We start from the raw sequence: 72,089 nt of genomic DNA on the forward strand, positions 1-72,089 counted from the left end.
GTTCAAATCCAGTCTCAGACACTTAATAATTACCTAGCTGTGTGGCCTTGGACAAGCCACTTAACCCCATTTGCCTTGCAAAAACCTAAAAAGAAATTATATACCTGTGCAATGGTCAACAAAAATTAAATAAAAATATATCCATAATAACAAGATGGTAACTTTTCCCAGAATGATTTTCATCTGAATTTCACTGAAAAAGATGTGAAGAATGAGATTAATAATAATAGTGATAATAAAGAATGAGTATTTGATTAAAAAATTCTTTTGGAACCAGAAGATTATCACAGTTAAAATATCATTCATTATCACTTAAACCTAGGTTTGACTCTCAAAAACTTAAGAAGAATAGCTTTAATAAACATTGCTATAATCAAGCATTCATAATCTCTAAAGAATGTGGAATGAAGGATTTTCTGAATTTAGAGACCTTGTGGAACAAATTAAAATCATGAGAAACCAAAGGAAGCTTACCATCCTGTTTTTTTCTTGCTGTTCCAAAGATGCTTTTATTGAATCTTCAGAAGACAAGCCTGCATTCCTGATCTTTACATTCAATTACACAGATCAATCATCTGATCCATCTATTTACCAAACAGGAAACAATAGAACAACAGAAAGATAGTGACTTGCTTTACTACCATTGTTGTCTGAGCAACATTGGACATAAAGATGAGAACAAGACGATGGTGATGCTGATAATGGTAAAGATGAGGATTCTAAAGATCTGGCATTGTTATAGGTGTTGGAAAATGACTATGTGCTAATAATTCCTTCCTAGAGTCAAATGTAAGCTTATCCCTTGCAGGCAAGGATTTCAGAGAGGCATGGAAGAGATTCCTTGCATTTATATACTTGAGGCAGGGAAGCAGGGACAAGAAATACAGGTTCATTAACTAACTCTAGTAGCATCATGATTCATTTCCCCGGTGATGTAATTTTTTTAAAGATTTTATTTGAGTTTTGAGTTTTACAATTTTTCTTGAAACATATCTTAAGAATGTTGTTGGGGATAGGAATATGAATAAAAATATGCATTTCTCATTTTTAGTTCATTTTCAGACATTTTAATGTATAATGATCTACCTATATAGTTCTATATACATACACACATTGACATCTACATGAAGATGAAATAAATATGTGGCTGCCCATAGAACAGACATATACTATATATATATATATATATATATAATGAACTCTTGAAATACATAACACTACTTTGCATTTATGTGGTGTTTTATGACATATATAGTAATAATATTGAGTATTTAAATTTTTTTTAAATTTACAAAGCACTTTATACATTTTATCTCATTTTACAAAGTGCTGGTAGAGTTTTTACATACAGTGATTCTCATTATGACTTATTTGATTAAAAAAAGAAGGTAGTATTACTAATTATTATGTACATTTTACAAATGAAGAAACTGAGATTTACCTAAAGGAAATGACTTAAGGTCACAGAACCTTAATTGTGATGGAACAGGAATTCACATTTTCTTATTCTTGGCCTGGTGCTCCAGAATGTTTCTCAAATACATACTGTTAAGAGTAAAAAAAATTAATAATTGCCTATATGTATATATATATGTATATATATACATATATATTCTAATTTGATCCCCCCAATAATAATATGAGGAAGGTACTTATTATTCCCATTTCAAAAATCATGAAACTGATGCTCAGAGACATTAAACTATTTCTCCAATATCTCGTAGTTGCTTGCCAAAAACAATATATAAACCCAGGTCTTTTTTGACTTTAAGATAAGCATTCAAACTTAGCATTCTACCCACTGTGCTCTGCTGTCTAATATCCAAATATATGCCTATGCCACTTTATTACACCCTGAAACAATTCCTTGCAAGTTACTTCTTTTCGCTCACAAATCCTTTCTTTATGTGAATAGGGACTTAGAAAGGGTCAATAGAAGATTATTTTATTATTGTGCTTACAAAGATTATCTTCTTTTGAAACAATGTGATTTAGCTTGGGTTGTAATCTGTCTCCAATTTGGACTATGTAAAGCTGATCAGGACATTTACAACCACAGTAGCTAACACATAAAGGGAAACTGGGCAAATAACGATGGGCAATAAAACCAGGGCAAATTGATTCATCTCCAGGCAGTGCCATTCACTTGGGGCCTAATGCAGCACTTGCTCTGCAGCTACCGTGACCAAACAGCTTCCTTTAAAGGTAAGTGAATTTTCTATAATTTTCAGCTAATTCCATTTAATTCTGCCCACATGAGCATGTGATAAGAGAACGTTAAACTAGTTAAAAACAACAGGATAAATGGGGATTTCGGGAGGTGGCCAATGTTTGATTTCTAGGCACAAGTGGTTTAGCACAGAGAAATCCAGATGATTCTTCCTAGTGGCAGTTTCTTGGTAATTTGCCTCCTGTGACCCTCGTTCCAGAGTAAAGGGCAGCAGAAAATACTGGGCTCCCATCTGTCACAGTGACAGGAGTAAGGACAAGTCTGCTAATGAAGAGTCAGCTTCTCTTTCTTCAAACCAGACCCTCTAGGAAGGTAATATAGTTGTAGAAGCAAGGAGAATAAAAATGATAGAATCAATAAGTTTCATTATATAGCCATTTAAATAGCTACTGATGGCTGGAATAGTAAAATAAGTTTTTCTCTTATCTTGGAAATGGAGACATTCTGAATACTAAATTATTATTGAGAAAATATCTGTAATTCCTTTTTCTAGAGGGTGTGCATGTCTTTTCTTTCTTTAGTGTTTATTTCTTTATTTTGAAATGTTTTATTGATGTTTCTTTTCTAAAACATCACTTTCACTCTTTAGTTATTCCCCCAGCCCCAATTAAATTCTTTCTTGTAAGTAAGATGTATAGTTAAGCAAAAAGGAAAAGAAAATGTATGCCTCAATCTACACCCATCATCCACTAACATGTCAGGAGCATGTAGAATTCTATACATTTTAAGTTTTAGTATTTTGATGTGTTTGAAAGAATAAAGTGTGTGCTTTTAAAGGGACTGTTTAGTCATTTTTAGCCCTGTCTGTGATCCCACTTGGGGTTTTCTTGGTAAAGATCCTGGTGGAGTTTGCCATTTCCTTTCCAATTCATTTGATAGATGAGAAACCAAGGCAAAAAAGATGGACTTGCCCAGGGTCACATGGCTGGTAAATGTCTAAAGCCAGATTTAAACGCATGAAGTGAGATCTTCTGACACCAGATTCTGAACTTTACCCACTGTTTCACCTAGATGCCCCTCTAAAGTGGCTTTAGAGTATAATTTCCTCTTGAGCGAATACCCCATCTTTGTTTTAAATTGATTATACAACAAACACTTGAAAACAGAAAGCTTTCTAAATGAATTAAATATAAAATATGTGAATATGGGAGTGTTCCTCTTGTTCTGGTGATCCCACAGATCTTTGGTTATCTCTGTGGGTCACTGGAGCCAGCAAATGCTGTCTGCAAAACAGTTCAGTCTCTCCATCATCAAGAGAGTGGACTATATTTGATTAGGAGCTAAGTGGCGCATTGATCATTTTGTGTCCATGTGTTTATGACTAACTCTAAAACCCAGGAAAATATCTTGTTTGAAAGTAAGTCCTCTCTCCCTTAATAGAGGCACACAAATAGGCATTTAACTGGGCAATGAATATGCTTTTGCTTGAATTATCTAGATAATTGAGGGGAAATTATACTTACTCATCTATTTCGTGTTGCATGTTGTTATCACATACTTATCTGTTTACTGTTAACACTTTCTAATAGAATGAAAGTTTCTTTCCAAGGATGTCTGTGCTTCATTGAATTTTTTTTACTTGTGCATAGTAGATAATGTAATGGGATGTATTCAGTATTCAGGGAGGACTAGCACCCAATATGATTATGAGGGCTTGCTGAACCCTTTTCAGGGCTGCTCATCTACCTTTGGTGTCCACCTGGCAGCCAACTCTCAATTGTGATTACTTTTCACAGTTCTGCCTCACTTAAAACAGTTCATATACAAGTTATGACATTAACCTCATGATTACATTGGCCCTCTTTGAAAAGGATGAATAACAACATCCTGTGGCTCCAAGAACTGGGAGCTTATGTAGTGGCCACATACTGATGGCAGATGGACCAAACCATGCCTAAGGGTAACCCACAGATCTCAAAACCCATTAATGAGTTAGAAAAATGTCTGCCCTAAGTTTGTGAAGGCTTTCTCCTGTGGAATGGAGGATGCCCTAAGTTTGTGAAGGCTTTCTCCTGTGGAATGGCCATGAAGATGGCTGAAACAGACATTGAAGCACTAAGAGTGTGGGCAGATTTGAAAGGTGCCAAGGACATCCACTGCATCTCAGGCTGTCACCAGTTGTCTTGATCTTTGTCTGGACACTGGATTTCAATGAAATGGATAGCTTTGTGTAACTATGCTTCACTTAAATCCAATTCACCCACAAGTCAAGAAATTATCCTGTGAAATCCTTTCTTCTCATCAAAAATGAGGGATAAATAACAAGAGACTCACTAAATGCCCATTGACTTGGACTAGAAAGTAGAGACCTGAACTCAAGGTCTATTTTGATAGCCTGTACTAATCTCATAGCCTCTCTCAGTATTTGACTTTCTTTGGAAAGGACTATGTATGGGACTGTTTTAAGTAAGGAAGGGGGAGATCTTCTCTTTCACAAATACAGCATTGTAAAACACAATCAATCAAAAAGGACTGCTTCATTTACAAAGCAATTTATTAAGTGGTGTTAACACAGTCACCTTCAAAACCTTGAAGTTTCTAAAAAGTTGGAATTAGAGACTGCCACAAAGCCAGATAAACAGCTCTGTTTTCCTAACTTCCCAGTAAAGTGTGACAGGTGATAACAAAGAAGCAAACAGAAATCTAAAACCCTCAGTGTAACCTGTTTTCTGATTTTTATTACACTGAATTTTTTTTATTAAGATAGTGGGGCAGGACTATATTGTACTCTTGTGAGCAGTCAGTACACTGACATCCTAGCCAAATTATAATTCTTGGAATGCTGTTTGATAAGGTGCTGATTTTTAATTTCTATCTCACTTTTTTTTTACAGATCACAGAAACAATAACAATCATATTTACATAGTATTTTATGATTATAAAGATACTTATATGTATTATTTCATATTGAGCTAGCAGCTTCCTCTGAGCTAAGAAATACACACACATATACATTCATACACATATATATGTATATATTATCTCCACTTATAGATGAAGAAATTGAGGTACAAAGAGTTTAAATATCTTGCCAAGTTTAAATACCTTGCCAAGGGTCAAACAGAACCAGGATTTAAGCCCAGTTGTTATCTTCTTCATCTTCAGAAGTGGTATTCTATTTATATCATGAAATATGGATCTCTCCCATTTGATGTGGTTCCATCAGGAGAGAAAAAGGAAGACGTTTTATAGAACCTAGAATAAGTTAAACTTACTACCTCCAAATCCACTTTCTTATTTCTTGTCAGTAGGAAAAAGAGGTCAGTTTTTTAAAAAAAAGCAAAGGGAATTTAACTTCTATAATATTTGAGTATTCTACATTACCGGGAGTTCTTTATTTAATGAATGAATTGCATGAATGAATGTAAGAAAGAAAAAAATGATTAAGTACTTACTCTGTGCAGAGTGTATCCTCTGTAATGGGGATACAAGTAGAAAAAACATGACAATTTCTACTTTCAAGATGCTGTGCTCTATGAGTAAAGCAGAATTATAGTAGTTCAAAAGAAATTCCAGATGTACAAAGGGAGAGAATCTACCCCATGTGATCTATTTGTGCCCTACCTGTGGTAGAGTATTCCAAGCTTATATTGTTCTGATCAGTTATATTTAGACATACTGAAACTGAACTTTAATATTTTGTCTTCTCAGAGAATGAAGGACAACAACCAATCAATCAACCAATAAGAGATACAACTCATGTAAGGTTTTAACTTTGAATCATATGGAAAGATCCAGTAATCCAATGGCAAAGCATATGATATTATTGTTTGATGTTTCCATTAATAAAACTATAACAATTTCTGTCGATGAATCAATTATGTCAGACTGTGGTTGAGAGAGGTTACTTTCCTAGGCCTTCAGTGGCTGTGGCTACTGAGAAGGTGGGGGTGTTCAATGCTCAATGAGGTAGTTAGCAAGGTTGTCTCTTGTTCCTCTATTGATAGCATTTGATTGACAGTTGATTTTGCTGCTTGTGAGGATGGTGGACTGCTTCTCCAAAGGGATTGTTTTCATGAATGAAGGCTGTGGGACTAGGCTGCAAGGAGAGATAAATATAAAGTCCTACATTTTGGTGAATTTGAGCAGCTGCTCGGGAAGATTTGAGTTCAAATCCAACCTCAGACATTTAATTGTGCTGTGCAATCCTGGGCAAATCATTTCACCTCTGTTTGCCTTAGTTTTCTTATGTCATTGTGTGAAATTATACTTTTTTTCTTGAATTCTATTTAGTTTTAAGTTCTGTAACTTCTCAAAATCAAATTTATCAAAGCTGAAAGACATTTTGTGTAGTAGATAAAGTATTGGTTTCAGATGGGTTGTTCAGGAAAGTCAAACATCTCTAGTAGGTGAGGGCTCCTTGAGCCCTCCTCAGGGTTGCTCTTGCATTTTGAGTGCCCACATTCATCCGGTTTTTACCTGTGGTTCAGAGAAACTGGGTAGAGGTCACACCCTGGTAAAACATCTCAGCAGATGGGCTAAACCAGATTGAAGTTAATCAATAGGCTTCAAACCCATCAATGAGTTTTAGGGATGATTATCCAAAGCATATGATGACTTCCTCCAGTGTAATGGTAGGATGAGAACAATTTATTTCAACTGCTATCAATTTGTTCCTGTGGCTATGTAGGCAGATGGAGCAAGTGCTATGAAGTGGTTAGAGCTTAGCCAGATATCAATTAGACCAAGGTCATCCACTACATCTCAGGTTATTGACATTCATCCTGACTTTTGTCTTTTTGTTGACTCTGGAAAAAAAGTGAATCTGATAACTTTGTACAACTCTGCCCCCCTTAAATCCAAAACAGATTCAAGACAAGACATCACTACATAGTGAATGACCAGTAGTTGGATTTGGAGTCATGAAGACCTGAATTCAAATTCTGTTTCAGTCACTTATGGACAAATCATTTAACTCTCTCAAGCTCAGTTTCTTCCTTCACAACATAATGATAATAATAGTGCCAGTAAATCTTAGGGTGTTCAGAGCTGTTATGAGAATTGAATTATCTTTTCCTGCTATACTATTTCACTGAGTTTTTCCATTAGCTCCCATGCATAGAATCATCATATCTTTATAGGTAAATTTCAGAACTATTTATCCAATCCCAACCAGTCCCTGACCTCATGTCCTGCATCTTCAACTACCTATTATTGGGAGTCTCAAACTAGATAGACATATTTAGCTCAAAATTTCCACAAATGAACCTTCCCTTCAAAATTTCCTCTCTAATTTCCTTGTTGCTGTTGAGGATACCATTCTCCTATTCACCAAAACTCAAAACCTGAATGTTACTATCTACTCTTACTCTCTCATTCTCTCTGCCATATTCAATCAGCAGTTAAGTCTAATTGATTTTACCTTCATAACATCTCTCCTAAATATTCCTTATTCTCCTCTGACACTGTCTAGTAGAGACCCTTATCACTTCTCACCTGTATTGTTACAATAGTTTGTTGGTTGATTACCCTGACTCATCTCACCATACTACAATCTCTCCTCCACTTAACTGTCAGTTTGATCTTCCTAAACCACAGGTCTGATCCTATTATCCCAATATTTGATGAATTGCAGTGACTCCTTGTTACTCCCAGAATCAAAAATAAAATCTTCTGTTTGACCCTTAAAGCTGTTCATAATCTGGCTTCCTACTAAATTTAACTTGACTTCCTTGCAATGGCACTGGCTTCCTGACTGTTCCTCAAATAAGAAACTCATCTCCAAATTGGCTGTCTCCCATGTCTTTAACTCTTTCCCTCATCTTTACTTCCTGGTATCCTTTAAGTCCTAATTAAAGTCCCACCTTCAACAAGAAATCTTTTTCAGTCCTCCTTAATCTTGTGTTTTTCCTCTAAAATTATCTTTAATTTGTCATATGAATGAATATAATGTATATAGGATTTACATATATATATATATACATACACATAGTTCCTACACAGTTATTTGAATGTTGTCTTTATTCCTTCCCACCCCATTATCTATGAAATTCTTTTTTTGTATCCCCCCAAAGCTTGACTTAGTGCCTGATATATAACAGATATTTAATAAATGCTTATTGACTTGATCTAAAATGGAATAATGTATGTAAAGCATTTGGCAATTCTTTAAGCACTAAATAAATGTTGGCTAATAATATTATTCTAAAAATATTTACTGAGTTCTCACTGGACTGGAAACAAGAGGTTATAGATTTAAAACTATAAAGACTGTCTAGTCACTTTTGAGATGAAGAAACTGAATTTAAGTAACTTGTCCAAAGTCACACACTAATAAGTATTAGAGTTGGGATGCAAACTCCATATTTCTTGACTCTAAATTCAGGGCTCTATCACTATACAGCTGTCCTGGTACCAGGTGTTTTACCAACATGCATTGGAATAAAAAGGCAATCCCTGTTGATCAAATGAGAAACTATTAAATCTTACTGCTGGAAGGGATCTTAGAAATCGTCTTATTTCTGACTTTACATTTCTCTTTATGCTTTCTCATGAAAGAACATCTCTTGATGATTTAGATAATTTTTTTCATCTCCCCAGTCCTTTTCTTAGTCCCTGAAAAGGATGGAAATTCCTTAGTGGAGAGATGGAGACATAACCATAATCAGGGCCAATATGGTTTACAAGTAAGGTTTTTATAAATAAACTTCAAGTCAAGTGAAATTCTATTCCACATCAAGGTGGATGAGTAAGAATTTCCCTTTAATATTTGTTAACCCATAACCATAGCATCTTAATGAGTATTTTCAGTGACTCATCAGGATTTTTGCACAATAATTTTCATTATAATATCTTCCTGAAACAAGGTGATTTTGTCACTCAATCTTCCAAAAGCATTAGGAACTCAACAAATGTTTGTTGAATTGGACCAAACAACAACAAGAAGCCACTAGTTTGCCAGCTGTTGTTATTAAGACAGGTGTTTGGACTACCTGGAGGGATACTTGCCTCAGCTGTCAATTTAAAGATTAAGCATTACTAGGAGTATCAGGTTATCAGAGTGCAAGTCCACATCTGGTCTTTCCATTAAGAACTGGTCAACTACCAAAGAGGAAAGAAAAATGAATTATCAGGCACAGTCATGCTATTAGATAATTGCTGATTCTGTTTGGAGAGAGGGTTGTTTGGGTGTTTGGGAGGATTTAACTCATCTGTCCAAAAAAAATGTACTGTTTTTTCAGTATTACCATGAGGGAAATGGGGTATCATAGAAATATTCTGCTCACAGGTGTTTGGTGGTCTAGATGACTTCTAAGATATTTTCCAATTCTTAGAGTCTATAAAGTATGAGATGGGGTCAACAAGTTAGATGTTTCAATCCCCATGAGAACTTTGCTTTTCTCTAACTCTGTTGAATAGAAGGGAAGAGGGTGACAATACTATTATTATTAGATCTCTGTCTTTAGTTCTCTATCAATGCAGATTAAGACTTGCTCTGCAATTTACAATTACAGATCTGACAAGTTTAAGTGACTTATAGAGCTCATAAGGTTATCTAGGCAATTTTTTTTTTTTTGCTGAATCTTAGAGCTCCTCAGGACCTTAGAGATCATCTAATACAATCCTTTCCTGCCCATTTTACAGCTAAGGAAACTGAAACTCAGGGGAGGGAAAGTGTATTGTTCAGATTAGCTTGTTGCTTGAGAAATTTGCTTTTTTGGTTACATTTGCCAATTTTTTGATTCATATGGAAAACTCCTGATGAGCAAGCTCTTTGCAAAGGGGAAGAAGCAACTACTTTGCAATTCATTGTTTTAGAGAGTTAACTAAGAGGTTATATGACTTTTCCATGGTCACACAACTAGTATGTGTTAGAGTTGGAACTTTCTAAGTGTGAAACTAGCTCTCTATCTATTTCACCAAGATGCCTTTCTACTAGACAATTATGCCTGACATTTATTTATATAGTGCCTTACAACCAGTAGCTTATTTGAAAGGTAAGTTATAACAGGAGTTATGGCTATTGGACAGATTAGGACACAGACTCAAAGATATTAAGTGACTTGCTCCAAAGTTGCGCACCTAATATTTTTCAAAGGTAAGATTTGAATCCTTGGTCTTTGCAACTCAAAGTCTATTACTCCATCCACTGTATCATCTAGTCTCTGGGGATGTCACACTCCAAACTTTTATTTCCTAAAATTGATCTTTAATTTAAGTCTTATAGGTATTACTGGTAGATTTTTTTCTCATTGGAATTTAAATCCTCACTTATCTACTCTTGTTAAAAATATGGAAATGGCACATTTCCAGATCTGATAACTTAACCCCACTTAACCCCATTGCCTTGCAAAAAAAAAACCCTAAAAAAAAAAAAGAACAGGAGCAAGGACACATCCTTGTTTCACTCCACTGGGAAATCTTGAGAGCATTATCTACTATCCAGAACTTGGGCAAGAATGTCATGAAATTGATATTACAATACTGATGAACTTCTCCTAGCAACCAAATTTGGACATAATTTCCATAAACCCTCACAAATGTTATATACAGAACTCTGATCTGTTCCTGGCACTTTTTCCTTGTTGGGCAGCAAACCCCATATCAACTGTTCCTCTACCCTTTCTGAGTCACACTGGCTCTCAGGGAGGTGACCATCTTCCAGAGGAAGGAACAGCCTATAGTAGCAATGACTAAAAGAGAAATACCCTATGATTGTCACAGGATAATCTACTACCTTTACCTGTATAGAGAGGGAAAATGAAGGCATCCTTGAATTCTTGGATGATTGCCTCTTCATGTCATGTAACCTGGAAAATTCCAGTAAGTTTGTAGGTGAAGAATGAACCCTCCCCCCCCACATACACACTTTGTAGATCTCAGCTGGAATAGAATCAGCACCAGGTGCTTTGCCACTTGAAAGGAGCCAAATGGTATTGAAGACTTCTTCAACTGGAACTTCAGCTAAGGACTGATCAACTTCAACTTGAGGTAAACTGACTTGAGGTAAACAATGACTTCAACTTGAGGTAAACAATGACTTCTGCATTGATTGATGATGGCCTGTTAAGAACACAGTGGAAGTATTTAGCTCATCTCTCTAGGATCATGTACCTATTATTAATCAATGTGGATCCATCAACACTGAGCAGTTGAGACACACCATAGGTCTTTGGTCCATAAATATCCTTCAGGTCATCATAAAAGCATTTTGGTTTGTTATTGTCTGCATAAAATTGATTTTCATCTGCCTTCTTACTGAGCCAAGAATCCTGCATCTCTCTAAGTTTTGTTTGTTCTTTTCTTTTGATGGAATTAAATGATGCTTTCTTTGAAATGGATGAAATGTCCTACTGGTAAACCCTGTGAAATTATCATTTTTCATTTAGTAACATCAAAGATATTAAAAATAAATAAACAGTGATGGAGAGTGGCTCCAACATCTGGATGAATTGAGACTCTGGGACAATAAACTCTGTTAAACAGCTTAATGTATTTAGTCTCATTTGATCTTCACAACAATGCTGGGAAATAGATTGGATGGTTCCTGTCCTTCATTGTTAAAGAAGACCAAAATGACATCAACATGTTAGAGATAAGTTAAAGTGTGTCTGACTGGGGATGACAAGTATTGATGGCTCTAGATGCAATGGATGACCTTGGCAACATCGAAATCTAACCAAGTGTTAAGCACTCAACAATGTCTGTTTCAGCTGCCTTCCTGACTTTTGAAATGAATTGTTCTCATTCACCCATTCTGCCAGTGGAAGACTTCATATGCTTGGGATAGATACTTCCCCAACTTACTGATGGGTTTGAGACCACTCAATTACCCTCAACCTGATTTGGCTCACTGCTGAAACAGTTTACTGGGGTGTTGTTGCTGTGCAGTTTCTTGAAGTCACAGGTAAGAGTTAGGTGGCTCAAGTGGACATCAAAGGTGGAAAACAGTCCTGAAAAGGACATGGTGGCCCTCACATCAGAGGTGGCAGTCTTCTTTGAAAACACCCTTTACCCCCTCTTTTAGGGTATCCATATTTTAGATGAGGACACTAATGTAAATAGAAGCTGAGTGACTTAGTCGGGGTCATACAAGTAGTAAATATCCAAGAAGGGATTTGAACTCAGATCTTCCAGAATGCAAGTCCTTTTCTTTTACCCATTGTGATACCTACTTGTCTAGTTAGAGTATGAGCTCCTTGAAATTGTCCTGTGTTTTTTTTTTTAAATTTGGATCCTTAGTATTTAGTGTAGAGAAATTGCTTAAATAAATGCCATCTCAACCATTATTTCATATGACATGCTCTCTGGTTGCTTTTCTATAGATATTCCACAGTTTATTAATTTTCTCTTTAAAATGTAACTTCTATAACTGAACACATTACTCTATATTTGATCTGACTGGAGCAGAATTCAATAGCATTATCACTTCTCTAGATCTGAATACCTTATTGAGTCCTAAAAATGAAATTGGATTTGGGCGAGGGGAGGAGGGCAGCCATATAACTTCATGACACTGAGTTTTGCATTTCACTGATATCCTCAGATATTTTTCAAGTAAGGTGCTATTTAACCATACCTTCCCAATCTTGTACTTATAAAGCTGAAATTTTTGGACTTGTGGAAGATTTTAATGTATCTATATTGTTTCACCTTATTCAATTTGGTTCAATGCTGTAGCCTATGAAGTTTGAGTTTTGTTTTGTTTTTGTTTGTTTTTTGAGGCAATCAGGGTTACGTGGCTTGCCCAGTCTAGTAAGTATCTAAAGCTCAATTTGAACTTGGCTCCTCCTGAATCTATTCACTACTCAACTTCTATCCACAGTGCCCCCTAGATGTCCTTAGAAATTATTTTGAATCCTGACTTTGTCATCCAATATGTTAGTTATCCTTTCTAGTTTTGTATCACCTGAAATTCTGATAAACATACTATCTATATACCTGTATCTAAATCATGGTTAAAAATGTTAAACATCAGAGAGCTGAACAAAGATTCTGGTCAGACTCATTTATTGGTTCCTTTTATATTAGGATAATAATACCTACCTTATTATGCTGTTGTAAATAGTAAAATGAGATAATATACATATACAACCCACCAGGGACTACTTTTTCACCTTCCATTTGCATTGGTGACTTAAGTTCTAGAAGTAACACTGTAAGCCAGGGTTTCTAATATTGTTACTCATAAGCCCCTAGTAGTGTGCTTTCCTTTGATCATCAGCCAGTATCTTCAATTAGGTTTTAGAAAAAAGGCTTTTAACTAAGGTGATATAATAAGAACAGATGCTATAAAACATATTCCAAAAGTCTGCAGTATATCTCTTACCAAGAATAAAGTCAGAAAATGAGTTCTAATTGAAGAGTACAAATTGCGTGAAAGGGTAAACTTCACTGATAAACTTCTGATAAATGAAACACTTTTCTTCCATTATATAATCTTCATGAAAGTTCCCTGATGGACTCTGAGAATTGTTACCTTTGAAGATTTCACAGCCTGTATTTTGTAAGGACCAACTCTGGTCGTGGGTAATATTTACATATTATATGTAGATATAGATATATAAAGCACTTCTCAAATTTTAAGTCTCATATATATACATGTTAATAATTATTATCATTGTTATCACTATTACTGAGTTTAGCTAACTGTATCTGAATTTTGTATCTGAATTTTCAATAAGTAGGGAGTTCAGGATAGTAGAAAGAACATCAAATTTTGATACTGATAATTTGAATTTAAATTCTAACTCCTCCACTTCTTTTCCAGAGGACACCTTGGTTAAATCACTTCATATTTGTGATCATTATTTTATATGAAGCAAAGTTCATATTTTATATGAACTCAAAGTTCAGTATTTTGAGTTAGAAAACCTGAATTTGAAGACTGGTTCTGTAATTTACTACTTATGTGACAAGGGGACAAATCTCTTCTGTACTCTGGTATCTTAATTGCTTCATAAGTAGCATGAGAAAATTCAACTGTTAGATTGTCTTGAATTTTCCTTGCAGCTTTAAGTAGACTGTGTTTCTTTGGTATCCTCTCATTCTTTTTTACCTTGACCCTGTTCCTAGAGTACTCCAGTTGGGTGTGCTTAATCTCACTTAAGTTTTCTCTCTTGGTTGTCATATCTCTTTTCTCCCTCCATCAAAGCATATATTCAAGTAACCTATTACTTCAGGACCCTGCTCATTCTATTAGGAGGACCCTGCTCATTCTATTAGGGGTCAGTGGTTGGTCATAGGTTATTCAATCAGATTTTGTTATTTCCCATGGTGTGTATGTCCTCTATTTTGTGACTATAACCTATAAAATGCAATTTTATTATAAAGTGTAATAATTATTTAATGTGGTTGAAATGAAGATTTACATAAGAGGCTCTTAAGGAGGTCAGATAGGAAGTATTTTCTGACAGGGGTTCTTTTTTTTTAAATTGTGTCCTTTTAATTTTAAAAAAATATTCTATTAGTTTTCCCATTATATACAATAGTAGTTTCTACCTATCATTTTTTGTAAGGTTTTGAATTTTACAATCTTTCCCCTACCCCCTTCCCTCCCCCCACCCCCACAGAAGGCAGTCTGATAATCTTTACATTGTTTCCATGCTATACATTGATTGAAATTGAATGTATTGGGAGAAAAATCATATCCTTGAGAAGAAAATGAAATATTAGAGATAGCAAAATGATGTACATAAGACACTTAAAAACAATTAAAGGTAATAGATTTGGTCTTTGTTTAAGCTCTACAATTCTTTCTCTGGATACAGGTGGTATTCTCCATAGCAGGTACTCCAAAATTGTCCCTTATTATTGCACTGATGGAATGAGCAAGTTCATTAAGGCTGATCATCACCTCCATGTTGCTGTTAGGATGTATAATGTTCTTATGGTTCTGCTCATCTCACTCAATATCAGTTCATGCAAGTCTTTCCAGGCTTCTATGAAATCCCATCCCTCTTAATTTCTAATAGAATAATAGTGTTCCATAGCATACATATTACCATAGTTTGTTCAGCCATTCCCCAATTGATGGACATTCACTCAATTTCCAATTCTTTGCCACAAACAGGGCTGCTATGAATATTTTTGTACAAGTGATATTTTTACTCTTTTTCATGATCTCCTCAGGGTATAGACCCAGTAGTGGTATTGCTGGATCAAAGGGTATGCTCATTTTTGTTGCCCTTTGGGGGTAGTTCCAAATTGCTCTCCAGAAAGGTAGGATGAGTTCACAGCTCCACCAACAATGTATTAGTGTCCCAGATTTCCTACAGCCCTTCCAACATTGAATATTATCCTTTCTGGTTATATTGGCCAATCTAATAGGTGTGAGGTGGTACCTCAGAGATGCTTTAATTTGCATTTCTCTAATCAGTAATGATTTAGAGCAATTTTTCATATGACTATGGATAGCTTTGATTTTCTCACCTGTAAATTGCCTTTGCATATCCTTTGACTATTTGTCAATTGGGGAGTGGCTTGTTTTTTTTATAAATGGATTCAGTTTGGGTGGCTAGGTGGTTGGGCGGCTAAGTGGTGCAGTGGATAGAGCATTGGCCCTGGAGTCAGTAGTACCTGGGTTCAAATCTGGTCTCAGACACTTAATAATTACCTATGTGTGTGGCCTTGGGCAAGCTACTTAACCCCATTTGCCTTGCAAAAAAACCTAAAAAAAAATGGATTCAGTTCTTTGTATATTTTAGAAATGAGTCCTTTGTCAGAAATACTAGTTATAAAAATCGTTTCCCAATTTACCTTTCTTTTGATCTTGGTTGCAGTGGTTTTATTTGTGTAAAAGCTTTTTAATTTAATGTAATCTTGTCTAATTGTTTTTAATGATGTTCTCCATCTCTTCCTTGGTCATAAACTGCATCCCTTTCCACAGATCTGACAGATAAACCATTCTTTGATCTCCTAGTTTGCTTATAATATTGTCTTATATGTCTAAATATTTTATCCATTTTGATCTTATCTTGATATAGATGTGAGATGTTGGGCTAATCCAAGTTTCTGTCACACTGATTTCAATTTTCCCAACAGTTTTTATCCAAGAGAGAATTCTTATCCCTGAAACTGGATTCATTGGGTTTATCAAACAGCAGATTACTATAATCATTTCCTGCTGTCTCTTTTGCACCTAATCTATTCCACTGACCACCACTCTATTTTTTAGTTAATACTAGACAGTTTTAATGACTAATGCATTATAATATAATTTTAGATTTGATAAGGCTAAACTACCTTCTTTTGCACTTTTTTTTTCATTAAATCCCTGGATATTATTGACTTTTTGTTTCTCCATATGAATTTAGTTGCAATTTTTTCTAGCTAATAAAAGTAGCTAAGGCACTAAATAAGTTGTTTAATTTAGGTAGAATTGTCATTTTTATTATATTAGCTTGGCCTACCCATGAGCCATTAATATTTGTCCAGTTATTTAAATTTGATTTTATTTGTGTGAAAAGTATTTTATAGTTGTTTTCATAGAGTTTCTGAGTCTGCTTTGGCAGGTAGATTTCGAAGTATTTTATATTGTCTGAAGTTACTTTAAATGTAATTTCCTTTTCTATCTCTTGCTGCTGTTTTTTGCTAGTAATATATAAAAATGCTTAGGATTTATGTGGGTTTATTTTTTATTCTGTGACTTTGCTAAAGTTACTAATTGTTTCTAGTAGTTTTTTAGATGATTTTATAGGATTCTCTAGGTATAACATCATGTCATTTGCAAAGAGTGAGAGTTTTTCTTTTTCCTTCCCAATTCTAATTCCTTCAATTTCTTTTTATTCTCTTATTGATGAAGCTAACAATTCTAATACAATATTAAATAGTAGTGGTGATAACAGGCATCCTTGTTTCACTGCTGATCTTATTAGGAATGACTCTAGCTTATCTTCATTGCATGTAATGCTTGTTGATGGTTTTAGATAGATACTGCTTATTATTCTAAGGAATAATCCATTTTTTCTGTGCTCTCTAGTGTTTTTAGTAGGAATGGGTGCTGTATTTTGGTCAAAGGTTTTTTCAGCATCTATTGAGATAATAATATGATTTCTATTAGCTTTGTTATTGATATAGTCAATTATACTAACATTTTCCTAATATTGAACCAATCTTGCATTCCTAGGATAAATCCTGCTTGGTCATAGTGTATTATCCTATTGATAACTTGTAATTGCTTTGCTAAGATTTTATTTAAGGTTTTTGCATCTATATTCATTAGGAAAATTGGTCTCTAATTTTCTTTCTCTGTTTAGACTTTTCCAGATTTAGATATCAGCACCATAATGGTGTCATAGAAGGAGTTAAGCAGAGTTCTATCTTCACCTATTTTTCCAAAGTATTTATATCGGATTGGAACCAATTATTCCTTAAATGCTTGATAGAATTCACTTGTGAATCCATCTGGCCCTGGAGATTTTTTCTTAGGGAGTTTAATGATAGCTTGTTGAATTTCTTTTTCTGAGATAGGGTTATTTAGGTATTTAATTTCCTCTTCATTTAACCTGGGCAATTTATGTATTTTTAGGGGGTTTTTTTTGCAAGGCAGTGGGGTTAAGTGGCTTGTCCAAGGCCACACAGCTAGGTGATTATTAAGTGTCTGAGGCTGTCTTTGAACTCAGGTACTCTTGACTCCAGGGTCGGTACTCTATCCACTGCACCACCTAGATGCCCCGGCAACTTATATTTTCATAATATTTATCATTTCACTTAGATTATCAAATTTATTGGCATACTGTTGGGCAAAATAATTATTATTTGACTTTTGTCCTTATTGGTAGTGAGTTCACCTTTTTATTTATGTTAATAGTAATTTGATTTTCTTTTTTTTTATCAAATTGACCAGAGGTTTATCAATTTAATTTTTTTTCATAAAACCAACTCTTGGTTTTATTTATTAGTTCAATAGTTTTCTTGTTTTCAATTTTATTAATTTCTCTTTTAATTTTTAGAATTTCTAATTTGGTATTTAATTGGGGGGGTTGATTTGTTCTTTCTTTAATTTTTTAGTTGTATGCTTAGGTCATTGATTTCCTCTTTCTCTATTTTATTCATGTAAGAAGTTAAAAATGTAATATATTCCCTAATAACTGCTTTGGCTGTATCCCATAAGTTTTGGTATGTCTCGTTATTGTCATTATCTAGGATTAATTTATTAATTTTCTATATAATTTGTTGTTTGATTCATTCATTCTTTAAAATGAGGTTATTTAGGTTCCAATTCGTTTTAGGTCTGCCTCTCCATGGCCCATTATTGCATGTGATTTTTATTGCATTATGATCAGAGAAGAGGTATTCACTATTTCTGATTCTCTGCACTTGATTATAAGGTTTTTATGCCCTAGTACATGGTCAATTTTTTTTAATGTGGAAGATATTCTTTTAACTTAAAGCAACAAGTTAGGTTTACAACTTCAAGCAGATGAAATCTACTAGTTACTAAAAGAAAATAATTCTAGTTTACAGAGTCCATCTGGGGAGGCATCTAGGGAGGAGGTAGTCATTCTGGATTCCTCCTAGCTGGGCAAGAAAGAAGGTCCAGAAAATCAGGAGCTACTTGAATAAGCTGAGACACAACTTGCCATGGTAAGTAAGCACAACTGAAAGCATCAGGAGACTGTCATCAGACCCTGCACAGCAACCAGTCAACACTTCAAAATGGGGTGTTAAAGGGGTAATATTTGTCAGTAACAGCATTGTACAAGGCACAGACTCTCCGGTCTTGGTTGAAGCTGAGTATAGTTGACATCTCCTCATCAGTCAACTCAAAGTCAAACACCTGAAAGTTCTCAGCAATTTGAGCTGAGGTGACTGACTTGGGGATCACAACCACTTGTCTCTGGATGTGAAACCTGATCAGAACCTGGACTGTGGTTTTTTGTGTGTGCTTTGCTTCAATGGCCTGGATCCTAGAGTCATTCAAGAGAGAAGGTTCCTCTGACTTGACCCATGGCCAATCTGGAGAACCAAGGGGACTGTAGGCTGTCACTGCAATGCCCTTGGACTGGCAATATGCAATCAGCTTCTCTTAGGTGAGATAGGGATAGCACTCGATCTGGTAAACTGCTGGCTCATGCTTCAGCCCCAGCTTGTTCAAGAGCTTTACAATCTGGAAGTGGTTGAAGTTGGAGACTCCAGTGACATTGACTAATCCCACATCCACCAATTCTTCTGTGCTCATCCATGAGTCCACATAGTTTGTGTTACTGGGAACCATATTGCCCTTGTTATCCAGTGGGAAATGATCCTTTCTGCTCTTAAATCCTGTAGGCTAATGAACAAGGTAGAGATCCAAGTAATCCAGTTTCAAGTCACTCAGAGTTTTCTGACAGGCTGATTTAACCAAGCTTGTATTGTGGTAGGTGCACCACAGCTTGCTAACAATGAAGAGATCTTCCCTTTTGATAACATTCACTTTGATCTTCTCTTGGATGGCCTGACCCACTTCACTTTCATTCTGGTAGACATGGGCACAGTCAGTGTGGCGATATCCAATATCAATTGCAATCTTCAATGCATTAGCCACTTGGCCTGGAGGTGACTTCTGAGTGTCCAGGCCCAGGCTGAGCATCTTTGCTTTGTTCTTCAGCACAAAGAAGGTAACCATATTGTTCCAGCCTGGCAGAAGACAGTCCAGCCCATAAATGTAACTACTGGACCAACACCAAGTCAACATGGCCTACATGGTCAATTTTTGTGTAAGTGCCATGTACTAAAGAAAAAAGTATATTCCTTTCTATCCCCATTCAATTTTCTCCAAAGGTCTAGCATGTCTAGGTTTTCTAACATTGCATTTACCTCCTTAACTTCCTTCTTGTTTATTTTGTGGTTAGATTTATCTAAATCTGAGAGAGGGAGGTTGAGATCTCCCACCAATAGAGTTTTACTGATTATATCTTCCTGTAACTCATTCAGTTTCTCCTCTAAGAATTTGGATGCTATATCACTTGGTGCATACATATTTAGTATTGAAATTACTTCATTATCTATGGTATCTTTTAAGAGGATATAGTTTCCTTCCTTATCTCTTTTAGTGAGATTATTTTAGTGCTACTTTGTCTGAGATAAGTATGGCTACCCCTGCCTTTTTTCACTTTGGCTGAAGCAAAATATAATCTGCTTAAATCTTTTACTTTTACTCTATTTGTATCTCTCTACTTCAGATGAATTTCTTGTAAGCAGCATATTGTGGGATTCTGATTTTTAATCCACGCTGCTATCTACTTACATTTTATGGGAGAGTTCATCCCATTCACATTCAAAGTTATAATTACTAATTCTTTATTGCCCTCCATGCTATCTTCTCTCTGTTTGTATTTTTCGGTATTTTGCTCCTGAATACCACCTCCTTCAGTGTGTTTGCCCCTTTTATCCACCCCTCCCCATCTTTCCCCTTTCCCTTTGCCCCTTCTTCCTTTCCTTCCTTCTGTTAGTTCCCCTTTTCCTCCCCTTCCCCCTTTTAATATTTGAAAGGTAAGATAAGTTTCTATTTTTAAATTTCTTTTAATTTATTGAAGGCAATGGGATTAAGTGACTTGCCCAAGGTCACACAGCCAGGAAATAAAGTGTCTCAGGCTGAATTTGAACTCAGGTCCTCCTGACTCCAGGGTGGGTGCTCTATCCACTGCACCAACCTAGCTGCCCCATAAGATAAGTTTTTTTTAACTTAACTGTGTGTGTCTAAATTAATTCTTCTTTGAGTCAAATATGATGAGAGTAAGATTCAGGCAGTTCTCAGCTCCTCCCTTCTTCCCTTGCAATATTGCAATAGGTCCTTGGTACCTCTTCATGTAATATTATTTACCTTATTCAATTTCCTCCATCCTTCCATCTCTTCACTGTCCCCCCCTTTTTAAGGAGATATTGTTTTCAAATCATTCTATCTGCATCACAGAAAAGTCATGAGTGTCCATTATTATCAAGAGTTATGAGAATCTTTCTCTTGGGTAGGGATATTACCAATTTCATTTTATTGGATAGCAATTTTTCTTTTTTCCCTTTTTTCCATTTTCAAAGGTGTCTCTTGAGTCTCCTGTTTGAAGTCCAAATTTTCTATTTAGCTCTGATCTTTTTATCAGGAAAAGTTGGAAGTCTCCTATTTCATTAAATGTCCATCTTTTTCCCTGGAAGAGAAGGCTCAGTTTTGCAGGATAATGAATTCTTGGCTGCATTCCAAGTTCCTTTGTTTTCAGAATATTGTATTCCAGGCCCTTTGAACTCTTAATGTTGATGCAGCCATTTCTTATGCAATCCTTATTGTGGGTCCTTGGCATCTAAATTATTTCTTTCTAGTTGCTTGCAGGACTTTCTCTTCAATCTGATAATTCTGGAATTTGGCCACAATATTCCTTGGTATTTTCATTTTGGGATCCCTTTCAAGAGGGGATTGATGTATGCTTTCAGTAACTATTTTGCCCTTGGTTCTATTATATCAGGGCAATTTTCCTCCAAAAGATCCTGAAATATTGAGTCCAGGCCTTTTTTTTTTAATTATCCTCAATGTGTTCAAGAAGTACAATGATTTTTAAGTTGTCTCCTCTGGGTCTATTCTCTAGGTCAGCAGTTTTGCCAATGAGTTATTTTATGTTTTCTTCTATTTTTTTCAATTTGTTGGATTTGTTTAAAATATTCTTGTTGTCACATGAAGTCATTAATTTCCACAGATTCCATTCTTTTTTTTTAGAGAAGAATATTCTTCATTTACCTTGAACAACTCCTTTTCCAATTGGTCATTTCTATTTTTGAAGGAGTTTTCTTTGTCCAATTGTGTTTTTTTGAGAATTATTTTCCTTTTGCACTTGCTAATTGTATTTTCTAAGGATTTTTTCTTATTGAAAGGTGTTATTTTTCTCTTGTAAGGTATTAATTTTCCCTTGGGTTTTTCCCCAATTTTTCAATTGACTTTTAAACTCCTCTTGAGTTTCTTTTCCCAATTTTTCCAATTGATTTTTAGGGGTTTTTTTGCAAGGAAAATGGGGTTAAGTGGCTTGCCCAAGGCCACACAGCTAGGTAATTATTAAGTGTCTGAGACCAGATTTGAACCCAGGTCCTCCTGACTCCAGGGCCGGTGCTTTATCCACTATGCCACCTAGCCTCCCCTCCAATTGATTTTTAAATTTCTTCCTTATCTCTTCTAAGAAGTCTTTCTGGGCTAGAGACCAATTCACATTCTCCTCAGAAGGTCTAGCCCTCTGAGTTATGGTCTTTGTCTTCCTGGTAGTTTTCAGTGGAACACTCCCCTCAATCTTGCTGGCCTTTCTTCATTTTCCTAGGATCTTGTGCTGGGGAGGGGCTGGTTCACAGACCTTTGGTTTTGAAAATCCTAGAGGTTTTGCTCACTGGGCTTAGTAACTCCAAGTGGGCGGGGCATTAGGCGGTGCTAGACACTTTCTCTAGGGTGTTTGTGACCTTGATTTCTGGCCCACTCCCTAAACCTGGGGGAGGGAGCAGCAGGTCTGAATTATCCTTGAAAAAATGTATGCTGGGTCCTTGGGTTATATAGTTAATCTCATTATTCACTCAGTACTTAGAGAGATCTGCTGTCCACACCTGAAACTAAGGGGGTGGGGAGGTTATTACTGTGTTTGCTCTGGGAAGAGTCCCTTTCTCTCACAGGGACGGGGAAGCTCAACTGGAAACATGTGGACTCTGTTGAAAATATGGTGCATGTAGCCCTGGTTTTCTAGGCTAGTGGAACTAACCAGATTGATGTCTAGCTGCTGTTCTGGAACTCTCCCTCTGACCTCATTGGAGCTCTCCTGCCTGATTACAAAGCCAATAGCTTCCCCACCTATTCTGAGGTTAGTCCTGGATTTCACCCTACTGTCCCACTCTCTGCTCTCTGCCCCTGGCTCACCTGTATTCCCATGAGACAGACCTTGTTGGTAGATGTTCATCTCTGTTGCTCTTTTTGGATTTTATGGATTTGAATTCTGTCAAGAATCTTGATTCATATTTGTTCTGAGGGAAAACCAGGAGACCTTAGGACAGTGTCTGGCTTCTCTCCACCATCTTGGCCAGAAGTCTCCAATGTACAGGGGTTCTTTTTTAAGTTCTGGGATAAATCATTTGTTTTTTCAAAGCATATTTTGAAAATCATACCCCCTTTTATGGTACTATAAAAATTTTTGGCCTTTAAGTGTGTAGCAAAGTTGATGAGGCTGACCAACACCCCACTTGTAGGTCACCCCTCAGCTTGAAATTTTATTTGTTTCTATAGTTAATCTTATCATCCAAATTCTAGAAAAATTCAGGGAATGTTTGAGATCTTTCCCTCTCTCATCATAAATAATTAATTAAATAATAAGAATTACTCCATCTTAATTCATTTGAGAGGAAAATCACTCTGAAGAAGGGGCCCACCTTTCTCATCGCCACACCAGATGTCACCAGGTACAAGCCTGAGTGGGACAACACCTCCCAGACCATTCTGGTCTTGCTTCCAATCCAGCTCTTGCAGTCAGGGAAATGATTTTTGTGGAAAAGGGACTAGCCATCCCATCATCTGCTAACTAACTGTCACATATAGAAACAATGAGGCCATCTTCAACTGAAATAGCAAGGCATCCTGAGGGAAAGGGAGAGGGGCAACATGTACTTGGCAAGTCAAACCCCCATTATTTTGACCAGTAACTTACTTCAAACTCCAATGGAGATACCCCAGGACCCTAATAGCAGTGCACTCCCCCCCCAAATCACCAGACTTCCTTTGAGCTCAAACTTTATCCTAGAAAGGATACAACCTTTATTTTAGAAAGCAACCCCTGTGAAACTACAGCTTGACAATTGCTCCTATAGCTGCTACAGCCACAGTTACTGAAGACTCAAAGAAGAATGTTTTTGTAACAATAGTATTGTCAAATGGTCCAATATCAGGGATTGATACACATACACACACACATACATATATATGCATATATATCAATGGAAATGACTTTATCAGAAGATTTTATCAGTGGAAATGACTTTAAAGAAGAGGCATTATCAGTTGCCTTGCTTTTGTGCTCTAAAGACCATAGTCCCTTTCCATCTGTATATAATAGGAGCTTAATAATGTTTGTTAAATTAAGCTGTGTTAATAATGTGGGATCACAGGATTTAGGGCTGAAAGGGACCTTATAGATTTGACTACATGATATTACAGATGAGGCATCTGAGATTCAGGTAATTTATACAAGATGATGTAGATAATAAATTGCAGGATCAAGATTTTAACTCAGGTCTCTGATTGAAAATTCAGAGTTCCAAGGAAAGGAGGTAAAGAGCAGGTAAATTTAGGTAAAGAGCAAGACTTGCAATTACATATGCTGTGTGTGCTCAAATTTAGCTATCTTATGTATTATATATGCATGTATATTTATTTATCCAGCACATAAAATATTAGAGTTGGTCTATAAGTACTTAGAATAGATAGTTGTCTCTAGGGTTTTATTTGAGGAAGAAAGAAAAGGCCCACACATTATCATCATGAAATAATTATCAATCTGTAGCTTCTAAACAGATACCTAAAATTCTACTTTTTATGATTTGTTCCATTGGGTTAAGAATTACTTTATGTATTCTCTGAAGGAATTAATAAATTAAGCTAGTATCTATCAGTAGAATTTCATTGTGAATTCACTTATCAGATTGATTTCTTCAATACTAAAGGTCCCCAGGACCATAGAAACAGATAATCTTAGGGTTGAATAGGACCTTGATTGCTCTACTGCCCACTTAAATCATGAATCTCATCTATAATATCCTTAGAGATAATCATTCAGGCTCTGTTATTGGAAATAAAGCTGGTTGGGTAGATGGGAGCCAGAGTGGTGGCTTTGCACACCGGGTTGATAAATTCATATTTAATCTTATGACCAATAGCAAGTCAATGAAAATTTTGAACAGGGGAGTAACTTCTTTATAGATGATATCCTTCTTCATCTAATGCCATCCTGGGTTTTCAGGTCTTGAAGTAAAAGAAAAATATCTGGATCATTCTAGGATCTCAAAAAAAAAAACTCCTAACAAGTGAACATGTCATTTCAACTCACCCCTCTAGGACTGATAGAATATAAGTTGCTTGAGGGCAGGGCTCATCTAATTTTTGCCTTTCTAATCCTAGCAATATAGCAGTAGAAGTTTAATAAATACTTGGAGATTGATTGATTGATAGGAACCATGTTAAAAGCTGCTATAGATGTGAAACAGTAAGCTCATGGAATTGTAATCCTAGTTTAAAAATCATTAACCAAATGTACCTATGCCAGTCAATTTTGTGCTAAGCATTCACTAGACCACAAAATATCTAACAGACTTTGTTGTTAGCCTTTCAAAAAGTATTCATTTCCTAAGTTCATAGAATTTTAAACTTTAAGGAACCCTTAAATCACTTAGATTTGTACATTTTTCAGCTTTATGAAATAGAGATTGTGTGTCATTTACTCATCCCTTCAATCAACAAACATTATTAAATTGTTCCTTTAGCCAAGAGTATTACTCCCTTCTTTTTACATATAGGGAAATTAAGACCTAAAGAAATTATTAAAGGCAGTGGTCTGGCTGTATTATTTCTTACTTTTTAAATGTACAAGTCTTGTTTACTTAACTTGATTATGCAACCTTGGAAGTCAGGATTATGATTTATGCCTTGGTATGCCCATAAAACCTGCTGTAGTAAGGGACTATTTGTGGCAAGCAATAATTTTGATGTTTTATTTTGTGACAGAATGCTCATATTATTTTCTACTGATATTAGGAGGACTCAGAAAATCTGACCTTGAGCAGATGAAATCAGATTATACTGGGTTATCCATCTTTAATTCATTCTGTCAGTCCAGTCCTGGACTTTATGCTCCAGTTTCATTGTTCTCTTTTGTTGCATTTTTCATCCTGTAATTTTAAAGAACAAGCATTGTTCCAAAGAAAAATGCAAAAAAAAGCTCTTAAAGAGTTCACTTCAATGAAAGCTAGAAATATTGTAGTGACAGTGCTACAAGAACTGACAAATTGTTGCTTCTAAACAACTTAATCAATATTCAGAAAACAAGATCTTCAGAGGTACCTGTCAATTTGAGAAGATGCTACTGATTCCTGAACAATGTAGCACAGGCTTCTTAAAGATGAAAGAACAGCAAGAAGACCAGTAAAACAAACAAAATCAGCTGCGAACTGTTGCCAGAAAGAAAGGATGCATGCAATGGGCAAGACAACACAAAGACTAGAATCTTGAAGACTGGAAAAGAAAAAAAAAGAAAGATAATTTCTATTGATAAACCCTCCTTTTTCACTCAAAGATAGACCAAAACTATTGTCAAAAAGTCCAGATGAACCTGTAAGATTGGGGCATCTTCATCAGACTATAAAGCATGAACCCCCAAAATGCTTTAAGGATTTTAAAAAAATTTCCAGCAGGCCTGAAAGTTTTGTCCCTATTGAGAGAATGATGAACCTGTTAAATATCTTGTTAGACTGAACAGAGAAAATGTACCAGAATATAGAAATTCCCAAATGGAGGTGATATACTTCTATATGGCCTTAGGCCCTCTGTGATGAAAAGTGAAGAAATTTTTCAAGTGATGAAAGTAAACATGCTCAAATGACCTGGGAGCTCACCTGTTTGAAAACTAATTAAAAACAATATTTATAATCAGTACTAGACTTGGAAAAATGGGCCATTGTCAAAGTAACACTAATATCTAATATGATAAATTTGGTTTAAGGTTGGAAATTTTTATTATTGTTATTTTTTTAGTTTTTGCAAGGAAAGAGGGTTAAGTGATTTGCCCAAGATCACACAGCTAGGTAACTATTAAGTGTCTGAAGTCACATTTGAACTCAGGTCCTCCTGACTCCAGACCCAGTATTTTATCCACTGCACCACCTAGATGCCCAAAGGTTGGAAAATTTTTAAAATGTTTCAAAATCTTGTGAGCTCAGTGCCATATAATACAAAAAAGTGATTTACAAAAGGTTGATAGTTTATATTGAATATATCCTAAAAGACATAAAGATTTTAAGGTTTATTTTATGTCAATAATTAATTAATATACATAATGCTAAAACATACTATAAGGGCTCAATGGAGGGCAACTAGGTGGTACAGTAGATAGATAGAATACCTGACCTAGAATCCAGAAGACCTGAGTTTAAATTCATCCTTAAATTTCCTTACCAAGTAACCCTGGGCAAATCGCTCAATCCTCTATTTCCCTCAGTTCTTCATCTGTAAAATGAACTGAAGAAGGAAATAGGAAACTACTCCGATATCTCTATCAAGAAAATCTTAAATGGGGTCTCAAAGAGTAGCAATAACTAAAACAATTGAACAACCAAAAGGGTTCAATAAATGTTGATTCAAAGCAATTTCTTCAAATGCATTTTAACTATGTGCCTGTGATAAGAGGCATCACACTATAAAAAAATAGAGTACTGGACCAAAAGTCTGAACAGTTGTAGTTTTAAATTCCACTTCTGTAAAATCACTTAACTTCTCTCAGACTGAACTTCCTGAGCTGAACAATGGACATAATAACAAAACCTACAGTATGAGAGAAAATGTATTATAAACACTTAGAATATCTTAAAACCATTGTTGTTTGTCCTTCATTCTTGAAGAAGACCATGGCATCAGAAAGATGATGCCATGGCAAGCACATGAAGTGAATTTGAGTGAGGGGGTGCTGGGCAAAATCATCAGCCTTACTTTCTCCTCTGAAGTCATCTTGTTCCAGTGGCCAGATTTGGATCAGAATGACTGGTGATAGCTGTGGATGTGAGGCAGTCAGGGTTAAGTGACTTGCCCAAGGTCATATAGCTAAAAGGTGTCAAGTGTGTGAGACTGGATTGGAACCCAGGTCCTCTTGACTCCAAGAACAGTATTCTATCCACTGCACTACCTAGCTGTTCCAAACTTTTTCAAAAAGAAAAAAGAAGAAAAGAAAAATCTTAAAGCATTATGTAAATGACAGGTTCATTTTCCCTGGTACAAGATAGGATACATTGAGCATGCAGTGATAAAAAAGTAATACAGTTCCTGCTGTTGAGGAACTTACAACTGATAATGAGCTCCATTAACCATTTTCCTTGTTTCCAAACAGGTTTAGCTCTTATTTAGTATTTTTCCTCCTCCTCCTGTTTGAGACCAACCAAGAATTCAGCAGAGAGGTGGGAAGGAATCCTGAAAACAAGAAAAACATGATGGTTCAGTGTTTGAAGGTCCAGGGGTTAAGGAAGGGTGGGGAGACTGGGAGCAAAAGGAGGATCAGGAAATGGAGTGTTTCCAAGGATTGATTTTTAAAATCTCCACATCAACATATCTTTCACAGAGCTAGTTAATAATCAATTTTCATGAGAAAGCAAAGCTACATTTCTCTCTGTAAGAGATGAGATCAAGAACTTGAGTATAAAATACATTCTGACCTTCCAAATATACTTAACTAATTCAAAATGTAAATGAGTTTACATTTTTCACCTGGAATTACCAAACTTTAAAAAAAAATTTGATAACTTTATTTCAATATAATTGGTTTCTTTGTAATCCTGTGCATTTTATTTTCTTACTTTAAAAATTCTTTGGAGAAGTCCATCGTTCACCAGACCACCAAAGGTGTCCATAACAAAAAAAGTAAAGAACCCTGACTGAGAAGTCCCAAATAATGTTTTTATTTACCTTTCCAAGTCCTAGGTTTCACACATAAAAAGATTATTCATATTTGCATACTAATCTTTGTCAAAACTCAACTTATCTATATTCTTGGAGTCATATACCATACTAGACATATGCCTTAATGCTACAAATCTACTCATTAAAAAAAAAAGAAAATCACTGCCATTGATTGCACTTCTGAAATGGCAAGAACAGGTGGTGCAACGTATAGGACACTGATGTTGAAGTCAGAAAACCCTGAATTCAAATTCATCTTTAAATACCTAGTAGCTGTGTAACCCTGGGCAGGCCACATCTTTTTTTTTTTACCTCAATTCCTCAACTGCAAAACAAACTGCAAAAAGAAATGAGAAACCATCTTAGTCTCTTTGCCAAAAAAAAAAAAATACCAAATGGGGTCACAAAGGGTCAAACACAACTAAAAGAAGTGAACAACAAAACCAAAATGAACCTAGCCCTACCTTAAATATTCATTACCCTTTCAATTTTTTTTACCAAAAGCATTCAAATTCTCTCTTACTTTGAAAAATAGGAGAGAATATTGAAAAAAATAACAAGCTACAGATAAGGCAACAGCTCTTAGATCAAAATTAAGAGAAGTTATACTTTGTTTTTCCCCTCCTGAGTATTCCTTTCATTCTTGGTTTATTCAGCTCTGAGTTGTCAAGGGAAGACTTAGAGGTTGATTACACTGTGTGACTACTAAGTTCTCATATCCCATCAGACAGGGAGAGAGATAGTTATTTTAAAATGAAACAAAACTTCAAATCTCTTAGCATAGAGAGATGTTTTAAATTCTTCAATTTTTGCATTATTGTCCAAGACCTGAAAGCTAAGAGGGGATATAAAGCAGATTATCCTCATTTCAAAGTTTCAGAAACCCAGAGAAGTTGGAATTTACTCAAAATCATACAGGTAGAGGCAGAAAGTAGATTAGAGAATCTAGGATTCTTTATTTCACTCTCAATATATTGACACAAACTGTTTTTAAAAACTCACACATCTTGGTTTTTAAGGGTTGGTTTTTATGGACATAGAACTGTTTCCGAATTTTGTGGTTTTTCTTTATACATACATATAAACATGGATGCATGCATACACATATAGGTACCCATAATTACATGTTAAAACAATGTTTAGCTTTTGTTAAAGGTTTGAGCTCCAAAATCTATCCTTTCCTCTTTCCTTTACCCAATCGGTAAACAGTTGGATGTAGGTTATATCCGTGCAATTCAATCATACAAAACATTTCCAATTAGTCATTTTGTATAAGGAGATTCAAATAAAGAAAAAAGAATGAAAGAAAGCAAACTATAGCATGCTTCAGTCTGTATTCTAGCAAAAGCAGTTCTTTCTCTTGAGATAGATAGTATGTTTCATCATTATCTATTCATCATTCATGCATTCAGTTCTCTGGGATTATCCTGGATTATTGTATTGTTTAATTAGTTGTAAATCAGTTCTTTGTCATAACAGTATTGCTTTAACTGGATATAATATTTTCCTGGTTCTGTTCACTTCATTTTGCATCAGTTCATATAAGTCTTTGCAGATTTTTCTGAAATCATCCTGCTTGTATTTCTTTTCTTTTTCTTTTTCTTTTTGATGAAGCAACTGGGGTTAAGTCACTTGGCCAAGGTTATACAACTGATGATTGTCAAGTATCAGAGGTTGGATTCAGGTTCTCCTGACTCCAGAACCATTGTTCTATCCACTCTGGCACCTAGCTGTCCCACTGCTTGTATTCTTTTATAGCACAATAATATTCCATTACAATCAAATACCATGGCATATTTAATCCTCCACTGGATGAGCATCCCTTCCATTTCTGAGCTACTACAAAAGAACTGCTATAAATATTTTTTTGTGTATATATATATATATATATATATATATATATATGTACATATATGTATATATAGGTCCTTTTCCTTTTTTCTTAGATCTCTTTGAGATACATACCTGGGGGTAATATTGCTTGGTCAAAAGGTTTGCACAGTTTTTTTGTCCTTTGGGCATACTTCCAAATTGCTTTCCAGAATGGTCGGAACAGTTCCTTTGAGCCTTTTTCCACCTCTTTCCTGGGTCTTGAACTATTTTTTCCTCTTTTTTCTACCAAACCAGGTCTTATCTAGTCTTGAAATCCCAGCTCCATGCTGGGATTCCATGCTCCAGCAGGCCAGTGAAACCTACAGCTTTCTCTACTACTCTGCTCTGTTAGTGTCTATTGTCTACATAACTTATTTGACAAGCATATATCTCTTTTTCCTAAGTGATTGGATAGAGTGTTGGGTTTGGAGTCAAAAAGATGAGTTCAAATCTGGTCTCAGACAATTAGTAGCAGTGTGACTTAGGCAAGTCACTTAACCTCTGTTTCCTCATCTGTAAAATTGAAATCTGTAAAAAGCAAAAACAAAAACAAAAAAATCAGCACCTATTTCCCAGAATTATTGTGAGGACCAAAAGAAATAATAATTGTAAAGCACCAGGCAAATGGCAAGTATTTTATAAATGTTAACTATTATTAAGATTATGATTTGTTCTATTTTTTCATTGTTATTGAACTGTCATATCATCATTCAACTTCTTATGCCTAATTGCTTTGCATCCCCAATTAAATTGCAGGCTACTTGATAGGCAGAAAATCTTAAACCTTTTATGTTCCAAACACTATATATTGCACACCATAGGCACATCTATCCTTCTATCAATGAATGCCTTTATCAGATCCTTGGGGCTTGTGAGCATCTGTGTTTCTTCTTAAAACAGCTTTCCAGTAATATTGTGATTCATTGTAAGATAGGAGTAAATTCAGGGGCGGCTAGGTGGCATAGTGGATAAAGCACCGGCCTTGGAGTCAGGAGTACCTGGGTTCAAATCCGGTCTCAGACACTTAATAATTACCTAGCTTTGTGGCCTTGGGCAAGCCACTGAATCCCATTTGCCTTGCAAAAAAACCTAAAAAAAAGATAGGAGTAAATTCTATTCGAGCTATACTGCTAATTGGTACAGTGAAAACATAACATTAAGTTAAACAATCTTATAAAAGACAGTTAATACCATAGGGGTAATGCTATAAATGGAAGATAATGCTCTTGGTGAAGGGTCTTAGGGAAGTAGTCAAGAATAAGAAAAACTGTGAGATCAAAAGCATAGAAAAGGGGAGTCAAGTGGCAAGTGAAGTGAAATAAGTACTAGGTAGACTTGGGCTGATCTTGCCTGATTGGCTGAAAGATATATGATCTTATCCAAAGAATTGACAACTTTCTTCTACAGTTTGGTAACAACTGTATGATCATTAAAATGTATTCATCAGTGGAAAATAATTAACAAAATTCTGATTGCTCTCTTCTTACCTTTTAATCAAGTATATCCTTAATGTGTATATAAGCTATTCTCATAAATATTTCTATAGAGATGCAAAAGTAGGTACCTAAGTGCCTGTTCCCATTATTCCCTTTTAGGTAATAAGACTTCTGCTTATCTTTCCCATTCTTTCAAGATTCTCTCTGAGATAGCTTAAAAATGAATTCTTTAGTGCTTTTAAAAATTAATTCAGGGATGCTAGGTGTCAGTGGATAGAGCAGCAGCCCTGGAGTCAGGAGTACCTGAGTTCAAATCCAGCCTCAGAAACTTAATAATTACCTAGCTGTGTGGCCTTGGGCAAGTCACTTAACTCCATTTGCCTTGCAAAAGCTTAAGGAAAAGAAAAAAAATTGTTTAATTCAGCACAAATTACTTTCTTATATATTTTTCTCAGTCTTTCAAAAAGACTGCAAGTCAAACTTGCAGTTTCAAAAGGCAGAGTTGGAATAAACTAAAAAGAGCATCTAGTCAAATCTTTTTATTTTATTAGTCAGAAAGATGAGAACCAGGGAGATAAAATCATATTCCCAAATTCATACAACTAATGAGTAGATGGGTTGGAATTTGAACCCTGTGCTTTGATTCCAGATCTCAAACTCTTTTCACTGTATCACATTGTCTCTTCCCAAGTGATGTTTCTACTTTCACATATAACCTGTTTGGTACTGAATTAAATATTTCCATTATCATTGATGATAAGAATAGATCACTATAGAAACAGTAGCAGATATGTTTCATTTATCTGGTGTCTTTCCAATTTCATTTTATGCATACTTTTGGCATGATCTAACTTAAACGGTCTCATACTGATGAGATATACCATTATTCAAAAGTAGGAATCCACATAGAAAAAAACAAAACAAAACAAAGCCAAGTGAGTAAAGAGTTCATGTTTCCTAAATCTACATGTGAATGGGAATCTATTGAATTGGTTTATTAGAACTTTTATTTAGGACAGACATTATAAATAATCAGTTCTGCCTATTTCAGAGGGAAGGAAAGATGCTTCCATCACATTTGGGAGGCTGAGTAGTACTTTCAATTACCCAAAGCTACACATTTCCCCAAAATACCACTTCATTTTATACTGACATTGTCGTTATAATGCTATGTAGAGGACAAAAGCCAAGAGAAGTTTTTTCCAGCAAATTTATTCTCTATTATTCCCAACTTCCCACTAATCTTCAATCTCTTTCTGACTACTGACTACTTCCCTACTGTCTTCAAATATGCCCACGTGTCTCCCATCCTCAAAAAATTCCTCTCCTGATCCACCATCCCTGATAGTAATTGTCCTATATCTTTTCTGTTTGTGACTGAGGTCCTTTGTAAGGCTGTCTACAATCAATGCCTCCACTTGTTTTCCTCTCTTCTCTCTTCTTAATTCTTTGTGTCTAACTTCAGAACTCATCATTTAACTGAAACATTGTTCTTGCCAAAGTTACTGATGATTTTAGTTACCAAATTTAATGACTTTTTCTCAATCCTCACCTGTTTTGACCTCTTGAAAATTTTACCCTTTCTTTTTTGACACTCTCTTCCCTTTAAGTCTGACTATTCCTTTGCAAATGGGATTAAATGACTTGTGTAGGGTCACACAGCTGGATTGAACCCAGGTCTTTCAGACTCTAGGCCCAGTGCTCTACCCATGAGGTACCAGTTACCTCCAGTATAGCAGGTAGTAGTTAACAAAAGACAAAAAGAAAAAGAAAAAAATCAGCATAATTATTCAAAACATCAAAAAAGCTGAAGATATAGCCACATACAACACTCATGAACTTTCTGCCTCTACAAAAGGATGTTCTTTCAAGTCATGATTTTGCAACATTTACTTTTTATTTTTAAAGATTTTAATTTTATTGATATTGTAATCATGTATATATTGCTTTCTTGACTCTGCTTACTTCACTCTGGATCAATTTATGTAGATGTTTTTCAATGCTTCTCTGTAATCATCATTTTTTGCCATTTTATACAACATAGTAATTGTCTATCACATTCATATATTGCAATTTCTTTAACCATTCACCAATCAACGAACATCTTCCTTGTTTCTAATTCTTTGTTATATCAAAACAAGTTGTTCTAAGTATTTTATTTTTTTCCTTGTCAATGACTTACTTAGAGTAAAAACCTTATAATGAATTATCTGGGTAAGAGGGTATGAACATGTTTGTTACTTTATTTGCATAATTCCAAATTGTTTTTCAAAATATTTGTGCTGATTTATGATTCTACTATCAATATACTATTGTACCTAACTCATAATAATCCCTCCAACATTGATTATTTACAAACTATGAGGTGGGAAATGAAACTTCACAATGGTTTTGATTTGCGTTTCTTTTATTATTAGTGATTTGAAGCAGTCTAAATTATTAATAGTTTGCAATTTATTTTTTTGAGAACTGATTATTCATATCCTTTGACCACATGGGTTTTGGTTATGTATGTATACATTTGTTAACTTTATGCATATCTTGGTAACAAATCCTTATGAGAGAAATTTGATACAAAGATTTTTGCCATTTAATTGCTTTTCTTCTTATTCTAGATGCATTTATTTTGTGCAGAAGCTTTTCACTTTTATAAAATTGCAATTGCTTCATGCTTTGTTTTCTTATGAATGTATCTCTTACTCATGGGTAGATATGATCTTTTCTTTTAATTTTTAATAGTATGATCTTTAATGTTAAAATCACATAATCATTTAAAATTTATTGTAAATATGGTGTAAGATATTGAACTAAGTTTAATTTATTGGCCAATTTCCAGTTTTCCCCAAAGTTTGTTTTTTATCAGAAAAGGAATTCTTTCCTAAGTGATTTATGTTTTCTGATTAATCAAACACTAAGTTATTGAGTTCTATATCACCCCTCCTTATTATCATCCTATATACCTTCTCTTTTTTGCTAAACTCATCAATAATCCATCAATAACCCACTTTCTCTTCTCTTTTTCCCATCTACCTTTCCAGTCTACTCCATACTCTTTGACATGTATTCTTCAATCAATTGACACTGACTGTCCCTTACACCCTTGGCTCCCAGCATTTTTTCTAGCTGTCCCCTGTGTCTGGACTGTTCTCTTTCCTCTATTTCCCTATCTTTCTGGGTTCCTTTAAATTCCAGGTAAAATTACCCCTTTTACTTTCCATCTTCCCTAAACCCTGTAGTGCCATCCCTCTGGTTATTACTTCCTATTTGTTCTGTATATATTTGGTTTGTATATATTGATTTGCATGTTGTCTCCCTCATCATTATTTGGTAAGTTCTGTAAGGGCAAGGACTGTCTTTTGTATCTTTATGGTGTCCCTGATGCTTAGCAAAGCGACTAGCACATAGTAGGCACCTGATTCACATTTATTGATTGAGTCTCCTTTTTCTAGTCTGTTCCATTGACCTATTTTTTTTAAAACCCATACTAGAGAGGTTTGATGATTACTGCTTTATAATAATGATTTAAGGTCTCAAAGGGATGTAATAGGTTCTTAATAAATCGTTAGTGAATGAAGAAATGAACCCCAGACTGCCTATATATATATATATATATATATATATATATATATACACTTGGGCTTTAGATATGGTAATATTTATGTAGCAGGATTATGACTTTCACTAATAGAGTGAGTAACCACATGAATCAATGGGATCACGGATCCATCTGAGTTTCTATGTAGGTAATATTAATGTTAATATTTGTCCTAAAACAATAAAGTCAGAAAATGTGTACCTGTGGTATGTGACCTCCTGTGGGGAGCAGAGTTGGCAACTCAGGATGGGAGATTAGAAACCCTTACTCCTAAAGGAAGGGACTAATTATAAACTATAGAAGCTTTGTAGAAAAACTGTGGGTTGAAAAAGCATGAGGAAGCTTGAAAGCATTAGGAGATAAAAGAAGTTTAGAACTCTTTCCTAAAAGATTGGAATCAAGAACAGCTCAGAGCTAACTGAGGCATTGTGAGACTAAGCAAAGAATACAGAATTAAAATTCACCTGAATGCTGGAGCCAAGCTATATAATAAACTAGGACTCAGTCCAAAAGAATCTAAACTCCCTCAAGAACAAAGGAAAGTGGATTTGGATTAAATTATTAAAAACTGATAATTTTGCTAAAATGGTATCAAGGTAAAGTGAAATATAATAATAATAGCTCACAGCAACCATGTGAGGAAGATATGGCAGATAATATATTTTACAGATACATAAACTGAAGATTCTAAGGAATAAAGGATGAAAGTTCTGGGCCCTTTTCTCTTTTCACCCTATACTAATCCCCATGGTGATATCCTTAGGTCTCAAGGGTTCAGTTATCACCTTTATACTGATGATTTCCAGATCTAGGTGCCTAACCCTGATATCTCTTCTGACATACAATCATTCATCTCCTAACTGCCTCTTGGACATCTAGAAATATCCTGGATCTAAAACTTAACATGTCCAAAACAAAACTCATCCTCTACCTCACTCTATAACCCTCCTTCCTTTGAAACATTCCTATTACCATCCCTGAAATCATCAGAGTTTAATATCTCTGCTGTTTCTCATATGCCATACCCCTTTTCTTCCTTCTCAATGACAGTCCCTCGTGCTTAAAATGCTTTCCCTCCTCCCTTGGTTTCCTTAAAGATTCAACAGAAATTCCACTGAATTGTTCATTAATTTATGGAATATGAGGGCAGGGATGTCTGGTTCTTCGGGTAGTCACTGGGAGGAGACCATGATTGGCAGCAAGAAACAGAGTATCAATCACAGAGGGTGCAGAGACAAGTGGTTAAAGGGGTACTAGGGAATGGACTGCTAAAGGGAGGTAGGTAGCATAGGGAAGAGTATAGGGAGACAGAAAATATCACTCATGTAACCTTGGATTAGATTTGGGAGCACTGGGCAAGATGGACTTCATGAAGATGGGAGAGTGGCTAGGAAACAGGAGATTGAGATCTCATTTTTAGAGGGTTTTAGGGGGAACAGACTAATTTCTACCTGTGCCAAATTGAGGTCAGTTCTTTGACATATCCAAATCATCTCAAAGTTATCAGTAAAAATTCAAAGTTATGATTCAAAATTATGGTACCTTTTTGATGTTCTGGAAATGTGGAGATCTGGAATTTGTCTGGGATTTACACATAATAGAATCAAAAAACCTTAATAGCAGTATCAAAATGGTTTTCCAGGATTCAGCATATATTCCAGGATGTGATTTTGGATACTATATTATTTTGCTGTTGTTATTTTCAATTGTGTCCAATTCTTCATGACTCCATTTGAGGTTTTCTTGATAAAAATATTAGAATAATTTGCTATTTTCCTTCTCCAACCCATTTTTCAAATGAGGAACTGAGGCAAACAGGACCAAGTGACTTGCTCAGGATCATACAGTAAGTGCCTAAGGTCAGATTTGAACTCAGGAAGAGGAGAATTCCTGATTCCAGGATTGGCACTCTATCCACTATGCCACCTAACTGTGAATGTTTTGGGTGAGGAAATTAAGGCAAGCAAGGTTAAATGAAATCACTTAAATAATCAGATAAATTGAACAACAGAATTTATTTTGTTTAGGGTTAATTCTTTCCTTAATCAACTCTCCTAGTAATTCTTTTTTCTGAAAGCTTGAAATGTATTTCTGTACCCAAATGTGTGAGTTTCCTCCTTTGACTAGTTCAGATGAGAGTAAGATTCTTATGTCAGATGCTTTCCTCCCCTCCCCCTTGTTTGAATATCTATTAGTGCACCAGATTAGGTGAGATAATTTTCCTTTCCTTCCCTTTCCTTCCCTTCCCTTTCCTTCCCTTCCCTTCCCTTCCCTTCCCTTCCCTTCCCTTCCCTTCCCTTCCCTTTCCTCCCACTTCCACTATATTCCTTTTCCACTTTTTCCATTCTTTTCTTATGATCATCAAGACATAACAGAACCACTCCCAGGCCTTTTCCACTTAGACTCTATGATCCATGATGATGATAGGATTCAGAGAGGACTCTTGAATCATCTTTCCATATTCAAATAGACATGGTTTATATTTTTTATTCCTTTCTGATTTTTGATTCATGTTTACTTTGTTATGTTTCTCAGGAAGATCTGGATTTGGGGAAATGTCATTCTTGGGAGTTTTATTTTGGAATTTCTTTTAGGAGGTGGTCAGTTCATTCTACTTCTTCTTTGCCCCCTAGTTCTAAGAGTTCTGGGAAGTTTTCTTTTAAAATTTCCTGAATTGTGACGTTGACTCTTTTTTATGATCACAGTGTTCAAGTAGTTCAATGATTCTTAAATTATCTCTCAGTCTATTTTCTAGGTTAGTTATTTTTGTCGTGATAAATTTTATATTTTCTTCTATTTTTTCCTGTCTTTTTACTGTCTTAATATTTCTTGTTGTCTCATTAAGTTATTGGCTTCTATTTGGTACATTCTAATTTTCAGAGAATTTGTTGCATGGACAAGGCTTTGAACCACTTGTCAAACTGTTCATCTTCTTTCTAATTCTCTCTTTTATAGTTCTCATTCTGCTCCCAATTTTTTTCCCTCTAGCTCATTCATTTAATTGAAAAAAATTTTTTAGTTCTTCTTAAAACTTTTGCTTCATCTTTTACAAGAATTTTAGTTGAATTTGCACCCAAGGTATGTTTTCCTTTGGGACTTGCTTGTAAATGTTCTGGAATCATTCTCTCCTTTGGGGTTTGGGTCTTGAGTGTAATCAATCTAGTAGCTTTTAATGATGAGAATCTTTTCTATTCACTCATTCCTCTAATCTATTTCCTGACTTGGGACTTGACATCAGGACTGGGATCTGCAAACATCTGGAAGGAAGTTCTGTACCAGTGTGGTTGTTGCTTTCTTGTGCTATTGAGTGTTGGATTATACCGGGATCTCAAGAACAGCACAGTCTGGGCACCAGACAACTCCATTGCTTACCTCAAAGTTAACTGAAATTTTCCAGGTTATATGGCATGAAGAGTCTATCCCCCAAGAATTCAAGTATGCATCATTGTTCATCTCTATAAAGGTAGAGGGAATAGAATGTCCTGTGACAATCACAAGGTATTTCTCTTTTAGTCATTGCTGGTAAGATTCTTGCCTGAGTCCTTCTCAATAGACTAATCCTTCACCTGGAAGATGGTCACCTTCCTGAGAGTGAAAGTGGCTTCAGAAAGGGTCAAAAAAACATTTGATATACTATTTGCTGCCCAACAACCAAGGAATAATTCAGAACAGAGGTTTGTATACAACATTTGTAGATCTGACCAAGGCCTTTGATACCATCAGTCATGAAGGCTTTTGGAAAATTATGTCAAAATTTAGTTGCCCAGAGAAGTTCATCAGCATTGCATGTTAGTTTCATGATGGTGTGTGTGTGTGTCCAGGTTCTGAATAGTGGACAATGCTCTCGAGGTCATCAATTGAGTGGAACAAGGATGTGCATGACCAAGCCATGTTATAAAATGCCTTCACTGATCAAAGTCAGCTACCACACTGATGGTAAATTCTTCAACTTGGAAAGGCTACAAACCAAGACCAAAGAAGAGTGAGTGTTGGGGTATGATTTTCTGTTTGCAGATAATTGTTCAGTCAACAATGCAGCCTCTGAAGCTGAGATGCAACAAAGTATCAATCTACTGCTTGTGCTAATTTTGGCCTAACAATTAACACCATTTTTTTTCATCAGCCAGCATCATACGTGGAACAATTACTGCAAGTAGAGAAGTTTTGAACATTGCGAATAAGTTCACTTATCTTGGCAGTGTATTTTCCAGGAAGGTGTACATTGATAAAGAAGTTGACACATGCATTGCTAGAGCTAATTAGAATTTGGAGAGGTTCTGAAAGAAAGTGTGGAAGAGAAGAGGTACTAGACTGATACTAGACTGAAGGTCTATAGAGCCTTTGTGCTGACCTCATTGTATATGCCTGTGAAATCTGGACAGTCTACCAGCACCATGTCAGAAAACTGAATCACTTCCATTTAAATTGTCTTAGGAGGATTCTGAAAGTCACCTGGCAGAAGAAGATACGACACTGAGGTCCTTTCTTGAACTAAACTGACAAGTATTCAAATGTTACTATAGAGAACACAACTACGATGGCCTGGCTATGTTGTTAGCATGCCAAATGTATGCTTGCCTAAAAGATTATTTTATGAAGAACTCACACAAGGCAAGCACTCACAAGGGGGTGAGAAGAAACTATACAGGGATACCTTGAAGGTCTCTCTTCAGAATGTTAGAATTGATTGTGCAATATAGGAGACAGAAGCACAGGACTGCTCAGAGGAGGAGTGCCCTCATTAAAGAGGGTGCTGTGCTCTATGAGCAAGGAAGACTTGAAGAAGCTCAAAGGAAATGTGAGGTACATAAGTTTGAAGTAAACATCCCAGGTGTTCATAATGGACTATTTGTGCCTGACCTGTTGTAGAGCATTCTGGTCTGATCAGTCATAGTCAGACACTGTGTAATAGTCTCTAAGGTAGTATGTCATTTTGGTCTTCTTCAATAACAAATGACAAAAACCAACCAACAGATGGGGAAATTGAGGCCAATTTCAACAAGTGACTTAGTGGTGTGAAATCACATTTGAACTTAGATCTTCCTGACTCCAGGGCTCTCTCTATTATGCCACCTAGCTGCCCATAATAAAACATAGATCATGTTAACAAATGACTTTAAATTTTAATATGAGCCCTACAGTGATCCTTACACACAATTTAGTGGCCACATTACTATTTGAGTTTGGTATCCCTGCCTTTAGGGATCCATTCCACATGCTGGAGAACTTTTCCATTTTATAGGCACTAGTAGAGCACAGAGGTGTTCTAGTTTTCAGCCTTTGATTTCCCTATATGACCAGGAAACCTCCTTTTCCAATCATATACTTCCCTAATGAAATCCCTTACACCTTCTTAGACATAGGAAACCATTGGAGATATGCTACTTGAATCCTCCACACATTTCTCCATTACTTTTGAGGTTCACCTGAAATCTTGATTCCTTAAGAGATTCTCTGCAAACATATTGGGAGAATATTTATGATGTCTTTGCATTTGGAATTATAACAAGCACCATGAATTTTCCTAAATGCCATGTTATCCATTCTCTTTCTACTATTCAAACTCATGATCAATTCATTGTCTATATAACAGAATTAGGTATTAACTTTTAACTCTAGTCATAAATTGTCATTTGACTGCAGGATATTTTTTCTGGGTGTCCGCTGTAGACATATTAATTGGAACATATCCAAAACATAACTCATCATCTTTTCCCTTAAACTTTTCCTTCCTCCAAACTTTCCTATTTTCTTGAAGGCACTACCATCCTCCTAGGCACCAAGGAGTGACTGAATGTTATGATTATTCTCTCTTCTTTCCTGTCTCATCACCATATCCAACCAGTTGTCATATCTTATTGACTCTTCACCTATCCTTTCTTTTGCTAATATCTCCTTTTTTTCCTCATCTAGTCCTTTTCCTAGTTATTTCTTCCTGATTATCTTCCCTGCTTCCAGAGTCTCTACTCTTCAATCAGTCCTTTATCCAGCTGCCAAACTAATCTTCCTAAGACATAAATATGACCATTTTACTGCTCAAAACCTGCATTGGTTCCACATTGCTTCTCAGTTATGATGATGTTTGTCCTTCATTCTCTCTCTCTCTTTTTTTTTTAGGTTTTTGCAAGGCAAACGGGGTTAAGTGGCTTGCCCAAGGCCACACAGCTAGGCAATTATTAAGTGTCTGAGACCGGATCTGAACCCAGGTACTCCTGACTCCAAGGTCGGTGCTTTATCCACTACGCCACCTAGCCACCCCTGCCCTTCATTCTCAAAGAAGACTATGACATCAGGGGTAGGTAAGGCCAGGAAAAGCACATGAATTGGATTTGAGTGAGGGACTGCTGTGCGAAATCACCAGTCTCATTTTCTCTTCTAGAGCCACTGGGTCTAGTGGTTAGATATGAATCAGGATAATCAGAGATAGTTCAGGATGAGGCAATCAGGGTTAAGTGATTTGCCCAAGGTCACACAACTAGTAAGTGTCAAGTGTCAGGTGACTGAGGCTGGATTCAAACACCCATCCTCCTGACTCCAAGACCAGTGCACTAACCACTGCATAATCTAGCTTTCCCTTACCAGTTATAATATTAACATGTTAGCCCTGAATTTAGAACCTTCTACAATCTGGCTCCTACTTACCTTTCCAATATTATTTCATGCTAAAAGAGCTCCATGTACAAAAACATTTGTAGTAGCTCTTTTTGTGGTGGCAAAGAATTGGAAATTGAGGGAATAACCATCAATTGGGGACTGACTAAACAAATTGTGGTATATAAGGGCTATAAGAAATGATGAGCAGAAGGTTTACAGAAAAGCCTGGAAAGACTTCCATGAACTGTTGTTGAGTACAGTGAATAGAACCAGGAGAATATTATACATAATAACAATAAAATCACATGATGATCAACTATGATTGATTTGGTTCTTCTCAGAAGATAATTCCAAAAGATTTGGTAGAAAATACTGTTCACATCAGTAGAAAGAACTGATGGAGCATATTTTTCCATGTTTTTTTCCTTTTGTTCTGGCTTTTCTTTCATAGCATAAGTATGTTTTATATGATTGTACAAAGTATAACCTATATCAGATTGTTTTCTGACTTGTAGAGGAGGGAAGTAATGGAGGAAGGGAGAAAAATTTGGAACTCAAAACCTTATAAAATTAATGTTGAAAACTATTTTTACATGTAATTTGAAAAAATATATTTACATTTTAAAATATTATTTCATTTTAAGTAGGACTACTAGCCATTCTTTAAGATCTGTACCCCATCTCCCTACTTTTACATTCCCATAAACTGTTCACAATGCTTAGAATACAGGCCCTCCTCCTTACCAATATCCCTCAGAATCCTCATCTTTCTTTAAAGTTCAACTTGGGAGCCATCTCCTCTGTGAAGTTTTCTCTAATTCCTCTAGTTACTAGTGTTCTCTCCTTCAATTGTCCTTATATTACCTTTGTTTCTGTACTGATTTTATCTACCCTTTCCTTCAATTCACAAGAGAATATAAACTCCTTGAGCACAGAGATTATTTTCTGTCTTTGTATCTTTTGTGCCATGATTTTTTTTTTGTAGGAGTGGGGATAAACTCTGGAGCTGAGTTTTTTGAATTCATATTTCTTATAGTCTTCTGCTCTCCTTCTCTGTAGTGTTTTACAAGTGAGTATACAATTATTATTGTTGTTATCTGTTCTTCATTCTTGCAAAGGACCATGACATCAGGAAGGTGATGCCAGACAAGCAAGTGAATTAGAAGTAAGTGAGGAAGGGCCGTGCAGACTCACAGTCTCATTTTCTCCTCCAGAGCCATCTGGGTTCAGTGAAAAGATAAGATCAGAAGGGCTAGAGATGACTCTGAATGCAGTGGGAGACATTAGTTTTTTTTAATCTAAGGTCTTTTTTTCTGTTCATGATTTATTTTAAATTATTACAATAATTTTTTATGAGAGTAAACATAAACCCCTCCCCCCCAAGAAGATGAGGAACCTTAAGAATAGTGAGAAAGAGAAAAAAAATGTGCTTCAGACTGTGTTCAGATTCCAATGGCTCTATCTCTGGGGCAAGTTGATTTCCAGAGAAATTGCTTCAATATTTTTTTTTAGGTTTTTGCAAGGCAAATGGGGTTAAGTGGCTTGCCCAAGGCCACACAGCTAGGTAATTATTGAGCGTCTGAAACCGAATTTGAACCCAGGTACTCCTGACTCCAGGCCAGTGCTTTATCCACTGTGCCACTTAGCCGCCCCTGCTTCAATATTTTTCCCACAGTTGCTATTACTAGCTCTATTTCCCTCCACTCTATTCCTCCCCACTCTCATTTATTCTATTCTCTCTCTCTCTCCTTTCATCCTGACCCTGTCCAAAAGTGTGTTGTATCTGAGTGCCCTCTCCCACAATCTTCCCTCTCTTCTATATCCTATTCCCCGCTTCCCTCCCCCATTCCCCCTTATCTCATCCCATCCCTTTCTTCTCATTTTTCTCTAGGGTAAGATAGATTTATATACCATATTAAGTGTGTATATTATTTCCTTTCTGAACCATTTCTGATGAGAATGAAGGCTCACTCATTCCCCCTTGCCTGCCCCCATTCCACTCCATTGAAAATGCTTTTTCTTGCCTCTTATGTGACATTTCTTAGCTTCTTCTTCATCTCCTTTTCCTTCCTCCCAATACTTTCCTTTATCACCCACTGACTCCATCTTTTTACCATATTATACCATTATATTCTGCTTCTTCTTATGCTCTGTCTATATATGCTCCTTCTAACAGCTCTTTTAAATGAGAAAGTTCATCTGAGTTATCAATATCTTCTTCACATGCAGAAATATAAACAGTTCAACATAATTAAATTCCTCATAGTTAGTACTTCTCATTCAGCCCCTCTATGGTTCACCAGAGTCCTATACTTGGAGATCAAACTTTCTGTTCAGCTCTGGTTGTTTCAACAGGAAAGTTTGAAAGTCCCTTGTTTCATTAAAAGTCTATTTTTTCCCCTGAAAGAGGATGTTCAGCTTTGCTGGATAGTTGATACTTGGTTGTAAACCAAGATCTTTTGCCTTCTGGAATATCATATTCTAATCCCTATGAGCTCTTAATGTAGATGCTGCCAGATCCTGTGTAATCCTGACTATGGAGCCACAGTAGTTGAATTATTTGTTTCTGGCAGCTTTTAGATTTTTCTCTTTGATTTGGGAGTTTTGGAATTTGGCTATAATATTCCTGGAAGTTTTTCTTTTGGTTTCTCTTTCAGGAAGTGATTGGTGAATTCCCTCAATTTCTATTTTTATCCTCTGCTTCTAGGATCTCAGGGCAATTTTGTTATATTATTTCTTGAAAAATGCAGTCTAGGCTCTTTTTTCTGTTGTGACTTTTAGGCAGCCCAATAATTTTCAAATTATTTCTTTTGGATCTGTTTTCAAGGTCAGTTGTTTTTCCAATGAGATATTTCCACATTTTCTTCTAATTTTTGGCTTTTTTGGAAGTTTTATTTCTTCCTGATTTCTTGCAGAAGTCATCAGTTTTCTTTAGTTCCATTTTGCATGTGAAGGAGTTATTATCTTCTGAGAGCTTTTTTATCTCCTTTTCCCACTAGCCAATTCTGCTTTTTTAAGGCATTTTTCTCCACATTTGCCTTTTGTTTGCTTTTTCCATTTGACATAAACTGGTTTTTAATGTATTATTTTCCTCAGTGTTTGTCTATATTTCTTTCACAAAGCTATTGATTTGGGGTTTTTTTGGGTTGGTTTTTCTGCATTGCTCTCATTTCTCCTCCCAATTTTCCCTCCACCTCCCTTAATTGCTTTTCAAAGTCCTTTTTGAGCTCATCCATAGTCTGAACCCATTTTCTATTTCTCTTGGAGGTTTTGGATATGAAAGCTTCAATGTTGTCATCATCTGAGAATGTGTTTTGATCTTCCATGTCACTAAAGTAATTCTCTACAGTCAGATTCTTCTTTTTCTGTTGTTTACTCATTCCCTCTGCCCAAGACTGATTACAGCACTTCCAAGGCTTTGGGGGTTTTTTTCGGGAAACCCCACTGGAACCTTTATTCCTCCAAGGTCTTATGCTCTCTTACCTGTGCTTTGAAATGTAGATGACCACAACACTCCCCTCTGCCCTGGAGGTGTAAGGAGGGGCCCTGATGGGCTATCTTAGTATGGAAACCTAAACTGCAACCTGGATCTGAGTGTGGGTAAACAGCAGAATCCTGCCCCCAGGGAGAGAAAAGATATTTCTGTCTTCTCCCCTGGCCCCCTTACTGTCCATGGGCTGTGCTCTGGAGGTGCAGGATGGTTTTTCCTGATTCTTGCTGCAGATTCTCTAATCTAAGGTCTTTAGCAGGTCTCACTTTATGTGAAGCAACATCCATTTAGTGATTTAGGCCCAGCTAGAAATGAGGCAAATCTGTAACCTAAAGAGATCATACAAAAAGGGAAAAAGACTAACATGTTCAAAAATATTTCTAGCAGATACCACAAAGAATTGGAAACTGAGGGGATACCCATAAATTGAAGTATGATTAAGCAAGTTGTGATGTATGTAAATGTGGAATATGGTGGAATACTTTTTTTTTCAGATTTTTTTTGCAAGGCAATGAGGTTAAGTGGCTTGCCCAAGGCCACACACCTAGGTAATTATTAAGTGTCTGAGATTGGATTTGAACTCAGGTGCTCCTGACTCCAGGGCCATGCTCTATCCACTGTGCCACCTAGCCGCCCCATTGGAATACTATTCTGTAAGAAAATGAGTAGGTAGATTTTAGAAAAACCTCGAAAGACTTATATGAATTGATTCTGAGTAAAGTGAGCAGAAACAGCAAAAGGAAAGGAAGGGAAGAATGTAAGGGACTAAGCAGAACCAAGAAAACAATATATACCTATCTCTGTTCTTTGAAAAGATGGAGAAATATGGGTAGAACATTATATATGCTGTAAAGTTTGACTGATGTGTTTACTGGTTTTACTGAACTCTTCCTTTTTCGTTCTTTATCACAAGGGATGATTTGATGAATAGGAAGGAGAGGACAGATTTATTAAGAAATGAAGGTGACGTAAAAGCAAAAATCAACAATAACATTTTTTAAAAAATAAATTAAAAATGAGTTTTGGGGGGACAGAGCCAAGGTGGTGGCACAGAGGCAGAAATTCCCAGAATCTCTCCTCCAGAACATTCCAAATGGTTTAAAATTACTACTCTAACCAAATTCTAGAGTGGCAGAATCCACAGAAAGACTGAGTGAAATGGGGCAGCTAGGTAGTGTAGTGGATAAAACACCGGCCCTGGAGTCAGGAGTACCTGGGTTCAAATCTGGTTTCAGACACTTAATAATTACCTAGCTGTGTGGCCTTGGGCAAGCCACTTAACCCTGTTTGCCTTGCAAAAACCTAAAAAAAAGACTGAGTGAAACAAATTTCCAGCCCAAGATGACTTGGAAGATCCATGGTCAGGGTTTGTTCTATCAGGTCTAGAAGGGGTTGCAGCACAGCCCAAGCCAGGCTTGGAGCTCCAGTCTTCCAGGAACAGCCCATGGGGCTTCTGAGTGCCTGAAAGCACCTAGGTCCATGGAAGTAGGAGTGGTTTCCAGGCCTCTCAGCCCAGGGATCAACAAGAACAACTTGGAAGATAAGTGGGAAAACTCTGCTGTACCAGAGTGAGCATGGAACCCAGGCCAGAACTTCCAGAGCCACCCAGCAGCTACTTCCAGCCCTCAGCCCATGGACTATAAGGGGATCAGGGGAAACTGTCAAGGTCTCTCCACTCTACCTGGAACAAGAGTCTGTTGCTTTATGCATACTCAGATCTGAGTCACAGTCCAGGCTCCCATATTGCCATAGCAGATCAGGTACCCACCTCACAGCTCCAGAGCAGAAGGGAGTGCTTGGGGTCATCCACAAACCACAGCCCAGGCCAGGAGAGCAGTCAAAGTCTCTCAAAAGACCTAGAAGGAATTAAGGTTCCTGGGGAGGTATCCCCAAAATGCTCAAAGACTTGGGAAGTGTGTAAAAGCAGGTCATAGACAGGGAAACTGATTAACAACAGAAGAAAAAGAATCTGACCATAGACAATTATTTTGGTTCCATGGAGGATCAAAACACATACTCAGAGATGACAAAGTCAAAGTTCCTGTATATAAAACCTCCAAGAAAATAGAAATTGGTCTCAGGCTATGGAAGAGCTCAAAAAAGATTTTGAAAATCAAGTAAGGGAGGTAAAGGAAAGATTTGTAAGAGAAATGAGAGCAATGCAAGAAATTCATGAAAATGAAGTAAGCAGTTTGAAGGAGATATAAAAAATACTGAAGAAAATAAATCTTAAAAACCAGTTTAGGTCAAATGGAAGAAAGCAGTCCAAAAGTTCAATGAGGAGAAGAATGTCTTAAAAAGCAGAATTGACCAGATAGAAAAGGAGATAATAAAGCTATTTGAAGAAAGTAACTCCTTCAAATATAGAATGAAGCTAAGGGAAGCTGATGACTTGGTGAGAAATCAAGAAATGATAAAATAAAACCAAAAATATTAAAACTAGAAGAAAATGTAAAATATCTCATTGGAAAAACACTGACCTAGAAAACAGTTTCAGGAGAGTTAATTTAAAAATTATTGGGCTACCTGAAAATCATGACCAGGAAAGAGCCTAGACTTCATTTTTAGAGAAACTTTAGAGAAATTATCCAGGAAAATTGCCCTGATATCCAAGAAGCAGAGGAAAAAATAGAAATTGAGGGAATTCACCAATCACCTCCCAAAAGAGATCCCCTCCCCTCACAAAAACTCCCAGGAATATTATAGTCAAATTCCAGAACTCACAAGTCAAAGAGAAAAATATTACAATTATCCAGAAAGAAACAATTAAAATATCATGGAACTAGTCAGGATTACACAGGATTTAGCAGTGTCTACATTAAGGACTTAAAATATGATATTCTGGAAGGCAAAAGAGCTTGGATTACAATTGAGAATCAACTCCCTAGCAAAACCAAACATCCTTTTTCAGGGGAAAACATAGACTTTTAATGAAATAGAAGACTTTCAAACTTTCCTATTGAAACAACCGGAGTTGAAGACAAAGTTTGATCTCCAAGTATAGGTCTCAGGTGAAGCATTAGAGAGGGTGGACATGAAGGGTGAATTATGAGGGATTTAACATTGTTGAATTGCTTGTATTCCTGCTTGAGAAGATGATACTGATAACTCATATTGACCTTCTCATTTAATTGAGCAGTTAGAAGGAACATATATAGACAAGGCACAGGAGAGAGCTGAAGATGAAGGTATAATATATTATAAAGGTGGACTTAATGAATGAAAAAGGAATGTACTAGAGAAAAGGGAAATGAGAGGTAGAATGGACTAAGATATGGTCATATAAAAGAGTCAAGAAAAAGCTTTTGCAATGGAGTGGAGGTGGTGGGGTGAGGGGGAATGAGTGAGCCTCCATTTTCATTGAAAATGACTCAGAGAGGAAACAACATATACACTCAATAGGGTATAGAAATCTATCTTTCCCTAGAGGAAAAAAAGAGAGGAAAGGAATGGGAGAAAGGGAACAGGGGAACAGGAGGAGGGACACAGTGAAAAGGGAGAGAAAATAGAATAAATGGGAGTGGGGAGGAATAGAATGGAGGGAAATACAGTTAGCAATAGTAACTGTGGGGAAAAAATATTGAAGCAACTTCTCTTAGGGATTTATGATAAAGAATGGAATACATCCCATAGGCAGAGCTGATGGTATCTGAATGTAGATTGAAAGTTCATTTTTTTCTTTTTCCCTCACTTTATTTTTCTTTAGGTTTCTCTATCTTTGTGGGGGGAGGGGGGTTATGTTTACTTTTACAACAAGACTATTGTAGTAATATGAAAACAAATAATTAAATAATGTGAAATTGAATCTTAAACGATTGCTGTCTTTGGGTTTCATCTCTTACCCTTTGACAGGATGACAAGGCAATTCTTAGTTAAGGTAGTTTTTGGTTAAGTTTAGGCAGTGCAGCAGATAGAGACTGAATTCTAGAATTAGGAAGATCTGAATATAATTCTAGCTTCAGACACTTACTATCTATGGGACACATGACAATTTAGTTCACTTCTGGCTGCTCAGTTTCCTCATCTGTAAAATGGAGCAATAATAGTATCTACTTCCCAGAGTTGTTTCAAGGATCAAATGAAATATTTGTAAAGTGCTTTGAAAATCTTAAAGGGCTATGCAAATGTCAGCTATTTCTTATGACCTTTTAATCATGGTAAATATTTTACAGGTTAAATAAACTTTTGAAGGAAGTGATGATAATGAAGGTCAGTGTTTTTACCTTTTTCATTTCCCTCTTTCTTTCATACTGATTATTCATTTGATCAGATCAAGTTGAGGCTGTTAAAATTATTTACAATGTTTTCTTCTCATAGACTTTTTTCTACTTTGAGATTGATTTTAAACTTTACCTAGTTCAAGGCTTGACAATGTACCAAAATACATAGTAGGAGCTTAATAAATGCTTGTGGACTCATTGACTCATTAGTGCAGGTGTTATTGTAAATCATGGACTCCCTTTGGCCATCATGAACCCCTTATAGGAAGAATGTTTCTTAAATGCACAAATATACATATTTTTATATAATATTATATACATACATATAATATATGATTACAAACAAAATCAATAACATTAAAATTCAATTAACAAAATATTTCTGAAAACATTTACAGAGAATTTTTTCTCTTTTGGTTCTGTTTCTTCTTTCACAGCAGGATTAATGTGGAATTATGTTTTACATAGTTACATGATATATAACCTTTATTAAATTGCTTACTGCCTTAGGGAAGAAGAAGGAGAGAGGAAGGAAGAAAATTTGGCATTCAAAATTTTATTTAAAAAGAAAGTTTAAAATTGTCTTTACATGTTTTTTTAAAAAAATAAAGTGCTATTAAAACATTCACAGGACCCAGGTTTCCCACATCAATAAACAGTCATTCATTGACTGTATAGCTAGAACCTACTTCATATTAGATTACCTTAGATACCTTTTGGTTCAAATGTTTTAGCAAACCTTATGGGGTTGAGTTACTCCAAAACATCTGCCTGACACAATCCTGACTTGTATCAATTATCCATGCCTCACTTTCAATTGGAAAATACCAACTTATTTAGTTCACACAGTTTCAGGAATGAGTATTCTTTTCTTGGAAGAAATATGAAATTTAATTCAGATTTCACCTGACTGTTAGTCTGTATTAGCTATCGAATCACAGATGATAAAGGCTTCAGACTATATTAGTAGCCAGTGTATACATTCAGGTTTCTGAACATCTCTTGTCACCAATGTCATATCTAAAACATTATCCCATAAAGCTTTATAAACTGCATAGAAACACTAAACTGACTGATAAAAATAAACCAAAAGATCTGCAGTTTTTCTTACATCCCTACTCCCTATTTTATAAAAAAAAATTACTTTTAATTTTGCTGTGAAATGACTCAATGCTTCATATGGGGCCTGTTATAGATTCATATATTGTTAGTACAAGGCTAAACTTTTTTGGGGGGGATTGGAGAAGGGTCTGAACCTGTTTTTTATGAGTTTACTTGTAGTTGTTGGCTATCTACTTTTGTAGTCTTTTACAAATCAGTTTGAACAAATGATGGTACGTGAGTATAATTTATTCAAGTAAGCATGATTTTTCTGCAAAACAATAATCTTAAAACCACAGCTGTATCTCAGGATTTCCATGACTTAGCTTCTTAACTGAGAAAAAAAAAGAGTAATTGTTCACCTTCTACTGATCTCAAAGTGGAATAACTTTAAAATCTTGTCTTCCCAAAGCAAAAAAACAAAGTTTAAAGTCAGAAAGAAAACTTTGTTGGAATAGAAAGAATGCTAGATGGGAAGTCCAAGGATTCACATTTGAATCTTTCTTCTTCCACTTTCTCCCTGTGGGACCTCAGTTAAATGCTGACAACTCTTTGGATCAAAGTCTCTCATGTGTATATCAAGGAGATTGTATCTCTAAGACCTTTCCATCAGTTTGGTATATGAAGTAATGGATAGAGAATTGGCCTTGAAGTTAGCATAGACGAGTAGATTCAAGTCCCAATGATACATAAGGCTGTGTGATTTTGGCTAAGTCACAACTTCTCAGGGCCACAAGAAATTCTTGGAGGATATCTGTAAATTGCAGAGAAGGGGATAATCTTAACTGGTAAAGGAATTTCCAGGGCAGCTAGATCATACAGTGAACAGAGTGCCTGACTTGGAGGTAGGAAGACTCATGTTCCTGAGTACAAATCTAGTTTCAGACATTTACTAGCCATATGACCCTGTACAAGTCAATCAATCCTGTTTGCCTCAGTTTCCTCATCTGTAAAATGAACTGAAAAGATTATAGCAAATCACTGCAGTATCTTTCCCAGGAAAACTCCACATGGTATCATGAAGAGTCAGATATGACTCAACAGCAACAGGGATGCAACAATAAAAATGACCCAGACTGTCTCAAGGACCTGACATTTTGGAGAAGGAAACAGTAAACTGTTATAGTATCTTTGCCAAGGGAAGCCCCAAATAGGGTCATGAAGAGGTAGATAAGGCTTAAACAACTCAACAACAGCAACAAAAAGATAGAATTTTCTCACTGGGAGTTTTTTATATTATAGAAATCAAAGATCTGTTCATAGGAAAAACATTACATCTGGAATTCCTTACCTCCCCTCAAGAGACTTTACTAGAAAAAAATAAATACTCCTCCAGCAAAGAATGAGTGTGGGCTCACTTTGACAGAAAATGGGCAGATCTGTGGGCCAGCTTTAGTAAAAAGCAAGGTAGATGGACGTATGCCCTTTGGATGATATCTGAAGATTCTGTTCTCAGAAACTTCCTGAGGGAATTTTCTCGTAGGATTCAGAAGCAAAACATGGCGCCATCTACTAGCACTTATAGGTACTACACCGAGTTTCCTTACAAATAGCCGCAATACTAAGAATCAGTTCCGCAGAACTGAATGATCAAGATTTTAATTGGTGGGGGGGGGGGGGGGGGGGGAGGAGCAAAAAAGGCATCCGCCTTTGACCTCAACCCAGCTCAGGGCACCTGGCCAGCTGGCTTCCAGGCTCCAACCCTACCCCCACAACTGTTTGCTCCATTTTTCATACTTTGTAGTTGAGATACTGAAAATTCAAACCCAAAGGAGGACCTAGAGTTTTTCGTGACGACATAACCTGCTCATTCCTGCTTTTTTTTTCGGGGGGTTGGTGGTGGTACTAGAACTAATTTCGCTAATGAAGAGAATTCCTGTTGGAATATATGGTACTTGGAGTCAAGTAAACCTTAGTTCAAATCCTACCTCAGACACTTAGTAGTTGTGTGACCTTAGACAAATCACTAAATAACTCTGGGTCTTAACTTTCTCATCTATTAAATGAAGGATTTGTACTCAGTGACCTCCAAGATCTCTCCTAGTTCTAAATCTATGACCCTTTTGAGAATTTCACCATCAATGCAGATATATATACCTGGCTCTGCAATCTATAATGTGAGAGAATTAAATTGGGGCATTCAGAGGTTAAGTTTTGAATCCACCTGTTGCCAGCAGTGAAATTTGACTTCAGGTCTTCCGTACTCCAAAGTGAGCTCTCTATCCACTATGTTCTCTTGCCTCACCGGCAGTCATTCGACATCTAATTATATGTATATATATATATATATATATATATATATATATATATATATATATATATATATATACTTCAGAATGAGGCTTTTGTTCCTTAAAGGAAGTCAGTTCCCTCATCAAATCTGAGAATTCCCAGCATATTTCTGCTCTTTTCTTCTTCCTCCTCTTTCTCATCATCATCATCATCATCATAATCATCTTTTTCTTTTTCTCCTCCTCTTCTTCCTATTTCTTCTTCTTCTTCTTCTTCTTCTTCTTCTTCTTCTTCTTCTGCTCTTGTCAAGAGTAGCTAGTTCAAAACCTCCTCAGATACTTTCCAGGTATGAAACACTAGACAAGGCACTGAACCCCTCTGCCTCAATTTCCTTATCTTTAAAATGAGAATAATAATAGTAATTATCTCTCATGAAGATCAAATGAAATAATATCTGTAGGGTGTTTTTCATGCCTTGAAGTTCTATACAAACGCTAGCCATTTGGCTGAGTCAGCTCTACATATCTAGTCATACTATCCTTGTCACCTCTTACTACTGACAGCTAAAGTTTGAGTATTTCTTTTAGTCCATTCAAAAATACAGGAGCCCTAAAGCTATTCAAGCTAAACACCTTAATAATTCATTCTTTAATTCAAATCCTAAAGCAACTCAGGAGCTGTGACAGGTTAATCTCCCAAGGGCAGATATCTCAGAAGAAAAATGAGAGGGAGTGGACAATGCCTGCAGAATCAATCTGCAACTGAGTCTTTAATTGCCAGCAATCAGCAGCTTGGCATGGGCACATGAAGAATCACTTTAAAATCTAACCAAATGAAAAAACTAGACAAAGCATCCTAAAATGAGTGTTTGAATGTATGAAAAGATATTTAACTTAATGGAGACTGTGAGGCACCACTACAAATTGTCAATCTCCAGGGTAGGGTTTGAGTGAAATTAGACCATTCCAAGAATATCCATATTAATAAAGGATCTTATTAACTAATACTTTAATCTTCGTTTAGTGTTTACATACATTATCACATTTGCTCTTCTTAAGAACCCTATGAGGAAGGTTCTATTATGATTTCCATTTTACAGATGAAGAGACTGTGACTAAATGACTTGCCTGAGTTTACATAGTAAGCATCTGGCTCTGAACTGAGGTCTTGCAGATTCCAGATCCAATGCACTCTATCCACTGTGCCACCAACTCTCTCTGACTCTCTGTCTCTCTCTGTCTGGCTTTGTCTCTGACTGTCTCTATCTCTATTTATTGGACTTTGTCTGACTCTTGCTATCTCTCTGTCTCTGTCTCTATCTCTGTCTCTCTCTCATCACTTATTCCTTAATGGAGATTAAGTTTATTGGTTTTCTGAGTAAGGCACAAGACCTCTCTGCTTGTCATTTAGGATTAGAGATGATGAGGGATTTAAGAGATTTGAGACATGCTGGATTTTCTTTTCCTAGCAATTTTAGCCCAAAGATAAGGACATTAGGAGCAGGGCAGAAAACTGAAACTTTCATTTTAAGTCAACATTGAATAAATAATAAAGAGAGATAAGAAGGATTGTCGATAATTCTAGTCCCTCACATGAGTTATTGTCCTTGAAGATGGTCATGAGGAGCAAAGGTGGTAGACTCTTTCTTTATATTGTTCTATTGACTGCCTTCTTGGGATTAAGTTGTTATCATATAAGTATCGGGACTATATTTAATGGCTATTAAATGTACAGGGATGGGGCAGCTAGGTGATGCAGTGGATAGAGCACTGGCCCTGGCAGGAGTACCTGAGTTCAAATCTGGCCTCAGACACTTAATAATTACCTAGCTGTGTGGCATTGGGCAGGTCACTTAACCCCATTTGCCTTGCAAAGAAAAACCTAAAAAAAATGTACGGGGAAACCTCTGGGGGAAGTCAGGATATGCCTGGATTCTTTTCTTACTTTTGACATTTATTTATTATTGATTTTGATATTTATGACCATGATCAAATCATTTAACCTCTCTGAGCCACAGCTTCTACATCTGAAAAATGAGGACAAATGAGATAATACATATATCAATACTTTGGAAGCCATAAAGTGCTACTGAAATGTTAACTGTTGTCATTAATGCTCACCTCTCTAAATATAAAATTAAACAAAATTTAAAAATTGAAAGCAAACTTTTTTCAAATATCATGTAATAAAAAACTCAAACAGAAGAAATTAGCAATAAGAACAGAATTTACAAGGCGAAGTTTAGAGATTTTACTCATGATTTTCCATTCATTAAATCCACTCTGAGAACTGGATTGTTGTGATTACTAATTGGAGTCCTGTATATGGCTTTCTTTTAGGTGGATTATTAAAATATGCCACTAGTGGGGTCTGGATTTAAAAAAAAGCAAGACACTTCTCAGTATAGTAGTTAGGGCATGGAATGTTGAGTTAAATCTATGTTCACTTCTACCCTGAAACTTACAAGCCCACCCTGGGCCTCAGTTTCCTCAATTGTAAAATGAAAGATTTAGACTCCATGGACTCTGAGGTGCCTTCCAGTTATATAATCTTTTTTAATGTGAGCCTACAAGGCAGTATTTTATGGTGAAATAAAAAAGACTCCACAGGCCTAGGTATCCCTGTACCCTGGGATCTTTCAAATTGAGACAACTTCCTTTTTTCCCCTGATACTCAAAACACAAGGGGAAGGGGGAACCCTGGCACTTCTGAAGCAGCTGTAGCCTGTGGTCTCACCTAGGGAAGGGGAGATGGCAAGTGGCAAGGAGAGCTGTAGATCCAATAGGAAGAATGCAACTCTGTGCTGGTTCTGTCAAAAGCACTTAACCCAATATTCTTGGTCAAGAACCTTGCAAAGGGCTTAGCAACAAGCATTCCACCGTCCTACCCAGAAGGCACCCTTACTATGTTTCTATTCTGTTCAAGACCATCTCCACAGTTAATTCCCTCTACTCCACCCCCAATGATTTCATCATGTAATTGAAAGGGCATAAAAGTCAAGAACAAGAGATAGAGAGAGAAATACTATTTAAAGTAACTGTGGACAACCTTAAATACTCGGGAATCTACCTCCCAAGACAAATCCAGAAACCATATGAACAAAATTTTAAAGCACATCTCACCCAAATAAATTCAATTCTAAATAATTGGAAATATGTCAATTGCTCATGGTTAGGTCAGGCTAATATAATAAAATGACAATTCTACCCAAATTAAATTATTCAGTGCCATACCAAATAATTATTTTATTGAGCGAGGAAAAAATAGTAACAAAATTCATCTGGAGCAACAGAAGGTCAAGAATAGCAAGGGAACTGATAAAAAAATTGTAAAGGAAGGTAGCCTAGCTCTACCAGACCTAAATCTATACTATAAAGTGGCAGTCATCAAAACTGCCTGGTACTCTTTAAGAAATAGAGTGACAGATCAGTGGATTAGGATAGGTGCAAAAGAAACAGTAGTAAATGACTACAATAATCTACTGTTTGACAAATCCAAAGACATTAATTTCTGGGATAAGAACCCACTATTTGACAAAAATTGTTGGGAAAACTGGAAAATAGTATGGCAACAGGTATAGACCCAGACCCACATCTCATACCCTATACCAAAATAAGGTCAAAATAGGTACAGGAATTAGACATAAAGGGTGACACCATAGATAAATTAATAGACCAAGAAATACTCTATCAGATCTATGGAAAGGGGATAAACTTATGACCAAATAAGAAATAGAGTACATTATAAACTGCAAAATGAATGATTTTGACTATATTATATTTAAAAGTTTTTGCACTAACAAAACTAATGCTTCCAAAATTGGAAAGAAAGCAGAAATCTGGGGAACAATCTTCATACCTAGGAGCTGTGATAGAGGTCTCATTTCTAAAATATAAAGAGAGCTAAATAAAATTTATAAGGTTACAAGTCATTCCTCAATTGATAAATGGTCAAAGGATATGAATAGACAGTTTTCAAATGAAGAAATTAAAGCTATATATATAAATAAAATCATATGAAAAAATTCTTCAAATCATTATTGATTAGAGAAATGCAAATTAAAGCAACTCTGAGGTATCACCTCACACCTATCAGATTGGCTAAGATGACAAAAAAGGAAAATGATCAATGCTGGAGAAGTTGTGGGAGAATTGGTACATTGCTTTTTTTTTTTTGCAAGGCAAACGGGGTTAAGTGGCTTGCCCATGTCCACACAGCTAGGTAATTATTAAGTATCTGAGACCGGATTTGAACCCAGGTACTTCTGACTCCAGGGCTGGTACTTTATCCACTACACCACCTAGCTGCCCCAAATTGGTGTATTGCTGCTGGAGTTGTGAAGTGATCTAACCATTCTAGAGAGCAATATGGGACTATGCCTAAAGAGCAATAAAACAGTTCATTCCCTTTGACCCAGCAATTCCAATTCTAGGCCTATATGAAAAAGAAATCATAAAAAATGGGAAAAGTCCCACATGTTCCAAAATATTCATAGCAGCTCTTCTTGTAGTGGAAAAGAATTGGAAATTGAGGGGATGTCTATCAATTGGGGGAATAACTAAAGTTATAGTACATGAATGCTATGGAATATGATGATTTTGACATTTAAGGTCAGACTCTAGAGAAACATGGAATGAATTACAAGATCTGATGCTGAGTGAAAGGAGAAGAACCAGAGAGCAATGTACACATTAACAACAACATTTGAGATGATCAACCCTGAAGGAAGCAGCTCCTCTCAGCAGTTCAGAAACCTAGGACAACCCTATTAGACTGGCTATGGACAATGCCATTCCCATCCTGAGAGAGAAAAACAAAACAAAACAAAAAACCCAAATTCTTCAGAATTATCTTATGTATTTCTTTCCCATAATGCTAATTCCTCATACCAAAAATGACTCATTTGTAAACATGCTTAACAACTGTGTATGTACAATATTAACCTGACAGTTTGCTGCTGAGGGGAGGGAGTGGGGAGGAGAGGGTGGGAGGAAATTTTGTAACTTAAAAATATGCATATGCATATGGATGAATGTTGAAAAGCCTTCATAACACGTATTTGGAAAAATAAAATATCAATTAAAAAAAGAAAAGGCATAAAAATGACAGCGAGGAGATAGATCATATTTTGAAGGGACCTCAAGTTCATCTGGTCTCATCTTAAAAATGAATTCTGTCTATAGCAAAGTTGACAAGTGAACATCCAGCCTTCACTTGAAAACCTCTGGAGGTTTTCCACTTCAAGACTTCTGATTCTGATTGACTCGGAAGGAGAGAGTGAGACTAAGGACTTTTCCAATTAGCCAATTAAGTGAAGACTTAAATTGAATTGGCAAGGAAGGGAAGACATTACCTTCATAATGTTATTGGCTCATTTTGAGAACAAAGGACAAGCAACACAATATCTCAATCCAGTGACTTTTGTATTCTTAAATTGTTATTTCTAGAACAAGACACTCAACTCCAGTGTTCCTGAATGCCCTCTCCTTCCTTATCTCCGCTTCCTGATTTTCTTCAAGTCTCAGATAAAGTTCACCTTTGCAAGAAGACTTACTCAGTCTTGTTTAACCTTAGTGCCTTTCCTCTGACATTATCTCCACTATATCCTGTATTTAAGTTAATTGTACATAATTGTTTCCTCACTTAGATGTGAGTTCCTTAAGAGCAGGGACTGTCTTTTGCCTGTCTTTGCCTTGTTCACAATGGATCACTGGGGTATCTGGAATGGACCTGGGGTGCTTACCAAGGTGCTGAGTGTAATGATCAGTATTCCATGACATTTAGAGCTAAAAGCAACATTCAGGCTTGAGCCAGATGAATTGAACTTCTCTGCACAGAAGTTTTTCTTCCTTCAAAATAAAAGTGTCTGGTACATTAGTAGGTACGTTATAAATGCTTGTTGACTTGTTGATTTTATAACTGTTGGATCTGGGGCAAATCACGCAGAGCTTCAGGTTCCACATGTATAAACTGAAAAAATTGGACTAAATGAGATCCTTTCCACCTCTAAATCTATGTTTCAGTAATGGTTATTCTGGACTTTGAGTCCAGGTACCTAAATCTCTCTTATTCTTTGGGTCCATTTAAATTACCCATTATTCTCCTGCCGGCTAGACCACTTTCCTCCATTATTCTTGCAAAAGTAACATGGTAGACCTGGTCAGACTCTACAGAAACATGGAATGAATTACAAGATCTGATCCTGAGTGAAGGGAGCAGAACCAGAGAGCAATGGTAAACTATCTGTAGTATTCCCTTATTGGACAATCTAGCAGCTTGTCAAAAAAAGAAATGAACCCAGTGTGGCAAGACTTTCTTTTGATATAATCATATTGGTTTCTTGTGATTACTGCTTCTTTTCCAGATTTGCTAACCATGCATTTAAAAATATGTTCAAATGTATGCTGGACATTGGATTCATAGTCACTGGTGTTTGCATACTCACTAGAGTTTGCATATTGATTTTCTGTTGTCTTTTGAAAACCAGAAATTTGACCTTATGAAAGTAACCCTGCTGTACCTCTCCTACTCGAGATTTTCCTAAGATTGCAGACAACCTTATCAATTACATCTACTACTTCTTTCAGAAGAGATAGTTCACCTGGGACTAATGACTTGACCTCATCCTGGGCAGTTGTGTTTTTGATATCTTCTTATCTTGTTTATCAGCTGCTATCACCAATTTTTGTTCGGCTGTCTGTTAGCCAATTAGTCTATTAGTTCAGTTTTCAGTTCAAGGAAAGAAGAAAACAAATATTTAGTAAGTGCTTATTATGTATCAATTACTTTACTAAACACCCTACAAATATTTCCTTATTTGATCTTTATAATAACTTTGCAAGGTAGATACATTTATTTTTTTAAAAGATTTTATTTATTTTGAGTTTTACAATTGTTCCCCAATCTTACTTTCCTCCCCCCACCACAGAAGGCAATCTGCCAGTCTTTACATTGTTTCCATAGTATACATTGATCCAAATTGAATGTGATGAGAAAGAAATATCCTTGAGGAAGAAACATAAAGTATAAGAGACAGCAAGATCAGACAATAAGATAGCAGTTTTTTCCTAAATTAAAGGTAATAGTCTTTGGTCTTTGTTTAAACTCCACAGTTGTTTCTCTGGATACAGATGGTCTTCTCCACTTTGGAGAGAGACCCAAATAGTCCCTGATTGTTGCACTGATGGAATGAGCGACTCCCTCAAGGTTGCAGATACATTTCTTATCTCCATTTTACAGCTGAAGAAACTGTGACAAACTGAGGGTAAGTGACTTGCCCCAGGTCACTCAATAAGTGCCTACAACCATATTTGAGTTCTTCCAGATCTAGGGATTTAACCATTGTACACTGAGCTATCTCAGAAACATATGGGCCATGTGTCCTAATGTGACACAAAAGTACCCTTTCTAATTAGAATAATAGTTCTGGCTCAGTCACCAATTAGCTGTGTGATCTTGGGAAAATCTTTAAGTTTTTTCATCTTTAAAATTAGGTTTGGTTGTTTTGGGTTTTTCCAAGATACTTTCCAATGCTGCTTCTGTTTCTAAACTTTTTTGTCATTATGCTATGATTCAATAATAATTGACCAAATTTGTTCCTAGCTAGCTATGAGATGAGGCAGCTAGATGACTCAGTGGATAGAGTACTGGATCTGGAGTCAGGAAGACCTGAGTTCAAATGTGCCCTTAGATCGTAACAAGCTGTGTGGCCCTGGGTAAGTCACTTAATCTTTGTTTTAATCCATTGGAGATGGAAATGGCAAACCACTCATAGCAACAGGAGCAGCTTTATGGTTAGGAAGAATTGACAATAACCAATTGAGTATAATTTGAGGAATACGGGTAGGTTTTCCTGACTCCCACATACCTCAAAGGAAAATTTGACCTAATGATTACTAAATACCCTTATAAAGCAGTTAATTTCTGCCAAGGGGAATATCTTTGTCAAGAAAACCCCCTAAAGGGCTTATGGAGAACTGAACACAAATGAACAACAACAATAGCAACCATAAGTTATATGATATATTTGCACTTGATGAGTCTATATCTTGTCCTGCTTCTCTATCTACACTTGAAGCATATTTAAGAAGGACATTGCTAGCTGGGGCAGGTATAGAGATCAATAATCAACTTTGCAAAGAGAACTGAAACTAGGTCATAAAATGAACAGGTGAAGGAACTGGAGATGACATGTAGTCATTTTTACCCCAATTTCTTCTACTTTGCTATGGTTAGCTCAGCTATTTCCCCTCCTACTCTGGATCCATAATCATATCTACAATCACCATTGCTTCTAGAAAAAGTATCCATCTATTGACCCATAATCCCCCTCATCATCCCACCAAAACACCCCTCCTGGCTGTCATTCGTTCTCTCATTCTTCTTTGTTATCTGAGGTTGAAATTGTTGTGGATGTGGTAAAAGAGAAAAGAGAAAATCAGAATGGGGTTTGCAGGACATCTAAGATCCTACATGAGGGAACATTCAAATTTTCATGCAAAAGAAACTAAGTCAAATCAGCAATCATTTCTTCAGCCCTTGCTATGTGCCAGTGTGTGAAATGCTGATATATAAAGAAAGGCAAATACAAAAAAAGTCAATTCTGCTTGTTTTGAGGCTGAAGACCCTAGAACAGTGGTGTCAAACTTAGAACCAGGGTCACTAAATTTACATCCTGAAGGCTGCATATTGACTTTGAAAACTATGCATGCTTATAAATTTTCTTTTAAAATTATTATTAATATATCAACACATTAAAATCAAGTTGAGTCTACATTTTGAACTATACTGTACCAATACTTGTGTTTTGGTTTGATATCTCTGCCTTAGAACATAATTTAGCCCATGGAGAGACAACTTAATTTATCTAGACCAGGGTTGGGGAATCTTTTATTCTTCCAAGGGTGATTTGGACATTTATAACATCATTTGAGGACCATACAAAATTATCAACTTAAAAATTGACCTGCTATATTTGGTCAAACAGTTAATTAAATCATCCATAAGATGCTCCTAGATTTATTCAATTTTTTTATTCCTATCTGCTTTTGTCATGGCAGTGCCAGACCAAATAATTTCAAATTTCCCCACCTCTAGTCTAGGCATTTTGCCATGTATCACTACATAGACCCTTTCCTCCAAACTCAAAGTCTAGAAAAGTTAGAAACTTAGGGAATGGCATTAATTGTGGGGAGAAAATGCTTCTTCAAGCTTCAAAAACTCATAGTAACAGGGGCAGCTTTATGGTTAGGAAGAATTGACAGGGGAGGCTAGGTGGCCCAGTGAATAGAGCACCGGTCCTGGAGTCAGGAGTACCTGAGTTCAAATCCAACCTCAGACACTTAATAATTACCTGGCCATGTGGCCTTGGGCAAGTTACTTAACCCCATTGCCTTGCAAAAACTAAAAAAAAGAAAAAGAATTGACCATAATCAATAGAGTATAATTTGAAGAATACAGGTAGGTTTTCCTGGCTCCGACATACCTCAAAGGAAAACCTGACCTAATGATCACTAAATGCCCTTTTGAGCAGTTAATTTCTTTGTATGAAGCACCATACTTGATTACCCTTCCTTTTCTTTGAAAAAGGAAAATATTCCTGAAAAGGTTATTACAGCTAATCTAGTGTCTCAGAGAATATCATCTAAGAATGAAGGAGACATTTATTAAACCCCTACCTTGTACCAGCACTGGGTTAAACACTTTATAAATATCACCTCATTTTATCCTCACAAAAACCTTGGGAGGTAGATGATATTATGATTCTTATTTTACAGATGAGGAAACAGAGACAGGCAGAATCAATGACTTAACCAAAGTCACACAGGTAGTAAATGGTTGAGGCTAGATTTGAACTCATGTCTTACTGACTCTGGATCCAGCATAACGACTTCAAGTCTAATTCCATTGATTTTTACAGATGAGACAAAAGAGGAGGAATATGCAAAAAATCATTTATCATTTATTATTTTTCACTAGATCCTATTCAGATGCAATAAGGATCCTTTCCTAATAATGCCTATCCTGACCTGCAAGGTCAGCATAAGAACCCAGGAGACTGATTATAGTACCACATTGTCTTTCTGATAAGTATCACTGCTTTGTAGAACACTCAAGGATCTGTGGAAATAGTGTGAGAAAGCACTGAGGATGAGGAGTCTTTAAAGAAAGGAGTAAGAAACAACCATGCAAAGGACTAAGTATGCCAAATCATATATAACATACTTAATATTTCATGCATATCACAACAATTCACACAAGTATTGAGACTTAGAACATAAAATCAAACGATAATAATTCCATCCCTAAAATGTTCCTTTCCAGGTCCTAGTCCCCTTGATCTCCATTCATATTCAAATCCCTCCCTTCTACCTTCATTCAAGATCCAAATCAAATACCTTCTTACCTTCAATCTTCCTTGACTCCATTCCCCTTTTTCTTTGCATAGTACTTTGTTTGGACCTCTGCCTTATACTTATCACACTTTCTCTTTTATCACATAAATTTCTATGCATAGTTTACTCCCACATTAAATTGTAACTTCTGGAGTTTGAGGATCTGTATTATTGCTATCATCATCATCATTGTCATCATCAGCATCAGCATCATCAAGTTAGTGATATCAAGATGCTAAAGTTAGTTGGGTTTTTTTTTGAGCTTGATACCTCAGAAACCTGATCACTTTGAGCGTGGAGGAGAAATAATAAAAATAATAACAAGAGAAGCTAGCATGACAACACTTTAAGAGTTACAAAGCACACACACATATATAAATAATAAAATTTTATTTCACAGAGAAGGTGTTGATTTCTTTCACACACCAACTTTCATTGCCCTGTGAAAAGACATCAAAGACATCTATTAAAAAATCACACCATAAACATTAGATAATGTCAAATTATAGATTTTACAATTGTGGATGGGGAAAGTCATAACTTGACAGAAAAAAAAGAGCATAAAAGACAAGAGGGAGAATCTTGGAAATAAAATGTTAAAGCTTTTGTGTAAATAAAATCAGCTAAGATTTTAAAAAAATTTGTCAATGAAGATTGAGAAAAATCTTTGCATTAGATATCTCTGGAAAGTCTGTTTTTTTTTAAAGCCTAGAGTGTTTAGAAATATATTATTTAAATTAAAAGCCATTCTTCAGCATGGAAGTGGTTAGAAAACAAAAAAAAAAGGTTTTCAAGAGAAAATATCTGTGTGTGTGTGTGTGTGTGTGTGTGTGTGTGTGTGTGTGTGTGTGTATACATACAAACTCTATAAAGACCACCTAGGGAAAAAAAGTTCAAAATATTCAGAGAAATGCAAATTAAAACAACCTTCACCTACCAGTTTATATTTTTAAACTAGCAAATATGGGAAATGATGGGAAAACATTGTTACAGAGACTATGAGGAAATGGTCATACTATTTCACTGCTGATAGGTTTGTAAAATGCTTTGATTATTCTCGAAAACTAGAATGTTGCAAGAAAAGTAAGCAAATTAGTCCTACATTTTGACCCAGAAATCCCCACTATTTTAGCTATCTGAAGGAGGTTACTGATAACAAGAAAAACCCAGTTGGATAAAATGTTTATAGCACTAATCATGATAATTAAAAGTTGGAAATAAAATATACATCCAACCATTTAGGAAGGGTTAGACATATGATGATGTGTAGAACTTTATCAAATAGTAAGAAATATTTAACTCCATTTAATGTATTGAACATGTACTATGACAGATACCATGCTAAGCTCTAGAAATACAAAGATACAATCAAAAGCTATTCCTATCCTCAAAGAGCATATATGCTACTTGGGAAAAACAACTTGTAAATTGATAAATATATGCAAAGTGATTTTCAGGGGTTGGAGATGTTAACCTCTGGATGGATCAGGCAAGGTCTTTAGAACTGAGCTTTGAAAGTAGCTAATTATATCAAAAGTCTGAGATAAGGAGTAGGGGCAGCTTATGGAAAACCACCAAGGCATGAGACAGAAAGGAATGCCATGTTACAGGGAAAATAAAGTAGTCCTGTTTGGCTGAGACATTGTGAATCATTTTGGAAAGAAGAACTAGATCCTATCTTCTTAAACAGGGAAGTGATAGAGTCAAAATTGTACTTTAGGAATATCAATTTTGTAGCTATGTGGGAAGATTGGAAAGGAGAGAGTTTAGACGTGCAAATTATAATTTCCAATGAAGTGGTTTGAATAAGAAGAGCTTAGATATCTAAGATGGTGACTATGTGGGAAGAGAAATTTCTCACTTGAGAAATGCTTTGGAGATAAAGCTGATGAGAGCTGGCACCTGATTGGACAGGGGAGTGATTACTATGAAGAACTCTGAGAAGAATGGGAAGACTAGGATGAAATGATATAGAATGAAGATAGCAGAATCAAAGAACAGTATGTACCATGGATGAAACAATGTAAAGAAAGTCAACACAGAGAGGTTTTAAAAAAACAACTCTCTGGTTAAATATAATGAAGAAAGTTAGTGCCAAAGATAAAAGACCCATCCTTTCTTTCTGTGAATAATCAATAAACTGTTTTCTCGGAGAATAAATGGTTTGCTTAACATGATTAATATGGAATTATATTTTACATGATTTCATATGTATACTTGATATCAAATTACTTGCCTTCTTGATAGGGGAAGGGACAGGAGGAAGGGAAAAAATTTGGAATTCCATATTTAAAAATGAGTATCAATTTTTGCATGTATTTGGGAAATATTTAATAAAATTAAAATGTGTATTTAAAATAAAGGGTGGCTTGGTGATTGAAGCCAAACAGAGTCTATCAATTTTTCTTTTGTTTTTGTAAGGCAATGGGTGGAGGGGCTAAGTGACTTGCCCAAGGTCACACACCTAAGTAATTACTAAATGTCTGAGGTCACATTTGAACTCAGATCCTCCTGACTCCAGGACCGGTGCTCTATCCACTGCTCCAGCTAGCTTCCCCTATCAATTTTTTTTAATAGAAAAGAGAAATAGGAAACAAAGAACTTGGTGGAGCCAAATTGAATTAATTACTTCTACATTTGTCAAATCTATATATTTGTCATTTCTTATTATGTCAAACTTATCCTTTACCTAGTAGGGCCATGTCATTTTCACATCAGTCACATAAATTTACTTGAACTTGAAGAAATTAAGAGGTCTAAAAAAATCCAATTGCAAACTAGTGATATTTCAAATAAGTATGAAAAAAGCAAACAACCGGGGTTGCTAGGTGGCACAGTGAATAGAGCACCACTCCTAGAGTCAGGAGTACCTGATTTCAAATCTGGCCTCAGACACTTTATTACCTAGCTGTGTGGCCTTGGGCTAGCCATTTAACCCCATTGCCTTGCAAAAACTTAAAAAAAGGCAAACAACAACACTAGTATTAGAGTGGGAAAACAGGACAATGGAAAGCATCTGGAATCAGAGATTCTGGATTCAAATCCTACTTCATTGTTCAACCTGGACCAAATCATTTATTATTCCTTGGTTTTAGTTTCTTCATCTGTCAAATGAGAGTTTTGAAAAACATGATCCCTGAGGTCTTCTCAAGCTCTTTATCTTTGAATCTACTTCTTTGACTTTTAAATAATACATCTGGGGAAGTCTAAGATAAGTAGGAAGGACTAGGAGGGAGCTATTTGCAAAGTGATAATAACTTCATAGACTAGTTAATTTCCTTTACCCTATCTTTAAATAATGTGAAATTGGAATCAAATTTCAAATTTTCATTCTTTTCCTCCTGGCTTATACCAAGGGGGCATAGGTGGTGGAAGGTTCTTAAGTATTTTTATTTTTGTTTTTGTTTTTTGTTCCCCCCCCCCCCAGTTATTAGCTTGTAAACCTTTTCACTGAATGAATACACATGGTTGGCAAAGATGCAAAAAGGGAAAAAAAAAATCCTATTGCCTCGACATGGAATGATTTATTGTCACTCAGTTTTCGTTTATAAAACTGACAAAGTCCCAACTGATAAATATTGATATATGTTAAATTCAGCAGTTGGATGATAAAAACTGCTTGCCCAGCGGCGACAGCTGGCCGCCTCAGTTAGCGTCATCCGTTCGCCCTTCAGCCCCGGAATGTTGATTGCTATTTGATATAATAAAGTGTGTTTAAGGTCCACAGTAAAATAACAATGGGGTTTTAACACACCAAATAGAATCCACTATGAGGACAAAAGCCAGGTTTATACCATGTTTGCCATCAAACACCTCTGGGAAAAATATTTTGTTGCCTTTAATTTAAGCTAATTGGTCATGGTGATGACCAAATATGGCAGCATGTTGTTGAAAGAACACAAGACTGGAAGTCAGAAAACTTAGTTTCAACACTGGATATTCTTTTTAAAATTTATTTTTTGTGGGGAGGTAACATGAGTTAAGTGACTTGCCCAGGATCACAAAGCTAGTAAGCGTCTAAGGCTGGTTTTGAATTTAGATCCTCCTAATACCATGGTTTGTGCTCTATCTCCTTTGCTACCTAGCTTTTCCCAGTCCTGGAAGTTCTGCTTATTAGATGTGTTTCACCTAAAACTCCCTAAAAATTAGAGCCATCCAAAAATGAAATGGACTGCTTCAGAACACAATGGATTTCCCTTCACTAAAAATCTTTAATCAGAGATGGTATAGATTTTTTTTTAGTTATTAGTTAGAGCCTTTTAGGGTTCCTTCTAACCCAAATATCTGTGATCTTGGGCAAGTAATAGAGCTTCAATTTCAACAGCAAAAAAACAAGGGCTTTGAACCAGATGAATCTTAAAAGCCCTCCTACTGTGAAAATTTTGTGAAACAGCAATGTTATTTTCTAGGACTCAGTTATGTTTGCTTTTCAGTTGTGAATTGGTTTGATTTTTTTTTACTTAACAAAGAGGTTATGCAAATTTCCTAAGAGAGATTTCCTCCTGGGAGAATGTCCTCTTCATTCCCAGGGCTAGTTACTCAGTAATGATGCCTGGGGATCAAGCAGCGCCTTTCTTTCATCTGCAGATTTCAAAGTTCTTGTCATGAGTCAAACTTTCCTAGCTTCCCACAGGAGATGATAAATTTCGATTTTTGCAGACCTGATGCATGAAGAAACCAATGGAAACAGAGGTCACTCAGTGAGTAAGCACTAAACAGGAGTAGGAACATAGGATCTTAGATGTCGAGTGGGAAGGGAAATTGGAGCTCATTCAATCTTTTTACAGATTAGGAATTGAAACCAGGGAGATTAAGTGATTTTGCCTAGGGTCCTTCACCCAGTAAGTGTCTGGGTAAGGATTGAAAGCCGGGTCATTCTGACTCCAAGAATAACACTCTATCCACTATGCAGTCTTGTCTTTGTAAAGAATATTCTGGCTCTCATCAGGTCCCCCAAATGCTCATGTATTCTGAGGAGGAACCGTGCTATTTCAGAAATCCTTGTTGAATGAACACATGAAAGGAGACACTGGAATCTGTGAGTAGTAGTGAAATACAGAGTGTTTGGGGGGACTCTGCTTGTGTCTGTCGAGTAGGTAAGAAAGAATTAAAAGAGAGTTATAAACAGTGTTGCCACCAGGAGGGCTGTCTGCCTTTGTCACTGACTCCTCAGATCTCATTGTTACCTGCCTTCTGTCTCCAGGGTGAGCCATTCTTTGTTGTCCTTTTATTCTTTGTCAGAGCAGAGCTGGAATCAGGGCAGGACTCCAGGGGGGCTAGAAGGCACATCCAGTACCTTTCTAAGGAAGAAGACTGAGGCAGAATCCAGTGACAAGGCACTGGGGGTAGTAGTGGTGAGAGGTCTCCCTTGCTTGGGAGTGGTTGAGCTGCAAATCTGGCTCCATTTCTCACGGTCCCTTCAAATAGGACAAAGGCTTGTAGGAGTTCTAGTGGAAGGATAGGAGACTTGGCCCTGGCCCAACCCAAAGCCTTGAGGAGTTGGCCCCTTCAGACTCCCAGGAGACTTGATGGGGACTTTGAAAGTCAGAAGGTGGAAAGCTGTGGGTGTGGAGTGTGTGAATTGTCCACTGCCAATATCATACTCCTCTGCAGGCTGGAGCAGGTTCAAACCTCTACTCCACCTGGAGGGAGGTTGCAGGACGCTCTCCCTTGGATGGGAAGTCAGTGAGCTCTTTACTTCTCAGCTTTTTTGCCTTGTATTCTGAGATAGAGCCTGGTGACCAAGAAGAATTTGTATAAGAATCTTGATCAGATATCAGAAGGCTAAATTTTAATAAGTTGATTGAAAGAGCACTGAAATAGTCATCAAAAAGCATTTAATAAGTGAATACAACATCATCATCAACAACATATACCAAGCATTGTACTAAGTGCTAAGAACACAAAAAAAGGCAAAAGATAATCCCTACTCTCAAGGAGTCCCTACTCTGACTAAAGGGGAAGATAACCTGTAAACAACTATTTAGAAACAAGATAGAGACTAGTCAGAAATAATTAACAGAAGAAAGATAATAGCATTAAGGATGCTTTTTAAAAGCTTCTTGTAGAAGATAGGCTATTAGTTGGTTAGAGTACTGGACCTGGAGTCAGGAGGACCTGACTTTAGATCCAGCCTCAGACACTTACTAGTTGATTGATCATAGATAAATCAATTAACCTCTGTCTACCAATGTTTAAAATTAAATTGATGATAGACCCTACCTCCCTGAGTTTCAAGAATCAAATGAGATGATCTTTGTAAAGTACTTCATAAACCTTAAAAGCATTATTTAATAGATAGTTAGAAAACCTAGATAAGATAGACTTATGGAGGAAATTGAACGGGGATAGAAAGGAATATACTTTCTTTTCTGCAGAACATGGCACTTACACAAAAATTGACCATGTACTAGGGCATAAAAACCTAATGATCAATTGCAGAAGGGCAGAAATAGTGAATACATTTTTTCTCAGATCATAAGACAGTAAAAATCATATGCAATATTGGGCCAAGGAGATATAGACCCAGAACTAACTGGAAACTAAATAACCTCCTTTTAAAGAATGAGTGGATCAAGCAACAAATTATAGAAAGAATTAATTATTTCATCCTAGATAATGACAATAATGATACAACATACCAAAACCTATGGGATACACTCAAGGTGACTGTCAGGGCATATATTATGTCTTTAAATGCTTACATGAATAGAGAAAGAAGAAATCAATGAACTGAATATACAACTAAAAAATTAGAGAAAGAACAAATCAAGAAACCCCAATTAAATACCAAATTAGAAATTCTAAAAATTAAAGGAGAAATTAATAAAATCAAAAGCAAGAAAACTATTGAACTAATAAAACCAAGAATTGGGTTTATGAAAAAAACCAATACAATTGATAGACCTCTGGTCAATTTGATTAAAAAAAAGAAAGAAGAAAACCAAATTGCTAGTATCATAAATGAAAAAGGTGAACTCACCACCAATGAGGAAGAAATTAAAGTAATAATTAGGGATTATTTTACCCAATTCTATGCCAATAAAATAAGTGAAATGGACAAATATTTACAAAAAAATAAGTTTCCCAGATAATATGAAGAGGAAATTAAAAACCTAAATAACCCTATCTCAGAAAAAGAAATTCAACAAGCCATTATTGAATTCCCTAAGAAAAAATCTCCAGGGCCAGATGGATTCACAAGTGAATTCTATCAAACATTTAAGGAACAATTGGTTCCAATTCTATGTAAACTCTTTGGAAAAATAGAGAAAGATGGAACTCTGCCTAACTCTTTCTATGAAATAAATATGGTGCTGATACCTAAACCAGGAAGAGTTAAAACAGAGAAAGAAAATTATAGACCTATCTCCCTGAATATAGATGCAAAAATATTTTTTTAGGTTTTTGCAAGGCAAATGAGGTTAAGTGGCTTGCCCAAGGCCACACAGCTAGGTAATTATTAAGTGTCTGAGACCAGATTTGAACCCAGGTACTCCTGACTCCAAGGCCGGTGCTTTATCCACTATACCACCTAGCCACCCCTAGATGCAAAAATCTTAAATAAAATCTTAGCAAAATGATTACAACAAGTTATCACTAGGTTAATACATTATGATTAAGTAGGATTTATCTCAGGAATGCAGTATTGGTTCAATATTAGGAAAACTATTAGTATAATTAATTATATCAATAATATGCTGATCAGAAATCATATGATCACATCAATAGATGCTGAAAAAGCTTTTGATAGAATACAGCACCCATTTCTACTAAAACATTAGAGTGTAGGAATAAATGGTTTGTTCCTTAGAATAATAAGCAGTATCTATCTGAAACCATCAACAAGTATTATATGCAATGGGGATAAGCTTGAGGCATTCCCAATAAAATCAAGGGTGAAACAAGGATGCCCATTATCACCACTACTATTCAATTTTGCATTAGAAATGTTAGCCTCAGTAATAAGAGAAGAAAAAGAAATAGAAGGAATTAGAAGAGGGAAGGAGGAGACAAAACTCTCACTCTTTGCAGATGACATGATGGTATACCTAAAGAATTCCAAAAAGTCATCTAAAAAACTACTAGAAATAATTAACAACTGTAGCAAAGTAGCAGGATATAAAACAAACCCTCATAAATCCTCAACATTTCTATATATGACTAGTAAGATACAGCAGAAAGAGCAAGAAAGAGAAATCCCATTAAAAAGTAACCTCAGACAAAATAAAATACCTAGGAGTCTCCCTGCCAAGGCAGACTCAAAAACTTTTTGAAAACAATTACAAAACTAGTCTCATGCAAATAAAATCAGATTTAAATACCTGGGCAAACCATCAAC

At 36.1% G+C, this 72,089-nt stretch overlaps 1 pseudogene; it reads right to left on the reverse strand.

Annotated features, from left to right (window-relative positions):
• Nucleotides 1-18,824: 18,824 nt before the first annotated feature.
• Nucleotides 18,825-19,778, reverse strand: LOC141523784 (aldo-keto reductase family 1 member B1 pseudogene; annotated as a pseudogene).
• Between the last annotated feature and the right edge of the window lie 52,311 nt (nt 19,779-72,089).

The sequence above is a fragment of the Macrotis lagotis genome, chromosome 1 (genome assembly GCF_037893015.1).
Source record: "Macrotis lagotis isolate mMagLag1 chromosome 1, bilby.v1.9.chrom.fasta, whole genome shotgun sequence".
NCBI classification, from domain to species: Eukaryota; Metazoa; Chordata; class Mammalia; order Peramelemorphia; family Peramelidae; genus Macrotis; species Macrotis lagotis.